Here is a 72,089-nt window from a genome sequence, read left to right as displayed (position 1 = left end):
GGTGTGGTTGTCTACCAGAAATATCAAGTTGAAGGTTCCCTCGTGGAAATTAGGTCCGAGATTTATTGGTCCTTATAGGGTAATTAAGATCATTAACCCGGTGGCTTTTCGTCTGGAGCTACCTCAGACTCTAAGGATCCATAATGTCTTCCACAGATCTCTGCTTAAGAGATATGTAGAACCTCCTGAACCATTGCCACTACCACCTCCACCGGTGGTTGTTGATGGCAGTCTTGAGTTTCAGGTAGAAAAGATTGTTGATTCACGATATGTTCGCCGCTCTCTTCAGTACCTGGTGCACTGGAAAGGTTATGGTTCCGAAGAGAGAATGTGGGTTCCAGCATCAGAGATAAAAGCGGACAGACTCATTCGGGCTTTTCATAGCTCCCATCCGGAGAGGCCTGGTCTTGAGGGTCCAGGGGCCCCTCGTAGAAAGGGGGGTACTTTTTCTTCTAAGAGTTAATGTCACGACTGTGACTGATCCAGACAGGTCTGGGAGGAGAAGGTCGCAGCGACTTGCTACTCGCGATAGCTTGTGAGTTTGCTCCGTGGTTCAGGGTATGTCATCTGGGTTTTGCCTTGTGAACCTTTTTGTCCTGACTGGGAGTTTGTAGGCATCCTTCTCAGGTGAGTCCTGTCTGCCACTCCCAGCTACTATATTAGTTTCAGTTTCACTTGCAGTCATTGCCAGATATAGTCCTTACTTCCAGTGCTACTCTGACCTTGGAAGGAGATCGTTTGATGGTGTTGCTGTGGAGCTCTTGTCCGGCGTGGACTGTCGTGTTTGGGATCGCCTTCTCTGCTCGTGACTGGATAAGTCTATCTCTTCTGTTGTTTGTTTGTTGCTGTCTTCCCCTGTTGTTTTCCTAGACGTGAGTGATGGTGACTAGCGCTCCCATCGGCCTTTCCCCAGTCCAGTCTTGTTAGGGCGACTGAGGGTTTAGGCATCCTGCTCGCCGCACGGGTTCACACCCCGTCTAGGGTATCAGGGCAGACAGGTGCCAGCTTAGGGTTAGTCAGGGGTGGCCATTCTATTTCCCATCCGTAGATAAGGGTCCCCCTTCCCCTTCGTCTGGTGCGACACGACTGCTGCTGGGATAGCGGTCGTGACAGTTAACCCTTGTGTATGTAATAATACAGGTAAGGCATTCTGCCTCTGTTAGGTCATATTTTTTGGATGCTTGTGCAGAACAAGCCGTGTTTTTCCCATAACATTGTGTGTGTTTAAACACCATCAGCCCCCAATATGGGACAATTTTGGAAGCTTTCTAATAAGAAAAAGCATTTCACATGTGTAGTGCCCTGGAGCAAGGGTACTTTGGACTATGGACATTTGTGGACATTTGCCCCTATTGCTACTACACAAAACCATCATCTCACTGCTTTAGTGCACTTTGAAAGGTTAACTGTGTTTGCACTGCACTGTGGAAAGGGTTAATACACAGCCAAATAATACTGAGAGACTTTGGGACTTTCTATCTACACACTGAGAAGTTAGAAATCTTCCAAAGTTACTGTAAGGGACTATGCAAAGTTTTGGAGAAAAAAACTATATATTGACATTTTGACTGCGTGTTTTAATTCTGTTGTTTACTTCTGTCTACTCTATACAAGTCTATGACAGACTAAAATTGCAACATTATTTCTGTTTAGGCTGTTCTTCACTCCACCCCTTCCACTAGAAGGTTCTAGTTCAGTTTTAAACTGTATATAAGGAGACCAGTTGTATGCAGATGAGGACCAGTGTTACTAGAAGAGACTTTGCTAGACTGCATGAGTGACCAGAAGAAAACACTGTGAGTAGATACTCTGCCACAGACCCTGCATCACCAGCCCTTTGAACAGAGCACCAGCTGGACAAAGTACAGAGAGAGGGACAGCTAGCTCAGGTCTATACACAGTATAGAATATTATTTTGCCAGGGAGGACACTGGAGAAGCCAGCTCAGTGTCTTGCCTGTATGGTTTTGCACTTCAGCGCCTCCAGTAAAGAAGCATACTGGTTTACTGCAAGAACAAACCTTGACTCTCTGGACTTATTTCCCATCGGGGTGAACCACACCTAACCATTCCCTCTGAAAACAACCAACATTTGGCGACACCTTGACAGTGTCCAGGGCATGCATCGTAGCATCTGGACCACCTCAAATCCAGCCATGCACATGCGACATTGCAGTGTGCTTTTAATCAAGCAAGTTTGTAAACACCATCAACCATGTCTTTACCTAAAGCTATATATGACAGTGCCACATTATTTGCTATTGTCGTCATTGCATTCAGGAGTATAAAAGGAGGGGGGTTAGAAAGAGCAAAAATTTGAAAAAAAAAAAGAGAAAAACGGAGACCTGAGAGTGTCATATACCAATTTCAGGCCAATTGGAGCACTTCTGATTTGAGTAAAATCTATTCGGACACAAATCAAATTTTTTTTTAATTCAACAAATCGGACACAAAACAAATTTCAAGAATTCACTCATCTCTACTCCATGTCCTATCAACTATATGGACAATATGGACTACATTGTTTTATTGGATTCATGGTCACTAAATTGGAATGTTAGTACTTTTGTACTAGAGTTTAGAAGGTACTGGATCTATATCACTTTGTGTATTGCTTTTGTATGTTTCTTAAAGGGGTTGTGCCAATGATAGGGGATAACTAGCTGATTGCTAGGTGTCCAACTGCTGGGAGCTCCACCAATTCCAAGAACAGGGGTCTCATTCCCCCATTTTAATGGAGTGACAGGTGACAAATGCGCTCTGCTGCTCATTTCATTCTCTATGGGAGCACCAGAGATTGCTAAGCTCTGTACACGACCTGCTGTTCTGTCAGAACATGGAAACAGGAGCCCCAGTGATCAGCTAGTTATCTCTGTGGATACGGGATAACTTAAAAACATGGAACAACTCTTTTAAAGGGTATCTATCAGCAGATTTGTACCTATGAACCTTGCTGACCTGTTAAATGTGTACCTGGCAGCTGAAGGCATCTGTGTTTGTCTTATGTTCATATGTTCTCGCATTACTGAGAAAAATGATGTTTTAATATATGCAAATGAGCCTCTAGGAAGAACAGGGGCATTGCCGTTATACCTAGAGGCTCTGCTCTCTTTGCAACTGCAGCGTCCTCTGCACTTTAATTGACAGGGGCAGGCAGAAGTATTCACTGCCTGGTCCTGTTAATCAAAGAGGAGAAAATGCGGCAGTTGCAGAGAGCTGAGCTTCTAGGTGTAACAGCAACACACCATTGCTCATAGAGGCTCATTTGCATATATAAAAACTTCATTTTTAGTAGCAATGCTGGCACATATGACCATGTAACCAACACAGATGCATTCAGCTGCCAAGTGCACAAGCAACAGGTCAGACAGTTTTATAGGTACAAATCTCCTGATAACTTCAAAAATATAAAATGAGCAACGAAAGGGAATATACAGTCTATAAAATGTATGTATTACAGGATCAGAATGAACATGAAAATAAGAATATCCCAGCAAATGAAAAGATATTTATTTTTGGAACAATATTGGATACATATAATTTATTGTTTTTATTGAAGTTTTGTTCTCATTAAGTATACGACTCACAACAGCTTCACTTACCCTGTGTCTTTCGCAGTTTCAGCGCTCTCTCGCAGCAGGTCTGAGCACCAGTATTATATGTGTCTGTTGGAAATTCGTCATTGAACTTCGTCTCATTCTATAGTATTGCAAGGGTTAGTTCCTTGTTTTGTACCGTGTGCAGCTGCTAGGCTGCTTCTAATGAATTAATTAGCTTCTCCTATATATTCCATGGTGTTTGTTCCATTCTCTGCCTAAGCAATAGCAGGTTTGGCTCGCTAGTTCCTGTGAAGATGCACTGTATTTGTTGTGTATTGACTTTTGCCTGATTCCTGGATTCTGACCCTCTGCTGCCTGACCTGACCCATGCCTGATTACCGTCCTGACTATGTGCAGCCTGTCCTGACCTTTAGACTGTTTCTTGAACTTGCATGTACTTTGCCTGGCCTGATCTTGGCCTGTTCCTGTCTATGGATTCGCCTCTACCCTTGGTGCTATGCACTGGTGTCTGACCCCAGTAGGGAAGATGTAAACCCCATTAGGAATACTTCAAAACTTAGTGGTCTGGTGGCTCCACTGCAGGGAAGTCCTGATCCTGTATAGGGTTTAAAGGGTGACTACTGCCAGGATAACACCCTTAGTATTAGCCCAAAGTTAAACCAGTTATTAATTCATTTGGTGTTCTTAATTTTTCCCACATAGATTTTTGCATTTCGGATTATTTTTTGTTCATTATTTAAACAATGGATTATGTTGTGCATTGTTCATCTGTCTTCGGATTCTAGGGTTTTATATCAGGACATTTGTCCTTAGAAGGTCGTAAAATTATATAATTTTTTTTTTAGGACTGTACCTAATGGCTCAGATAATAACTCGGTGACTGATTTGCACAGCTTTATATCCCCCTTGCTCACATGAGGGCTGATTGAAAGCTCTTTTGTCTCATTCTTTGTTCATTAGACTGCAGAATACGTTGCTGCTGTCTAAATAGTATTTTATTTTTGTGCTTCTAAAGTGTATTGTCTAGCTCCATTTTTTCTGAATAAATTCTGCTAATCTGTTTGCCAGAATTTAAATTAAATATTTCAGATCTTGATTTATCAAGGCAATTGGACAATGCAATCCAGGATGCTTGCCCTTCTTAAATATAATTTTCATGTAAGCAATGTCTCTTGAAGGTTACCAACTGTTGCCCTTCATGAAATCATTAAACAGTTTCAGCATCAGTTTGGTCCTTTAAAATTGTATAAAATAGTTGAAAACATACAGTCCTGATCAAAAGTTTAAGACCACTTGAAAAATGGCAAAAAATCATATTTAGCATGGCTGGATCTTAACAAGGTTCCAAGTAGAGCTTCAACATGCAACAAGAAGAAATGGGAGTGAGACAAAACATTTTTTGAGCATTCAATTTAATGAAAACAACGAATAAACTGAAACAGGCTGTTTTTCAGCTGATCAAACGTTTAGGACCACACCTCCAAAAAAAAACTAAACCCCCCCAAAACAGAAATCCAACTTCCAAACATGAACTCAGTAATAAGTAGCTCCGCCGTTATTGTTTATCACTTCAAAAATTCGTTTCGGCATGCTTGATGCAAGCGTTTCTATGAGGTGAGTGGGAACATTTCTCCAAGTGGTGAAGACGGCCGCACGAAGGACATCTACTGTCAGTGCTTATATAGGTTAGATCTTTCACCATAGACTAGTCATTTCACCTCTCGTAAACTCTGCTCAACTTTTTTACCATGTTACCCAAATAAATCATCATTCTGGCACACGTTGTTAATTACAGTTGTGTTCAAAATTATTCAACCCCCACTGAAATTGAGTGTTTTGGCCATTTTGACATTGATTTTGATCATTTCAGTCATCTTGTTTACAATTAAATCAAAGAGGCACTTGTAAGTCAGACAAATATAACATAACATTTATAATGAAATAACCACAAATGTCTTTTCTGTGCTCACATCATCATCAGTTTTATTCAACCCCCAAGTGACATTCAATCTTAGTACTTAGTACAACATCCTTTTCCAGTTATAACAGCTTTTAAACGTGAAGCATAGCTTGACACAAGTGTCTTGCAGCGATCTACGGGTATCTTCGCCCATTCTTCATGGGCAAAAGCCTCCAGTTCAGTCACATTCTTAGGCTTGCGCGCTGCAACTGCTTTCTTTAAGTCCCACCAGAGGTTCTCAATCGGATTTAAGTCTGGTGACTGCGATGGCCACTTCAAAATGTTCCAGCCTTTAATCTGCAACCATGCTCTAGTGGACTTGGAGGTATGCTTGGGAACATTGTCCTGTTGAAAGGTCCAACGTCTCCCAAGCCTCAGGTTTGTGACGGACTGCATTACATTTTCATCCAATATCTCCTGGTACTGAAGAGAATTCATGGTACCTTGCACACGCTGAAGCTTCCCTGTACCTGTAGAAGCAAAACAGCCCCAAAGCATGTTTGACCCCCCGCCATGCTTCACAGTAGGCAAGGTGTTCTTTTCTTCATAGGCCTTGTTCTTCCTCCTCCAAACATAGCGTTGATCCATGGGCCCAAACAGTTCTAATTTTGTTTCATCAGTCCACAGAACACTATCCCAAAACTTTTGTGGTTTGTCCACATGACTTTTGGCATACTGCAGTCGACTCTTCTTATTCTTTGGAGACCGCAAGGGGGTGCGCCTGGGAGTTCTAGCATGGAGGCCTTCATTACGCAGTGTGCGCCTTATTGTCTGAGCTGAAACTTCAGTACCCACATCTGTCAAATCTTTTTTCAGTTCCTCAGCAGTCACACAGGGACTTTTCTCCACTTTGCGCTTCAGGTAGCGCACAGCAGTCGAAGTCAGCATCTTCTTTCTGCCACGACCAGGTAGCGTTTCAACAGTGCCCTTTGCCTTGAATTTGTGAATGATGCTTCCTATGGTGTCTCTTGGTATGTTTAACATCTTTGCAATCTTCTTTTAGCCATTGCCCTTCCTGTGAAGGGAAATCACCTCTTCTCTTGTCTTCCTGGACCATTCTCTTGACTTCACCATGTTTGTAAACACACCAGTAAATGTCTAGAAGGAGCTGAGTATCACAGTCCTTTTAAATCTGCCTAATTGGTGCTTATTATGCTTGATTGCTGCTCCTTGACATCCACAGGTGTTTTCAATACCTGATCGAAAACACTTGAATGAACCTCTATTCTTAAGAGTGGTAGTCTTTAAGGGGTTGAATAATTGTATCAATGAAGAAATCACAAAAAAAAACCATTTAATATGGGATTACAAAAATAATTGATGTCATTTTAGTTGTATTTGGTTCTTTAAAAAGTTCTTGTAAGATTTCATTCTGAACACAATTACAAATGTACACTAAATTCCCTAAAACCCTTTACAGCATTGGGGGTTGAATAATTTTGGACACAACTGTACCACTGGCTACCATCCATTTACCTATAGCCATATGTAGTGTTGAGCAATTCGAAGCATCCAAAGTGGAATTCGATCCGAAGTTTAGGAAAAATTCTATTTGCAACAAATCCGAATTTCCTTGCGCTTCTTGGTAACAAATTATTTTTTTCCTAAAATGGTGGCTACATGTGTTACAAAGTGAAAGTAAGAAGCCGGGGAACATGAGATCACCTAGAATGCCATGCAGACAGCCATTGAGCAGCTAGCCAGCCTCTGTGATGTCACATTCCTTTAAAAGCCTCATCCTGCGTGGTCTGCGCCATTTCACTGTGAGCTGAGCATAGAGAGAGAGATGTGACAAGTGCTAAGGACAGTGTTAAAAGCTTTTAATTGTGGAGTATTGGATATGGAGAGTGCAGGGACAGTGCAAGGATAGTGTAGGGAGATAGTTGAAAGAGTTTTTACAAACTCTAGGGAGAGCATAGGGAGCCTGCAGGGAAAGTGCAGGGACTGTAAAGTGAAGCCGAAGGGATCAATAGGAGACAGCAGAGTTTGCATAAATTCCTGTGTATGGCACACCTCCCTGTTTAATAGATAAGCAATACTATTACGCCTTGATTCTGAAATTGGGGTGATTAAGTTGTTTTTACTGTTATTGGGGTGTCCACCTTGTTTAATAAATAAGCAATTCTATTACGCTTGATTCTGAAATTGGGGTGAATAGTGTTACTGTTAGAGGGGTGTACATCTTGTTTATTACATAAGCAATTCTATTAGGCCTTGATTCTGAAATTGGGGTGAATAACCTGTCTACTTATACTGGTATTGGGGTGTCTACATTGTTTAATAGATTATGCATAGATTCTGAAATTGGAGTGAATAATATGTCTTGTCCTATTGTAAGTGGGGTGTCCACATTGACAGTGAATAACTTAATTTATATATACAGTAAGTGCTACAGTAAAGTATGTCCAACAGCCAGTTGCCAGGGCCCTCCAAAGGAATGGACAGTGGCAAAACTGTTGCTGGAGCAGTCAGAAGCAGCAGTAGAAGAAGGGGGGGGGGGGGAGTGGCAGCCCCATCAACAGGCCAGAGCTTCTTCTGTCTAGAGGTCATGTTTTGACAACCAATCCCGCTGTCCTGGAAGGATTGACTCTGTGTTCAACATCATCTCAACTGACATCAGACACCCACAGCCAAGAGTCGGCGGGTTCCTCTGACACCACACTTAGTTGGCATGGCCCAGGAACAGGTACTTTCACCTGTTCTGAACCTGCTTCTTTCCTTTGCTGCTCCTTCTGCCAGGCAAGTGTAACATCCCAGAGTTATGTTATTAAACTCTTTTTCCCCGCTACTATTTGTTGGTAACATGTGCCTTGTCATCTAATGTGATTTTATTTAATATTCCTCACAAATGTGCATATTCTAAGCCTGTTACATGTACTTTGCTGTAATTTCTATGTACACCAGCAGGTGGCAGCAATGTTACCAGGGACTTAGAGACAGTTTAGCATATCTAGACTGGAATAGTTTATTCCAGTTTAGCTCCCCCTCTATGAGCAGAAGTGGGCTGGCCCATGTCCTGCCTCATGGGGAAGGAAGGAAGTTAATGTTAGTGTGCCAGCCACCCCGGCTAGGGGAAGGCTGTGCTGGTAGGAGCTCCCAGTTCTAGGGATCCCAACCCAGGATCGTGTCTCGGCTGAGACCAAAGATCACCATTCCCAGTCTGAGCCTTCAGCCTAAGCTGGTGACAAGCAAGCAGCACCTCCAGAACTCCAGGAAGAACCATTCCCTGTGAGCTAACTGTGAGTACCATCAAGAGACCAGGAGAAGCCAAATTCCTCCTCAGCTAGTCAGTCCCATACACAGCAGAAGATAGACAAAGCAGAAGATATAGATTTCTGCCATATTCTCCAGGCATATGATAGAAGCAGAAGAGATATTGATCCCTGCCACATATTGCCAATACCTGCTGGGACCCAAGGACTATTGCTGTACCTCATATGGATTAATGCTGCCTCCAGTAAAGACAAGTTGAATTATAATCCAAGTCTGGATCTCATTTACTGCTACCAAAACCCTCAATTACTCCTACTAGCAACACTCATTTTATTGCAAGTGAGCCAGGATCCAGGAGTCCAGCCGTACCCAGGTAGGAGACACCGTTGACACTATTACTACTACCACACAGAGACATTACACCACTCTGGCATTTCTCACCTGGTACGTGAGTTGCAACACCTTAAAGGGCCCTTAGACTGTAACCTGCGCACGCTGCAATTGGAGTCACGAACAAAAACTCGTAACTATCATTTACACCTGACCCAGTCAGTGCATATTATTGCGCCAGTGTGCATTAGTCCAATCGGCTTACTGCACAAGTAATATATGCCACCAGCTCTGCTCCGCTTTTCAGTGAGGAAGATATTATTGAGGACAGTCAGCAGCTACTGGCCAGCCCAGATTTTGATGAGAGGTCCGCTGCTTCATCATGTAGGCATGCATATAGCAATGATGACAGTCGCATGGGAGCAGGTGTTGCCAGTGGTCAGGGACATGGCTATGAGACTGGTGAGGGCGACATAAGTGATGAGCAAACAGTAGTGGATAATTATTTAGCCGATCGCACGTGGAAGCTTGGTGAAGAGGGGGCTTACTCATCAGGGGAAGAGGGTGGCAGCTTGCCCATGAGATGGAGGCAGGGAGGCAGCGTGCGGATGAGCCAGCAGGGTGAAGCGTAGCCGTGAGCCAGCAGGGTGACAGCAGTGTAAGATCTGGAGCCAAATGTGCCTGGGGTCGACCATCTACTAGTGGTGCACGGCTTTATAGAGGCAGTGGCAGTCAGTCAGCATGGAGTGGTGGGGGGAAAATGTCATACTCGCCGGTATGGGAATTTTTCATCAAGTCGCTTGAGAACATCAGCGTAGCCATATGTAAGATTGGTGGGCAGAAGGTGAAGTACGGCCAGGGTGCCAATGTTGGCACCGCGGCTCTGCATCAACACATGGAGTGTCACAATAAAGTGCCTTGGGAGAACCGTGGTGCTAATGTAGTGGTACAGCATGACACATTTCCCAGCAGCCCGCACACCTTTTTCAGCAGCTAAGGCTCCAACACCTCAGCAGAAGGCAGCTGTGTTTCTTTCCCACTATCTACTGGTCCTGATGCCTCTTCTTCTACTCCTCATCTCGCATTTCGCCAGCAATCGATCTGGGAGGCAGTTGTAAAGAAACAACAGTATGCGTCCACTCATCCCACAGCACAGAAGTTGAATGTGTTCCTGGCCAAGTTGCTAGTATTACAGTCCCTCCCTTTCCATATGGTTGATTTACATTTCAGAGAACTGATGGCTTGTGCCGATCAAATGTAGAAAGCCCCAAGACGTCACTGTGAGGAATATAGATTATTATTTCATGTCAGCCATGTTCCCACACCAGCCATCATCTGTCAGATAGCAGAGGTAGTGAACTCCACAGGCCCTGCTTCAAAGCCCAGCCAACTGGCAGAGAACCTCTAGCAGGCCACCGTTGTTTACAATTTCTCACCTCCATTCAGCCAGCCAGGAACCCAGTGTCACGATGGGGAGTGGGGAAACCCCCCAACGTGCGGTGTCAAAGGGTAAAAGGGGATCAGCCTGGTCAAAAGGAGTAATAAGGGAGCAGGTCACTTCCTACAGCATCCCTAATCCTCTCCCTGACTCTTCACTGTATGAGCAGACCCCGATGGTAGGACGGCTCATACTCTGGATTCCTAGAGACCCTGAGTCGCCCTGGAAAGCCCTCACCGAGGAGCCGGGAAGAGACGACCTGTTCATCCCAGTCATGGAGGAACAGTAGTCTCTATCTGAGGCCAGGCTGCAAGGAGAGAGGAACACATACAGCATATGGACTTGGCAGGTAAGCGAAACCCATAACACACTTATCTGCCACAGCCACACTGACTGGAAACCGAGCACAAGTGCTGCTGTCCACACCAACATTAAGGACACAACACAAACCACAACCACACAGGAACCCAGGACACCCATAGCTGCAATAAACGTGAGACAGGGGAATGTCTAGCAAACATGCTAGACACCAAACATCACCAGCCATGTAACACAACACAAGACATACAAAACCCTGAACATAACCCACGCAAACCAAAAGATAAGAAGGGAAATAGACACCATAATAACATCAATGACCACAAGGGTGGCCCTCACTGGACAGATGGTAAAAGCCAGGAACAGTGAACCACCAGCATACACCAACGCTGGAGGAACACTGAGCTTCAGGCATCCAGCAGAGGCTAAATAGCCCAAGCAGCCACACCCACACACACATAAACCCAGTGTTCATAAAACACTAGGAAGGGAGTTAATCCTTCCAACACCAGACAGAGGAAGGAAGCCACTTAAAGGGGAAGTGCACACACAAGCATACCAAACCACATGTTACCACCAGCAACAGCATGCATGGCAACCATATCACGGCAATCATCCAGAAGGCCCGAGACACTGCCACCGCATGCTCTCACAGCAACACGTTGCCTAGGGCAACCGCAAGTCTGGCAACAGTGTTACAGCGCAAACCAAAGGCAGTGACACCCAGCTAATACAACAGGAAAAACCTCTCTGCAGGGGGTCTAGGCCATTCCCCAGTTCAATGAAATTATCAGACATCATGGAACCGGCGATTCATAAGAAATTATGAATCACCCGTCCATCACAGACATAAACCAGATGCATATTTGGGTCCCTGTGGCCACGATGAACAGGCCCTGTGGTCATAGTTTGGTGGTGGGATGCTAGGGAGAGGAGATATACATATCTCCCTAAAGAAACCCAATAACGGTACCATGCTTGGACTCTACTGGTAGCTGGAACCCAGGCGGATCCATTGGTCCCAGAACCACCTCCCTGTGACATTCTGGTCTGGAGCCCTGAGCACTAATCGGTTTTGTGGCTCATGTGCTGCCAGCCCAGCAGAGGGGGAGTGGCCCCCTCCCAGAGGATGCGAGGGGAGGTGCCAGATACAGGTTAAAAAGCTTGTGCCAGCAAGCGGGAGGTCACATCATGCCATGTGTTTAGAGGGACCTGCTACCAGATGACATCACTGCTTCCCATGTGACCACAGCTAAGAACTCATCACAACCCAAAGGACTCCTATACCTGGTAAACTGACTTTTGTTCTGCTTAACCCTGTTTGTAACCTCAGACCACTGTATATATTTTTGGTGTATATTGTGTTGTGTCCAGTGAGCCCTTAAGGCAATTAAATATATAATTTAATCTTCTGCTGTTCTGGTATCTCGATCACGAATCCCTAAGCCTGAGTTTTGGCCTAGTAATACGCTACGGCGAGTTGGTTTCGTACCCTATATAATCCCGTTAGCGGACCGGTCTTATATCAAACAAGAAACTGGTGGTAGTATACCCGGGCTGAGAAAGCGCTGTTTTACTGCGGCAGTGAAAAGGCTCTCTCAGCTTGTTGCTTCTCTGTGCGCGTGTGGACAGGAGGAGTCTGTAAACACTGTACCAAGCTGACCTTACCTGCTACCCAGGGACGGCGTAACGTCATGCCTTAGTAGCCAGTAACCATACCGTATCTCACTGGCTCTACGTAGTTGATGTCTGGCGTCAGTTGGTGTATTGTATTCGTCACATATTGGTGGCAGCGGTGGGATCGAGATACTAGTACAGTCCTGATCAAAAGTTTAAGACCACTTGAAAAATTGCAAAAAATCATATTTTACATTGTTGGATCTTAACAAGGTTCCAACTAGAGTTTTAACATGCAACAAGAAGAAATGAGAGTGTGACAAAACATTTTTTGAGCATTCAATTAATTGAAAATAACGATTAAGCTGTAACAGGCTGTTTTTCAGCTGATCCAAATTTTAGGACCACATGCCTTTAAAAGGCCAAATCTGTGCAAAGATGTGGAATCATTGTCATTTTCTGTCAGGTAGTCACACGTTGTGATGGCAAAGGCAAAAAAAACTCGCTTTTTGAACGTGGTCGGGTTGTTGAACTGCATAAGCAGGGTCTCTCACAGCACGCCATCGCTGCTGAGGTGGGACGCAGTAAGGCAGTCATTTGGAATTTCTTAAATGATCCTGAGGGTTATGGAACAAAAAAGTCAAGTGGAAGACTCAAAAAAATTTCATCAGCACTGAGCCGGAGGATCCAATTGGCTGTCCATCAAGACACTGGACGATCCTCGACCCAAATTAAGGCCCTTACTGTTGCTGACTGCAGCCCCATAACCATCAGACGGCATCTGAGACTGAAGGGCTTTAAAAATCAAAAATCGTCTTCAAAGACCTCGTCTCCGTGAACGCCACAGAACTGCTCGTTTGGACTTTGCAAGAGAGCACCAAACATGGGACATTCAAAGGTGAAAGAAAGTTTTATTCTCTGATGAGAAAAAATGGAACCTTGATGGTCCTGATAGTTTCCAACGTTACTGGCATGACAAGCAGATCCCACCTGAGATGTTTTCTACATGCCACAGTGGGGGGGCGCCATAATGGTCTGGGGTGCTTTTTCCTTTAGTGTAACAATGGAGCTTCAGGAAGTGCAGGGGCGTCAAATGGCCGCTGGCTATGTCCAGATGTTGCAGAGAGCATACCTCATGACTGAGGGCCCTCGTCTGTGTGGTAATGACTGGGTTTTTCAACAGGACAATGCTACAGTACACAATGCCCGCAGGACAAGGGACTTCTTCCAGGAGAATAACATCACTCTTTTGGCCCATCCTGCGTGTTCCCCTGATCTAAATCCAATTGAGAACCTTTGGGGATGGATGGCAAGGGAAGTTTACAAAAATGGACAACAGTTCCAGACAGTAGATGGCCTTCGTGCGGCCGTCTTCACCACTTGGAGAAATGTTCCCACTCACCTCATGGAAACGCTTGCATCAAGCATGCCAAAACGAATTTTTGGAATGATAAACAATAACGGCGGAGCTACTCATTACTGAGTTCATGTTTGGAAGTTGGATTTCTGTTTTGGGGGGGGTTTAGTTTTTTTTTGGCGATGTGGTCCTAAACTTTTGATCAGCTGAAAAACAGCCTGTTTCAGTTTATTCGTTGTTTTCATTAAATTGAATGCTCAAAAAATGTTTTGTCTCACTCCCATTTCTTCTTGTTGCATGTTGAAGCTCTACTTGGAACCTTGTTAAGATCCAGCCATGCTAAATATGATTTTTTAAGATTTTTCAAGTGGTCTTAAACTTTTGATCAGGACTGTATGTGTAAGTGTGGGACCCATACTCCCAGACACTAAAGACTACAAGCAGTAGCTTTTTGCCGCTGGAGTCTTTTTTTTTCTTTTACTAAAGACTGCTGTAGTATAACTCCCAACTTGAACTTGATGGACTTATGTCTTTTTTCGACTGTATTAACTATGTAACTTTTGAAAATCGAAAAGCGGGACAATATATGTACAGGTAGAAACCATACAGATAGTTTAGTAAGGTGCGTGAGCCATTTCCCCTACTTCAGTGTGAGCTCACAATGCCGACAGTGAGGAGAGTTCAGAGAAGGTAGGCCAGAAGAACAGGCCGAAGGGCAGAAAATACAATGTACATAGAAAACTTTACCATATTTTTATTGCAATAACATTTCATTTGAAATGGCTTACTAATTGCATAGTAATACTTTTTATGGGATAACTGTAATGGATCTTGTGATATGATGGATGTAATAAATGCTATTTTGAATGTGAAGAATCAGACTACATTTCTGTAGAACAAATTTTAAATATTTTATTTGACATTTATTGACTACAAGGATAAAAACATCTGATGTATGTTCGTTGCATGATTCAGAATTTTTAATAACTGCAAGGCACAGTAAAATACATTATGCATTATCGAATTTCAATAGCTTCTATTCCTGCAAAATGGTCTTCTTGATATTAAATATTAAGAAGTGAGGCCAAGCTTGCAAAGTGATCTAATAACGTATCACCCTATAGGTCATTGACTGATGGTTATGGAGTTGCAATCTTTTGTGCCTCCGGGTCTCTCTAATGGAGTTGGTTAATGTGCGTTGGTCAAAAGTACTGAGCAGTAAGTGACTGATCACTGACTTATCTTGGCATGACAAAGTGACATAAATGACAGGATCCTGATGAACAACAGATATTAAACTTTACATTATTGCAAGAGTGCTAGCCAGCATGATCTCCTGTGATACAGACAATTCCTGTGTAGTGTATCATTATCAACTCGAATATGAATGCTGGTGGGGTGGAATTGACACAGGGGATGCAAAATGATTGCTTAAATTACAGCTCTGTTTCTTGGATGCAGAATATACCGTTTGGCACAACTAGTAATTTACTTGTTGTCTCCACATGTGAAAATAGTGATTACTACACACAGCATGTGCCCACATCACAAGTTATTATTATCAAATTTCAGAACAAAAAAGTAAGGCAATTAGGATGACAATAGATATAATGCAGTGGCACATTTAAAATCCATATATAATTACTGCTTGCTCTAACTTTATTAACCAGGACCACTTTAACTGCACCGAGCCTCCCTGTGGTGCATTACATGATGGTGATGTTGGCAATATGGGTTCTTGACATCTATGGCAGGCACGATGGGCAGCATCTGATTAATGTGTGGCATGCACTCTGGCAGACATTTGAGGAATCTATGGCAGTCAAATCTGGTGGACATCTGTGGCATTTTAGGACAAATCTTCAGCTGTGACGTTTGATGTATTTCTACAGCAGATATTGTGAAGGACACCCAGTGCAGTTTCTAGGTAAAATTTCTCTCAGGGCGAGTGTCAAAAAAACTCCCCCCCCCCCTTATCAAAACTGCAGTGACGTTACGCCGTCGCCCGCTCTGCCTGTTACTGGAGCTTCATTGTAAGGTAATAAAGATGCGGTGATCTAAAGTTCAAGGACCCGCAGGCATAGCGTCTGACCACCCGCTCCCGCCCGCATAGCAACGAATCGGCCGATTATTCGATAACGGGATTCGTTGACAACGAATCCCGTTATCGAATATTATCGATAACGTTGATTAATCGTTGCAGCCCTAAATGACACCCACAGCCGCCTCCATTCTAAATAATGTCCATAGTGATCATTATTAAAAATAATGTCCCCCACAGTGGCCCCCATTTTCATGTCCCCTGCATTGGCCCCCGCACCCCATTGTAATTAATGCCCACCCACAGTGTCTCCCCATTGTAAAAAATGTGTAACCACATTGCACGGACGGTCACAGTGACGCACCCACTGTCCCACAGACTCAGGCTCTCTCTCACAGCAGGCTTCTTTCTCAGCACTGCTCCGGGCGGGCGGTAACAGGCAGGCAGTGCGGGCGGCGGTGCTCACCTCACTCACTGTACGTCACGCGGGGCGTGACGAACAGTGAGTGAGCGCCGCCGCCCGCAGAGCCTGCCTGTGGGTGACATTATTTTTAATAAGGATCACTATGGACATTATTTAGAATTGAGGCTGCTGTGGGTGTCATTATAACTGTATAATGTCTGATAGGCCTAGTCATGAGTTATATTACCCTGCCCTGTATAATAATGTACCCTGATACCCCTTAGTTATACCCCAGCGGGGTAATATAACTAAGGGGTATCATGGATGGGTACATTATTATACAGGGCATGGGCAGGGTAATATAACTCAGCTCAGGACTAGGCCTATCAGACATTATACAGTTATAATGAGTAATGACACCCACAGCAGCCTCCATTCTAAATAATGTCCATAGTGATCCTTATTAAACTTAATGTCCCCCACAGTGACAGTGGCCCCCATTTTCATGTCTCCCACAGTGGCCCCCGCCCCCCGTTGTAATTAATGCCCCCCCCCCCCCCACAGACCATCCACAGTGTCACTGTCCCCATTGTAAAAAAAAATGTTTGTTTAATTTAACCACATTGCACCCACCCAGGGACCCACTGTCCCGGATCCACAGAATAGACTCAGGCTCGCCTCACAGCAGGCTTCTTTTCAGCAATCAGCACTGCTCTGGGGCTCAGGGCGGGCGGTAACAGGCAGGCAGCGCGGCGCTCACTCACTCACTGTACGTCACGCGCCTGCGCCGCCCGCACGTACCGGAGCTGAGTGACTGGACTCGGTACGTATGGACACTGTCTGTAGTTGAGAGTGAGAGGACTCGACACTCGGGCGCAGTGGCAGGTCGCAGGGCAGGCGAGATCTCAGAGGGAGGGAGCCAGGGCGCACGGCACGAGAGTAATAACAGGCAGAGAAACGACAAGAGGGCACCCCTGCCGGCGCCCCCCTTCTGACAGCGCCCCGGGCGACCGCCCGGTCCGCCCTGTCCTAGAAACGGCCCTAAGGACACCTCTAGTAGCATCGTTTGAGTTTTCTCTGGTTGGCACTTTGGTTGGGGCAATCCCTGTGTCAGTTTTATATTTACTCTATAGATATAGAATCTGAGTAATTTTGACAAAGTTCATACTGTGATGGCTATATAACAGGGTTACAACATCTCCAAAATAACAGTGTTCCCAGGGACTTACACCTATCAGACATCGGGTGGATATCCTAGCGATATGCCCCCATTGTCTGAGATGACACCACCCCTTAGATCCTGCAAGGTCCCCCAGCACACAACACCGGACGCCACCTTTCACACACTCCTTGGCTAGGCCTATGCTCCCTTCCCTGTGGCTTCGCTTTCCCCCAGATTTCCCCAGTTTATACAAATCCTGATACAGCACTCTATTCTATAGGATCCCACCCTTATCTGCTGGGACTCCTACTGTACCTATGCTAGGACTATTCACACCCACTGCTCAGCAACTACAGAGTTAGGGTCCATTCACACATCCGCAAAATGGGTCCGCATCCGTTCCGCAATTTTGCGGAACCGGTGCAGACCCATTCATTTTCAATGGGGCCGGAATGTGCTGTCCGCATCCGCATTTGCGGATCCACGCTTCCGTTTCCGCAAAAAAATAGAACATGTCCTACTCTTGTCCGCAATTGCAGACAAGATTAGGCATTTTCTATTATAGTGCCGGCGATTTGCGGTCCACAAATTGCGGAATGAACATTGCTAGTGTCCGTGTTTTGCGGATCCGCAATTTGCGGATCCGCAAAACACTTACGGACGTGTGAATGGACCCTTACCAACTCAGGTATTCTGCAGCCGATCCAATTCACTGCTTTACACACAGTAGATTACAATACTAAAGACAGCACCTATTAAACTTAATGATTTAATAAGATGTAACAATAGAGCATAGAAATTACAGTTACAGACAATACAAATATAGATAAAAGAAAAAGGAATTACATAAAAACTAAACTCACATCCATAAATGATGTGGTTCAGGTATTCCTACCAGTGGAGTTTGGTATTTAGTTCTTATAGTTCTTTATCCAGGGAGCTGTGTTCTTATGTTATATCATGGCTCCATGCACATACTCTCTGCCCACATACTGTATATGGGTTTTTTAAAGCTTTGCCTGGGCAAACAAACCTTATAATTCTATAGGCCAATCATATGGTTAACAGATAATGTTATCTGATGTGTCCTGCCCTCCGGCCAGTCCATTTGGTGACCGATTAAATGGTTTCAGGCTCATTTTCAGGCTCTTGAGACAAAGGCAAGATGGAGCCTAGAAATCCAACAATCCTCCACTCACTTTGCCCAGTCTCAGAAAGGAATGTGAGGTCATAAACCAGCAGGGGGTTGGTTCCTCAACTGCTCACACTCTACAAGTCAGCTATTAACCCTTTAAAACATCAGGCATGAATATCGAAAACACAAAGCGTCAATTACGAATGTCATATGTTTGTCACATAATGGTAAAAAGTACTATATATAGTGCATTGCAGTCTGCTGTATATGGGGTTGCGTAGCCGCAGACTGACCAGAGAGTCCATGCCGACCACTGTCTACCACCGAAATGCCTACAATAGACGCATAAGAATTAGAACTGGACCATGGATCAATGGAAGAAGGTTGCCTGGTCCGATCAGTCACATTTTCTTTTACATAATATGGACAGCAGGGTGCATGTGAAGTCACTTACCTGAGATAGATTGCAGCAAGATACACAATGAGAATAAAGCAAGCTGACAATGGCAGTGTGATGCTTTAGACCAGCGGTCCCCAACCGCCGGGCCGCGGCCCAGGACCGGGCCCTGGAAAATGGTTTGCCGGGCCGCGGCGATCAGGGCAGTCTTTAACGCTGTACTAATGAAGAGCTTCCATTATGGAAGCGCTTCATTAGTACAGAAGGACCAGGGAGCGGTGAAGGATCTGTACTCACCACTTCCTGGTCCTCGGCTCGGCTATCGGCTGTGCAGGGCTGCGCACAGCGTGAGGTCTCTCTGTGACCTCACACTGTGCGCCGCTATACACAGCCAGCCGACAGCAGAATGAAGAATGAAGAGGATCGCGATGGTGACCAGGAGCAGGAGAGGTAAGTGTTTTTTTTATTTTATTTTATTTGCACTGGGGGCTGATGGCTGACCTGGGGGACATGGGGCAGACATGAGGGGCTAATGGGGGGCTTATGGCTGACATGAGGGGCTAATGGGGGCTTATAGCTGACATGAGGGGCTAATGGGGGCTTATGGCTGACATGAGGGGCTAATGGGGGCTTATGGCTGACATGAGGGGCTAATGGGGGGCTTATGGCTGACATGAGGGGCTAATGGGGGCTTATGGCTGACATGAGGGGCTAATGGGGGCTTATGGCTGACATGAGGGGCTAATGCGGGGCTTATGGCTGACACGAGGGGCTAATGGAGATATTTGAAAAGATGGATCCGGTACCAGCAACAATAGGCCGACCGGGAGGGTCAACCATTGATTTATGTATTTTTGGTAACACGTATGTGACAGGTGTACGTGGCTGTGATATGATCAAGAAAGAATAAAGCTCATTGTCAATAATGACCTGACACGAAGCTGCGTCGAGGTCCCTCTTGATACAACAAGCAATATCAAATCTTGGATCCCCTGTCAATACCCTGTACACCCTCTGATCACTCAATTGCCTCCTAATCTCCTGAATATACTTGGGGGTGTCCATGACAACAACCGCACCCTCCTTGTCGGCAGGTTTGATCGTGAGGCGGCTGTCATGGCAAAGTCCCTCAAGTATAACAACGTCAGAGGTGGTCATATTAGGATGTCTCAATGGCGTATCAGCAACCTCATTGCGTAGGGCAGCTATGTCCACAGAAATAGCCTTCCTAAAGGTGTCAAGTACAGGTAAATTGCTGTGCGGTGAAAAATCACTTTTAGTAAAAAGCCCATATGACCTCAGTTTTAACTCAGTATGTGTCAAAATACCAGTAGATTGGTCCGAAGGAGTACGATCCGCAAACCATACCTTAAGTTCGATGTTCCTATAAAGGCGTTGCAGATCAACCTCCAACTGAAACCAATCAACTTTAGTAGAAGGACAAAAAGACAAGCCCTTAGAGAGCACATTAATTTGCACATCAGATAGAGATACAGAAGAGATATTTACCACAGTGGATATACAATCAGATGTACTGTTTATAAGGCCTGGTTGGCCTTCCTGCGTCGAGCCATTGGTTTCACTAATTTTGGGGATTTGGGATTTCCTCCATCTATGATGTCTGACGCCACCCCGTCTGGTTCTTTTACCGGCATTGAACCCATCTCTAAAAAAGACTGAGTGGAAGGTGAATCATAGGTGGCTCTAGACCCAGAATGTCCAGATTGTTGATGTTTCCTATTGGCTGGCCGATATGCAGACATCTATTTCTTAGGCCCATCATTCTGCCACGTATAGATCTTTCCCTTAGCATAGTTATCGGCATCCCGCTGCCATTTTTTCCTTTTTGTGGCTTCCTGGTCTTTTATGAATTTGGACAAATGTCCCATACAGCTATCCTCGTAGATTTTCCACTCATCAGGTCCCAACATAGTTTGTAGGGCCAACATGGTTTCAGATTGTCGTATCTTGCTTGTCGCCAATTCCTGTTGTAAATACTCCAAGTTGAGCAAAATTATATCAAAGGCATATTTATTGGAGATCTGGACAAATTTATGAGCAAAGGCTGATTCAGTGGGGAATAGATTGAGCTTGAGTTGTGAACGGATTCCTCTAGGGATTCTATGATCCTTGAAATACTGACCAAGGGTCATCAAGTGTAAATCAGTGGACGCAAATTCTTAGCATCAGCCTCATAGCATCTTTTCAAGTCAATCAAAGTCGGAGTGGATAAAAATAGAGGCTCACTCACCAGACCCTGCAAAATTCTTTCCTCATCGGCTCTGGTGTATGTGAAAACATCGGGGGGATCCATGCTGGTAATTCTTTGAACACAACAAAATAGGTGCAGGCTGGAAGAGTCCAAATAATCAAAAAACCAAAAATATACTCACGCACATTTTAACTGTCCCTAGTTACTAGATAAAAATAGAATCTCCAAAATAATTAGCTCCATGCAAAATGTTAAACAGTACAGAGTACTTAAGCTGGTTTAGAAAAAATAAGCACATCACGCTCGTGCTTAATTGGAAAAAAATAGGTCAATCTTAGATACAGAATGATGGGGGGAGTGTTTGCAAATAAAATGCCTGGTAATCACACCCTGTGTCATTAAGAAGATCCCATGGCTATCAGGATAATACCTTACTTAAATTAAATTGACATCCAGTTACTAAGGAGCAATTAATGTAGTCATCTTATAATGTATAGTAAATAGTAATTGTGTTTAACAACATTTTCAACTACAGTATTTTTGGAACATTAAACATGCATCATGGGAAATCTCTGACCCATTTGTTTCAAATGCAAGGTCAATAAAGTATGCCAGGTGGCAGTAATGAGACACATTTCTTCATCACTAGCATGAATAACTGCAAATAAATGTAAGAGCAACAAAAGATTCATGTTCATACACACAGACATACGTACGACATACGTACTTACATACGACATAGGTACATGCACATACTAACATGCTGAAAATACAATAATGAGCAAAAGGGTAACAATGTTTTAAACTTGTCACTTTCAGGCTTCATATCTCACCATCCACTACAGCTTTGAACGTGAGACTACTATAATTTTATAGACAATCATCTTGGTTATCTCATACATAAGTTGGACTTACAACTATTTAGCATATGATTAGTTATGCAGATTGTTGTCATGTAACTGCATTGTTACTGTTTTGCTCCTAAAATTGTAAATTTTAATTATTTAGTTATTATTTTGTAAATCCACCTTTGGCTTTCAACACTGCCCAAATCCTTGTGGGCATGCTCTCGATCAGATTCAAGCATGTCTCAACCTAAATCTGTTCCCAGGTCTCTTCTTCACATTCCCAATATTGGTGTATATTGGTCGACTCACTTATGCATCTAGCTTTTTCTTCAACTACAAGTGTTCAATTAGGTTGAGGTCTGGGGCCAATCCAGCACCTCTATTTCACTGTCATTGAACCATTTCTTTGCCAGTCTTGATCCTGTCCACTGGTACTTGGTCAAGTATCCAGTGGTCAAATACTTTTGTTGCAAACTTGAACCGAGGCTTCTTCTGATGATATTGAAGTCGAGGCTTCTTCACCTTTTTTCATGTGAAGAAGCCATCATTCCAGGTTGTGAAATGAACCATTTCTTTGCCAGTCTTGACGTATGCTTCGGGTTGTCCTGCTGGAACACTTTGTCGTCCTTTTCATACAAATGGTACTTGGTCAAGTATCCAGTGGTCAAATACTTTTTTTGCAAACTTGAACCGAGGCTTCTTCTGATGATATTGAAGTCGAGGCTTCTTCACCTTTTTTTATGTGAAGAAGCCATCATTCCAGGTTGTGAAATGTGCGCCGCACGGTGCTTGCATGAATGTCTTTGATCTCGCTATAACGAAGCATATGAGCCACTTTCATTGCCATGTTTGTTGCGCCAGAACTGATAGACCTTGTGATGAGCCGACTCTGATACTTTGCCTAGAAGTCCACCTCTTGACTTTGGAATGGATGGATGGATTTATTTAATTTCATATTCTTCCAACTGTTATGGCACTCACATGATGCAGTTTGGCAGTATTCTTGACCGAGATACTGCTATCCATGAGCTGGATTATGCTGTTTCTCTTTTCTTGGGAAATCTTCTTCTGTTCCTGGATTCAAACCAGTGACCTTTCGCTTGGGAAACCTAATAACACCTTTAGCTATTAGGAAATGTGAGATCAGTAACAATGCAGTTACATTACAAGAATCTGCATAACTAATCATATGCTAAATAGTTGCAAGTCCAATTTATGTATGAGATAGCCAATATAAGTGTCTATAAAATGATGGTAGTCTCACATTCAAAGCTGTAGTGGATGGTGAGATATGGAGCCTGAAAGTCAAAAGTTCAAAACATTGTTACCCTTTGCCTCGTCAGTGTATGAGTGAGACTGCAGACAAGGTTATGGAATATTATACCCTGATTTGACTGATGGACACTTATGCCTCACATTCTTTGAGTTTCCATGACCAATAGGGCAGAAGTCAGCAGTGTCATTCTCAGAAGTTTAATTTTGTTTTTTACCAATAGAGTTATAACCTGAAGATCCCGAGTTTGAAAGCAAAATCTATACCAGGGTCCCCATCTACCATCTGCCATTTGTATGCTTATATGACAAAGAAGCCTTTGGATCCCCACAGGCACCAAGGCCTTGGTGTGACTGCTACCTCTGCACTAGTGATGAGCGGCAGGGGCAATATTCGAATTCGCAATATTTCGCTAATATTTGGTAGAATATTCATTATATATTCGCGAATTCGAGATTATTTTCTTGAACGCGAAAAATCTGCAATGTAATATTCGCGTAATACGCGTGAAATACCGACGTGGGTCACTATAGCTAATTTTTTCAAGCTGCTAGAAGTTTCCTGAGACAGTAGAAAATGGTTGGCACGGCAGAACATTACAATAGCTTTATATGCAGATAGAGCGCTCCAATATATTCGCGATTGCGAAATCGGCAGTAATGACGCGAATATTTTGGTGCAATACGTGCAAAATCACATTTTAACAGGTCTGACTACTTCTTAGTGATTGGTGCAATAAGTATTGTTGTGAACTTGTGACATCACAGCACTATGTATGTATGTATGTATGGACAGCAGAACCTATCAGCTACACTATATCACTATCTAACCTACACTGTCTATCTCCCACTAACTATCTGTATTATATATATAAGCTAACTAACTAACTAACTAACTAACTAATGTAATCTCACAGGAAAGCAGAGAGCACAGCAATAACACTGCTGTCTCTCTCAGACCTGCAAAATATTGCATTCAAGGGCTGTTGGGGAGGTTCTTATACAGTAAGGGGTAGGCAACTTTACTATTGGTTACCAAGGGATTTTGCTAAGCTCAGACAAAGACATTGCAGCCCTCTAATTGGCCCACAAGAAAGAAAGGAGGTTACTAATGGAAAAAAAGCATCTAGAATATTCGAAATTACGAATATATACCACTATATTCAAAATATTTGCGAATTCTCGAAGTACCGATATTCGCGATTTAATATTCGCTATTCGAATATTCGCACCCAACACTAGTCTGCACCCCTTAAGCACCATTAGAGTCATAACTTGAAATTCCTGGGACTTAGCAAAACTCTAACAAGGCCCCCAACTAACATGTGCCATTTATAATACTTCTGTCTACTTATGTGACAGAGGAGCCTTTAGATCTACTCAAGTACCAGGGCCTTGGTACTGCTGCTATCTCTCTGCATTTCCTGAGCACCAATGTTTTAAGGACATTAGTCAATGGATCGGTAGAACCTTTGACTATTTATTGTACATTGCTATCTTGAGCACGCTGGATGAGTTTTTTTCTGCCATATTCTGAGTTGATTTTCTGATTTTTCATCTCCAAATGTAATTCTACTGTCATTTTCAGACGCTACATGGGTTGTCCAGGTTCTAACAATGTGCCTCCCTCCCTTCCAGCTAGAGGGACCTGGGGAAGAAATAATCTAAAAATGCACAGTCCCTTTACGGTCAAGGTGATACTCTAGTGGAACACAATACTTGTTCTTATGATGTTGAGATAAAGAAGATTGGGGGAGATATTCTTATGGTGAGAACAGCATGATTTGGTTACTGAAGGGAAAGTAGTTAGATGTGATAGCATGCCTAATGGGGTTGTCCAGGTTTTTTAAATCCACCCCCCTTAATTAATACTCACAGGGCCCCATTGTTCTGTTCTAGCTTCCTGGCACTTGGATTGTCTTCACTGGACTTCCAGTCTCTATCTGGCAATTTCCTAAATGGATGGGGTCACATGCACCACTGCGGCCAATAACTGGCCTCAGTTGTGACAAGTTCCCAAGTGACATATCACTGCTGTGTCACTTGAAGTTTGGGTTCACATCACCCTACAAAGTATAAATTTTCAAGAAACCTCCTTTGTTAAAAGGTTCTCCTGAAGATAAATTGATCAAAGGTTCAGTTCCCAGCAAGTGTTAGGTTCACATAAAGCATTATACAGATTTAACAAATATTAATAAACTGTCCATGTAATGTACATCGATAGCAGTCCTCCAGATCTGGAGATGCTCTTTGTAGTCACTTTCCATGTTGGTTTATTGATTATCAAATGAGAGACTCTATTATTAATTTGTAGGTAAAGTTTCTTACAGAATGACTTTGGCACTCCAGAATAGGTACTGGACAGATGATTGTGCTGCTGTAGTTCAATTTCCCAACTACCAGAAAAAGTAATATATCCAATAGATAAGGCGGAAATATTTTCTACCGTTATACAATGTAAACAATGGAGGAAGTAATAGTGCCTCTCTAGGTTCTGAGGACCACTACATTATTGGCTTTTTGTCATGTTAGGCTAGTTTCACACTTATGTTTATCGGATCCATCAGGCAGTACTGGCAGAGAACAGAGAAAATTAGTGCCCCCCCACTAATATTAATGCTCCTATTAGTGCCCCCAGTATTAGTAATGCCCCATTAGAGCCCCCCAGAATTACTAATGCACCCTTCTCTTATCTGTGCAAAAAAAACAAAAACTCACCTCCACCATTTGATCGCGCCGCGGTAAACACTCACTGCTCACTGGAAGCTCAGGACAAGACCTGTGCTCCAGCGTGATGAAACCCACAGCTGAATGCAGGTGGATTTTCTGCATAAAAATCTGCAACATGTGCAGGTAGTCTTAGGGAAATTTCACACTTGCGGCAGAGGATACCGGCAGGCAGTTCCGTCGCTGGAACTGCCTGCCGGATCCGGCAAGACGGACGTAAACTGATGGCATTTGTCAGACAGATTAGGATCTTGATCTGTATGAAAAATGCATTGAAATGCCGGATCCGTCTCTCCAGTGTCATCCGTAAAAACGGATCTGGCATTTATTTATTTTCCTTTTGTTTCGGTCTGAGTATGCGCAGACTGCAATGCCGGATCTGTTTTGCGGGAACACTTGGGTCCGGATCCGGTATTAATGCATTTCAATGGGAAAAAATGCCGAATCCCGCATTCCGGCAAATGTTCTGGAATTTTGGACTGAGATAAAACCGCAGCATGCTGCGGTATTATCTGCGTCCTGAAAAGTCAAAAAGACTGAACTGAAGACATCCTGATGCATCCTGAACGGATTGCTCTCCATTCAGAATGCTATAGGATAAAACTGATCAGTTCTTTTGCAGTATTGAGCCCCTAGGACGGAACTCAATGCCCGAAAAGAATAACGCTAGTGTGAAAGTACCCTTAGTTGTGTTTAGGCATTAAGGTATACGGTATATGTAGAATACTTACTGGCTGGATACATGTCCAAAAGTGAATGGCATTTGCACAGGTGCAAGTGACTAATCATGAGTAAATGCAATAATTTAACATATGCAGGCTGCATAGGGGATGATGCCTAAAGAACTTCAACCTTGAAGTGACATGACTTCTGAAAGAGACAAAAACTGACATATATAGAATGTGTTTTCCCTAGGAAATATAACATATGTTGTTAATCTGTTTAGAATTGTTAAAAATAAGCTGTCACAGTTTGATGGTAGCTGTTATTGTAATGATGATCAACACGTTCATTATACTAAACTGAGGCAATAAATATTCAACATTAGACATAGTGTTGATCGCGAATATTCTAATCGCGAATTTTTATCGCGAATATTGGCCCTTCGAGAATTCACGAATATCTAGAATATAGTGCTATATCTTAGGAATCGCGAATATTCTAGATTTTTGCTTATCAGTACCTATGATCCCTCACTGCTTCTTGCTTGTGGGCCAATGAGAAGGCCACAATATCTTTGACTTTAAGAGGAGTGTTGATCGCGAATTTTCGTATCAAATTTTTCAATTGCCGATTTTAGCAATCAAGAAAATAATGACGAGGTCATGAATTCTCAAATTCGCAAATATATGTGGGGAAAATTGGCTTGTACCTCACAGAGGTTTTTCTCCTTCCTCTGGATCAACTTGCAGGATAACAGGCCGAACTGGATGGACAGATGTCTTTTTTCGGCCTTATATACTATGTTGCTATGTTACTAAATATTCGCGAAATATCGCAAATTCGAATATTGCCCCTACCGCTCATCACTGATTAGACATAAGCATGAGAAGAGCTTCTGAAACTTTTTTTATCCCCTTGGCTAGTTGACCATACATGTATGGCATATATCAGGACATTAAATATGGCACCCACTAGGAGACAGAACAGGCATTTAAGCCGGCGAGCGCCTGCCCTATTACACTGCAGACATGCACAAGCCATGTCTGTGATTGAAAAAACTTTGATCACAGACAACAGACCTCTCTAATGCTGTGGTAAATTGTGACAAAGACATCTGAGTGGTCATTTAAATGAGAGGGGGCTCCCTCCAATGACCGAACTCTCCTCAACCTGCAACAAGATTGCTGGAGACATTTTGCTACTATAATAGCCAATGGTATTCTGAAGGATACAAGTAGAGATGAGCAAAGTTTAGAAAAATTTGATTCAGACGATTTGCCAAAGTTCTTCAATAATTTTGATTTGATTGCGATAAATCTGGTATACCCAAGCCACTCTGCTTAATTTTTTCAGCCCCCTGGAGTACCCCTGACTGCGGACCACTATATGGAGAGACCTCAGGACTGGATAAGTACAGTTTATATATGATTTTTCATCTTTATCACCCTGTCCCTTCCTGTACTATCGTATTGGTCTACAACAGTGGAACACCGCCTCGGGGTGCTCCAGCAATTTTGGTTCTTTTCTTTTATCTTTTTGAAAAGTTGCCATGTAGCCGCTTCATTATAGCAGCAACCTATATTTTTCTCTATATCGCTTTATATAGTCTCCTGATGAACCTTCTGGTGAAGAGGAAACGCGTCGAGACCGAGACTTTTTACTGAGTGTAATACTTCATGATGTTGGTAGAGTGATATCTATCTTGATATACTGTTTCATTGTTTATGGCATTTGAATATCATTCCCGTGGTGTTGTAAACATTGTAGTATTATTATGGGATTCAGATATTATGCTGGACTATCTTCCCTTGATTTGATTTAGCACTATCTAACATGGTTGGCAAAGTATTTACACCGGTGTGACTAGCTTTATCGTTGACTGCTGTGGAGTAACCGTCACTCCTGCTCGTATTTTCTAATTATCGTTGATGCATGACCCGGACATCCATATGGGTCCTATTGCTACAAGGGCCTTCTAAGGACAGACAGGCTAGGCACGGGGACGGAGTGTTCCCACCATCAGGGTGCATCTCTGGGCTGAGACAAGGCCAGGGACACCATAGAGATACACTAGGGACCCGGATGGTTTGTCTTTTGGGTGTACCATCACGATCAGCAACCCTGTCTGTCACTTCCAACTGGCCTCCTGTGTCTGTTTGTAAGTGTTGTATGTTTATTAGTCCCCATGTGAGGGACCTATGTGTAATTTTTTTAAACATTTATATTAAAAGTTATATTTTAGGTAGTTGGCTACGGTGATACACTTTCAAATTACAACTACCCACCACGCATTTAATTTGTCGTTGACACTCTGCTTAATCATATGCATCCTACTGTGACCCAATCTCAGTGTAAAGGCTTGGAACTGAAACTGCAGGGACAGCGCAGGAAGAGGGTATTGCTGTGTGCATTACGTTCTAGTGCATCCACATTAATAGTTCTGTAGGTACTGTGCCATCAGTATTACAGGCAGTTGTAATTTATCGCCATCTACATCACTGTGCAGGGCACCAAGATTCATAGCTAATCCCTTCTGTTATCTGTGGAATTACTGTGCGTCAGTATTACAGGTATATAAAAGTATCAGGTCTTATTTATCGCCATGGACTTAAATGTGCAGTGCCCCAAGTTTCAAGTGGTGCCCCCAATTACAGAGTAGGGACTGTTACAGTAGCAGCAGCAGTGGCAGTAGCTATGACAATAGTGGCCCCATGACATAGTGTTAACAACACTGTTTATGTTTCCGTTCTTCTGATCCATCAGAAGAACATAAAACAAACAAAAATACTTTATTGAGCCTGTTTAACAATTTAGAAAAACTTATGCTTGATGAAATACAGCACCACCTGGATGCAACATTTCTTGAGATATATTTGAGATATATCTGAATGAACAGATTGTACCACGTGGTCTTAAAATTACGTTTTAAAAACACCTTCAAAAAGTACATTGACTTTTGTAATGAATGGTACACCTATCTGCTTGAATGTGCAAAAGGTTTAGTGACGAGATTAATAGAAAAAAGGAAATCTCTTTATCTTAACCTAAGTGATAAAATTAATGAATGCCACATGGAACTAAACATATACAGATCCCATGTCTCATTCATCAATAATTTTATCTTATAAAAAAGAAATTACAAATAAGAAAAGTGGAAAATTGGCTAGGGATAGACTAGATTTCACAACCAATAACATCAAATATTGGCTGAAAACGGAATCCACCACTAGGGAAGAGACTAGTTTGAATTCAATATATCAGACCACAAATCAAAATGGCACCAACACACCGAATATAGACCCAAAAAAATCAAACCCAGCACCATATAAGTCCAAATAACAAATAAAATAAAAAAAACACATGAAAAGCCACACATATATTAACAGCAATAGATACAAGAACAATCAGGGTCCACCAACTAACCATATATCACAACAATCCATTCCGAAACAAATCACCAACACACCAAATATGAGCACAACAAAAAAGCTATCTTACCTTTTAACACAAGTACCTCACGGGAAACCGACAATAACACACCCATCAATCAAAAGTCAAAACATGCACACACTCCACTCAACAATACTAATTTCTCTACCAATACATCTGATCTAGAATTTTATATCCCATTACCAATTCTGGCTAATACAAATCCACCTTCCAACAATCAGATGTTACACAAAAACCCGGCCTCTATTTTTGACCTAGAGATTTGGCGGAATGTGCCCCGCTTAACCTACCCAAACACAGTATTCCGTCTACCCAAACTCCTCCTCTCCTACCCAAACTCCTACACTCACGTCTCCTATACCTTCCATTGCTTCCGATTTGGAAGCAGACTCTCTCACCACCAGTCGGAATCATACCCTGCCAAGAGCAGTGACCCACAACGGATCAGGAGTAAGATTACTTGGGCTTCCTCCTCATCAGTCACCAACCAACATCACCGATTTCAGTCTAGTCACCCCTGCTGAACATCTAAACACTGAACCCTCCACTTCGATTTCTTTTTTAGCATTTTCCCCCCTTCTAAACCCCACCATGACTTCTCCAATTCTAAAAAAAATCCAAGGACCACAGCCATAACCCATTTCTTTCATCCATTGGGCCACAAACTAGGAAAAAGAAAAAATGCAGAAGAGGACACGGGGGGGGGGGGGGGGGGGGCGGCTGCATCAGCAGCAATAAGAAAACAAGAAAAGATAACACAGTAAAACCCAATCCGACTCTTGGCATCTTCAAGTTATCCAACTATACACTAACCAAGAACGATGTTTCTCTATTAGCGAAAGGTCTCTCCTTTTGTCCATCCTCAAAAATAGACGAATTCTGTCTATTTCTGGACCTAAACCATTTTATCAGAAAACTTACTATAAAAAGACATTTTGAAATAGTAGATAAGATGCAAAGAGAAATGATGACTAAAAAACACTTGCCTCTGATTGCCCCAGATAAAGATATCCCCGAATTCATCTCATCAGGACTCAAACGGCCATCCAACTTCTACCCAACTCATCATAAAGGTAATTTAATTGATACCTTTTACTCAGTCATGTCCGAAGAATTTCGTCAAATTAACGATGAACCCACTATTAAACAGAACCTCAAACCATTCGAGAAAATTGCTCTAAGGAAACTCCAAACCAATAAAAACATTGTCATCCGAAATGCAGATAAGGGGGGAGGAATAGTCGTTCAGAATAGGGATGACTGTATTAGAGAGGCAACAAGAATTCTATCCGACAAGGACTATTACATTCCCCTCCATAATGATCCCTCCATACAAGTCAAAGAAGAATTCCTTACACTAATAAAATCAGCATCCCACGTACTTGACAAAAAAGAAAAATAATACATTCTAGTAAAGGAATCCATTCACAAAGATTTAAAAAATCCTCCAGGCCAACCTATAATCTCTGGAGTCTCCTCCCTCACCCGAAACCTATTCCACTATATAGATACATTTCTGCAGAATGCATATTAAACCGCCAGCAGTACCTTATTGCAGCCTGTAGTATGATTATAAAGGTGTCTGTGTCTTTTCTGTGCAATGCGGCAAAGGTCTAAAAAAAGACTTTTATTCAACAGGCCACGCTATGTAAAGACTTTCATTCAACAGGCCACGCTATGTAAAGTCTTGAAGTCAAGGGGGCAGCGGCTTTCTCGTCTGAAGTCAAGCGCTCCCCGCCTCCTTTACCTCCCCAAAGCGTTTGATTGATAGGATGCCCTATTCCTTCACTGCCGGTTGCTTGAATGTAGTCTTGCGCATGCCCAGGCTCTTGTGTGCCTGAGCATTGAGCTCATAGCGGAGTGGAACAGACAAAGCGCAGGCGCCGGTATTGCAGGGACACGGCGCACGCGCAAGACTACATTCATGCGTCCAGTAGTGAAGTAAATCATATCAATCAAACCCTAAGGAGAGGAAAAGGGGGCGGGGTGCGCTTGACTTCAGGTGAGAAAGCCGCTGCCCCCTTGACTTCAAGACTATCGTTTACATAGCATGGCCAGTTGAATAAAAGTCTTTTTTCATATTTTTGGCACATTGTACCGAAAAGACGGAGACACCTTTATAGTCATGCTACAGGCTGCAATAAGGTACTGCTGGCGGTTTAATATGCATTTTCTAGGTGACAGGTTCCCTTTAAGTCCGTATGGCCTAAACAAGGCCTTCAAAATCAACCTGTAAGCCCCCCGGTTCCCTAGATCCATTTGCTACTAGTTTCTAGCAAGCACTTAAAAATACACACAATCCAACCCATTAATTATCGTTTTTTATCTTGATTTTTTAATAACCCCTGTTCCCAAAGCACATTACAAATTTTACAAACATCCCTATTCATGTGATCATAATTTTACTACTGTATCTTAAGAGCATACTACACATTTTGGTAATCAGTTTGAAGTGTCATCTGCTTTTTAAGATCATGTCTTAGTATCATCAATGTCTTAGGATCATGTCTGAGTATCATCTATTTTATATAATCATGAGAGATACACATGACATATATGGCTCATAGGCCATCTGTGCCCCTATCTGATATGAATGTTAGCCATAATTTTTTACGCATCCCATCTTTTCCTCCTTATTCCCTGTGCCCCGTGCGGTCCCCGGCACAATGTCCTCCCCCTAACCTGAGCACCAGTGAACATAGTGCTAAAAGGCAGCCCTAATACCAGTTAGCAAGCCTACCACTTATCATAGACACCAGTACATCCGACTGAACCACTCACTATAATCACCCCCCTGACACACCCTCCCCAAGTACAGGCCACCGCACCACTAATCTTAGTCATGCCCCCCCTCCCAGTACAGGCTTTTTTCCCTCCCTCCCCAAACCTTCCTTAAGACGAGGCATCCTCAAACTGCGGCCCTCCAGCTGTTGCAAAACTACAACTCCCAGCATGCCCGAACAGCCTACAGGTATCAGCCTACAGCAGGGCATTGTGGGAGTTGTAGTTTTACAACAGCTGGAGGGCCGCAGTTTGAGGATGCCTGCTTAAGACCATGACTACGACCACGTGATCGGCACTCCACAACCCCATACTACCTTCCGCAGCCTCCTGCTTAGCCATGGAAACGGTCACGTGGTCAGGATCCCGCCACCACGTTACCATTGCCATAATCTTATTCCTCCTCCCCCATACCAGCTCCTGTAGCCTCCTGCTCAGCCACGTGACCCGTGCCATGATCGCATTTCTTCTCTCCTTCTATAAGAAAGTGAGCCTGCACAAGAGTCACGTGGTCGCAATAGTTGTGATAGTGCGACTGAGGCTTTTCTTACATCTACTGTCATATGTCTGGCCACTCCACTACCTCCAAGCTAGCAGCTACCCTCATTTATCTCTGACCCGCCTCCTATACTAAATACTCGCTCCCCTCTCTATCTAGACCCAGAGTATATGTCACGTGACCAGGAATAGCGATCACATGACCTAGGTCCTTATCACGAATTACATATACAACTATAATAAACAAGAAACGTAAATAAGTTAAATCAATCACCCAAAAAACAATACAAGTTACATATGAGAGAGTTTATTAAAAGATTCACATTATACCCACAAATAAGAACACTCTAATTATATTTCTAGTAATACTGTGACAAATGTTTGTTTGGAAACTGCGCAGAATCTTGAAAACCCTTGGCGATACGTAGCCAATCTACCGCCTTGGGGGTGGGCATCACCGCTTCCCTGAGATGTTGCCATATGATTTGACACGTTTGGCTGACTATCCCAGAGATAGTAGAGACTCCCAGCAGGAACTCGAAGTGCAGCGAAGCAAAGGAGTTTCCAGTTGCCAGGAATCTGTAAGATATAAAAAAATATATATAAATTAATGTCAAATACTGTGTGATAAAGTATTAAGGGTTATTCTCATCTCATAGTATGATAGGTGCGGTTCCCACCTCTTGGAACCACACCTATATCGAGAAAGGATCAGGGAGAGCTGTGGCTTGAGGACCTCTGAGTTCACGGGGTCTGTCCGCCACCAATCGCTTATCCCTGTCTCTCCCATAGAAGTGAATTGAAGCGTACCGCGCATGTGTGACCCATGCTCCAATTTTTTTTTAAGAGGCTGATGGAAATAGCTGAGCTGGGCTTGGCTATATTTGTCTGCACCATTTAAATTAATAGATGGTGGCTGAACATGCGCTGTGCGCCCTCCTTCACTTTGTGGGCTCTGTTCTCGATATAGTTGTTGGTCCAAGCTGTGGGATCCACACCCACAAGACAATGGGGGCATATCCTAGCTATATGCCCACATTGTCTGAGATGTGAAAACCCCATTACAAAAAATAAGCCATTGTTATACTACACATTCGGGCTACATAATATTATAAATTAAAGTTATGTGACCCCTGGCAGTGCCAGATGGCACATTAAACAAACCACAATGACAGATTTGGTATGCGTTAAAAAAATTATGTACTGTAGACTGATCTATCTGTCCACATGAGAAGCGGAGAGACGGGTTCGCATTTGCAATACATTTGTGAGATGTATCCATATCCGGATCTACAAATGCTTTATGTCTGCAAGCTGATTGCCGGATCCAGCAGCCAGTTCCAGCAAATGAACTGTTTGGTGGATCACTCTGACTCAAGTGTGAAAGTACACTAAGAATGCACGGTACCCTAAGAATATTATAAACGTATAATAATATCATAAACCTATAACTATTAAAAAAAAATTAAAAAATATATATAAAATACTATATTAATTAATATAACATAATTTAAAAAAAAATTGATTTACCTCAAAGTGACAATGAGTCTTTCTTCAGGTCCAATGCAGCGCCTCATGTTCGTATCCTGAAAGGTTAGGTATGGACGAAGAGATGCAAGCAGGCGATCAAATGATTCCACAGACATACGACAGAACTGGTGAAATTTCATAGGGTCCTGCCCAGGTCTGCATACAATGTATGGAAGTGACCCTTCCGGAGCCTTTGTGAGACAATAGGATGCACACATTGCCTCCGTCTCCTCTTTGGTTCTTCTTCCAGCATTTGCGAATTACTTCCAAAGCGCCGAGAAAGGAGCCAGCGTAGAAGCAGTTCACGTTCAAAGTAATTTGCCATGGTTGTCGCACAGAAAACAGTAAGAATCAAATACCAGCAAGGCACAAGATACCCACTAAGCTCTATCCGACTAGAAAAGCACATAAAATGGCACCTGAGTTTATGAGCATGTGACTTTTCCTTGACAACTATGAATATATTATAATATTTTATTCTCTCCTCCTTTTCTTATACTTATATCCATTTTTTGCGGACCGTTTTTTGCGGATGACATACGGAAGCCACTCTTTTTGCATTTTGCGGACATGCGGATCCGTTATTTGCGGATACGCAAAACGGAAAGGATTACATACGGTCGTGTGAATGTAGCCTAATACTGAAATAATATCTTTGAAAAAAAATTTTTTTTTTCATCACCATATTCTAACCCCTATAACCTTTTTGTAGTTATGTGTACAGTACTATGTTAGGGCTAATTTCTTATGGGTCGATCTGTACTTTTCAATGGGTCAATTTTGGGGTGTGTAATGCCGATTTAAAAGAGCAGACACCTGGTGGCCATTGTTAAATGTCCAGCCTCCACGTAAAAAAAATTACCTTGGCGGCCGGGAAAGAGATAATTAGCCAATTGAAGTTAGGCTACTTTTACATCTGCGTTTTTGCTAGATCCCTGACAGATCAGCAAAAATGCTTCTATTAGGATAATTCAACTGGTTGCATCCATTATGAACGGATCTGGTTGTATTATCTCTAAAATAGCCAGGACAGATTCGGCATTAAAACCATTGTAATTCAATTGGTGCCGCATCCGTTTTCTTTTGTGTCTGGCTCAGCATGCCATGGTACACAAAAAAACTGTGCTTGCAGCATTTTTCTGTCCAGCATGAGAAAGCAGCCAAATGCAACAGAATGCATTCTGTTGCATTCCGTTCCGTTTAGTTTTGCTCCCATTGACAATGAATGGGGACAAAACGGAAGCGTTTTCCTCCGGTATTGAGATCCTGGGTCGGATCTCAATAGTGGAACGGAAAAACGCTAATATGAAGAGAATATTGGTGTGTTGCCTCATTTTCAATGATAAAGAAGTGAAGTGAAAGTAACATAAAATGCCAAAAGAATGAATGTCAACAAGAGCTGGTAATGTACATTGATTATATATGAAAAACCATGTAATTAATAAATAAGCATAAACCTAATTTTAACCATGTTAAATTTCAGTTAAAAAAAATCTAAAATTCTTAAAATGTAAACCATGTAAAACTGTGTATTCATTTCTAGCACAATAGTTTCATAAATCATTCATCTGACAAGAGCAGAAATGTTTAACACTGTTATCTTTCTTGGACTAAAGCCTTGGATTTTGTTATAGAACATACAAAGTGCATGTGCTTAGTACCTAAGGGAAGTCACCATCTGCTGAAGATAAAAGAAAATGACATGTTTGGTCAATGATCTCTTCAAAACTCTATATATAAAGGTATGGAGAAATAGAAATGCCATAGAATAAAGATATTAACTTCATAATCTTTATTTTCATAATCATATTCCTTTTGGCCCATGAATATTTCTATTACAATAATGTAAGTAGTAAGTGTTAGCACATGCAATTTTTATGCCACTACATATATAGTGGGGATTCGCTCTAGTAGACAGGATAAGGGACGCAGTATAGAGGCACCAACCAGTTCTTAAATCAAATAGTTTAGTGTTTATTCACACTCTTGGCAAGTTTATAAACAAAAAATCACATTTGACACAAAAAGTCACCTTTTGGTTTTGGTGTTAGTTTACACCCAGCTGGCATTTCTGCCTCAAAGAGTCCATGAACAGACTATAGGCGGCCTGTTTCCCCTCACACTGGTCTCAGACCTCCAAGCCCAGCACAAGCCTCAGATCCCAATACAGAGATCCTTTCTGCTGAACCCAGCTGTCTTTTAAAGGCAGCTAGGTGTTGTCAAAACCCAGACGGGCACATGAGTCCATTCCGGTGTTTGACCCCACCTGGCCGCTAATCAGTCCAGCAGCACACACTGGTAGGAAAATACCTGCCTCCCCATACAACTCCCTTTACTGTGTCACTACCCCCCCACCATTTGTTCAACCTTGAGGGGGTGAACACATGCCAAACAGTGCACCTGGGACAGGGCATCCGCATTTCCCTGCAACTGGCCTGCTCTGTGTTCTACCGAGAACTTAAAGTTCTGTAAGGATAAGAACCATCTGGTGACCCGAGCATTCCTCTCTTTGGCCTGGCTCATCCACTTGAGAGGGGAGTGGTTGGTCACCAGATGGAACTTTCTCCCCAACAGATAATAGCCGAGAGACACGAGTGCCCATTTGATGGCCAGGCCCTCTCTCTCTCCACTTTACTGTACCTAGTCTCGGCTGGGGTGAGTTTGTTGCTCAGGAAAACATCGGGATGTTCCTCCCCATTGATTTCCTGAGAGAGTACAGCTCCGAGGCCTACTTCAGAGGCATCGGTCTGTACCACAAACTCCCTCTTGAAACCGGTGACCCGCACATGACCGACTTCAACGCGGAAAAAACCTCTTCCGCCTGGTTATTCCAGCGGACCATCACGGACTTCCGTCCCTTCAAGAGCCCTGTCAATGGAGCCGCTATAGTGGCAAAATGGGGAACGAACTTCATATAATAGCCCACCATTCCCATGATTGACTTTACTTGCCTAGTGGTGACAGGTCAGGGCCAGTTCTGTATCGGCTCTATTTTGTTCAATTGGGGTTTGATGAGTCCGCAATTCACTGAGAATATTAAAGATACCTGCAGGGGTTTTATAAGAAATAGTATATATTATATATATAATTATTGTCTGTTACTAAAAATCCCACTTCAATAAATTTCGATAACGAAAAAGAATATATACAGTATATATAGATACTTATGCCTATAGTTCATTAAAGTACAATCAGAATATAGAAACCTCACCACATCAAATTATTCGCACTGCTGCTCGACAAGGGTATAATCTATATTGACAGAGATGAGTACATCAACTATAGATAGATCGCCACCATATGGTTACTCACGGTACTGTTGACCAGAGGCGGATATTTGTATCAACAGGAGTATAAATACCCAGGTATCAGGTGGTCCTTCTTGATGATCAGTGGATACCCAGTGCAAATCGTCTTGTCGGACCTTGTTATTCCTGATAATTTTTTATTCTATTCCAGGAAAATAGGACCAGTTTGATTATAGTGTCCAAACAGACTACAAGTCCACTCATAGGCAGTTTGGGAGACTACCCCTATCCACTATGCTTACCCTGCCTCCAAGCGGAGTAATCGCTCCGAAAGGTGCTGCCCCACTTCTCGGTGGCTGTACCCTATTATGTTGTCCCTGCCTGCCAAATTCCCAGATGTTGGGGACTTCCAGATGTAGATAATAATAGTTCCACAACTTGAATATAGGAAAACAAGGGAATAAGGTATCCAGGTAGGGACCTTCAAAGGTGGTGATATTGGTAATAGGCATAAATTTTAAAACAAAGTTTAAACCCAACGCATTTCCCCTTTCGAATGAAGAGGTTCATCAGGGGATCGCAGTCATCATGCACGGTGGTGCTGATAAAGATAATCCTGCCATTAGATGAATGGTTAGCCTTTGTTCATTTGGGGTTTGATGAGTCCGCACCCAATGACATATCCTAGGAATTTAGTCTCCTCTAACCCTATCGTACATTTTCTGGGGTTAGCGGTTAGTCCAGCCTTCCGAAAAGAGTCCACTACGGCCTGCACCTTGGGCAGGTGACTCTCCCAGTCGGTACTATGAATGACAATATTGTCCAGGTAAGCTGAGGCATACCTACGATGGGGACGAAGTACAATGTCCATTAATCGTTGAAACGTGGCGGGGGCGCCATGAAGGCCAAAGGGTAACACCTTATACTGGTACAGCCCCTCAGGGGTGATGAAGGCAGTTTTTTCTTTGGCAGCCTCCGTTAAGGGCACTTGCCAGTACCCTTTGGTGAGGTCCAAGCCTGAGAAATACCTTGCCTGTCCTAACGGCTCGATTAGATCATCCACCCGGGGCATGGGATACGCATCAAATCTTGAAATCTCATTTAATTTACGAAATTCATTACAGAACCGTAATGTCACGTCTGGCTTGGGTATTAGAACTATTGGGATGGCCCACTCACTTTTAGACTCCTCGATGACATCCAGCCTCAGCATTAGCTGCACTTCCTCTGAGATGGCTTTTCGCCGAGCCTCGGGCACCCGGTACAACTTTAACCGGACTTTTGCCTGGGGTTCGGTGACAATATCATGCTGGATTATGGAAATGCATCCGTGTTCCGACTAACGTACTCCCTGGCTTCCTGAGCCTGTTTAGAAGAGAGGCTGTCAGCAATTCTTATTGTGGCAACCGCTTCCCCTGCAGCAGACAGAGGGGCTAAAACTTCTTCCCTTAGACAAACCGACTGCGGTCTGTCCTCAGCGCAGGTCTCCCTATCCTTCCAGGGTTTTAGTAGATTAACATGGTACACTTGCTTCTGATTTCGCCGCCCTGAATGATGTACCTTGTAATTTACATCTCCAATTTTTTATATTACCTCGTAGGGCCCCTGCCACCTAGTCAAGAAATTACTGTCCACTGTCGGTACCAGAACCAAGACCCGATCACGCAGGTTAAAGCTCTGGACTCGAGCCTGCCGGTTATAGATTCGACTCTGGGCTCGCTGAGCCGCCTCCATATGTTCCCAAACCAAAGGCAACACGGTCTCTATTCGTTCTTGCATCTGGGTGATGTATTCAATAACACTTTTATACGGAGTAGGCTGTTGTTCCCATGCCTCCTTGGCTACGTCCAACAGCCTGTGAGGATGTCTGCCGTATAGCAGTTCGAAGGGCTAGAACCCAGTATAGGCCTGGGGCACCTCTCACACTGCAAACATGAGATAGGGCAAGAGGAGGTCCCAGTCCCTTCCATCTTTGGACACCACTCTTTTTAACATATTTTTTAAGGTTTGGTTAAACCTTTCTACCATCCCATCCGTTTGCGGATGGTAGACGGACGTCCGTAACTGTTTTATGTGCAGCAACTTGCACAATTCCCTCATGACCTTGGACATGAACCGGGTCCCTTGGTCCGTCAAAACCTCTTTGGGTAGTCCTACGCCGGAAAACATCTCCATTAACCCTTTAGCTATGAGTTTGGCTGATGTATGCCGCTTACCGGGTTGCGTAGTCTAGGATAACTAGAATGTGTTGGTGCCCTCTAGCGGACTTTGGTACTGGTCTATGAGATCCATATCGATTCTTTCAAACGGGACCTCGATGATCGGGAGAGGTACTAAGGGACTACGGAAATGGGGCTGGGGGCTAGTTATCTGGCAGGTCGGGCAAGACTTACAAAACTCTTCCACCTCTCTAAACACACTGGGCCAGTAAAACGGCTGTAGTATACGGTCCTGTGTTTTCTGCAATCCCAGATGACCCCCGAGAACATGTTGGTGCGCTAGATCTAGTACCAGTTTGCGATAAGCCTTGGGCACCACCAATTGTTCCACATTCTCTCCTACCGTAGTTGGTTGACCCGATGCAGCAAATCATGGAGAACCACAAAACGTGGAAAAATCGACTCAACCCCCGGTTGTTGTGGTTCTCCATCGATCATTAACACATTCTCGCAGGCTTGGGTCCCTGTGTTGTGCTGTACCGAAATTATCACCGGAGACATTCAAGTCTGCCAATTCAGGGCCCGGCAGCAAGTCCTCCACCTCCCTAACCATCACATTCAACGCGGTTGTTCCCCCCTCATCCACCGAAGTGGAAGTCACCCCTACCGCTGGCCCTTCGGCCTCGGGTTCCCAGGGTTCTGGCCTCCCACTTGAGCAAGGCCAATCCCCTGGGGTTATCCCTGACTCTTGGGGACCGGTAAGTCTCATAGCTGGCCACAGTTCTTATTATTAGTTCATAGTGTAGATTTGTGTCGACGGCCTCCTGCCGGTAACCGTGGTTAAAGACACCAGAGCTGTGGGGTAGTCTTTTAAGTCACCATGTATGCACATTACCTCGACTTTCCTGCCAGTAAACTCAGCGTGTCGCACCAGCGTAGCCCTTACCAGGGTCACCAGACTCCCCGAGTCCAGCAGAGCCACCGCTGGAGTGTCTCCCACTTCCACCTGGCACAGGTGATTATTATCCCTGGTACCTGTTGCACACAGCTTCCTGGCATATAGCAACCGATGGTAGCCATAGTTAGTGACCATGGGCTCAACCCTATGGGGACAGTCAGCCTTTACATGACCAGGCTCATGACACCGCCAACAGATCACCGGAGCCAGGTCCGCAGTGGGTACCTCCCGGGCTGGCTTTTTTGGCTCCAGTCTCCGGGTCTGGGGTGGGGATTGTCGGAGTTTAACTTCCCCCTTCCCGAAAGAGCCCCCCTTTAGTTTCCTGGTAGCCTCATATCGTTCAACCAGGTCCACCATCTCAAGGGCATAAACAGGAGACACTTGGCCAATCCAATGCTGAAGAGGGTATGGCAACGCCCTCCAGAACATATCAGCTAAAATACGGTCCAGCAGATCAGTGGGACTGAGTACGTCCGGTTGTAGACCAAAACATTTACCCCCAGCCTCGCCAGGATCTCACCCACGACTTTCTGGTAGTCGGCCGCTTGCTCGTCTGATAAGTCGAAATACACCTGCTGGGACTCGGATGCCAGGAACGGAGCGATGACCTCAGCCCACTGATCTAGGGGTAGATTCTCCCTCACAGCCACTTTCTCGAATACCGCCAAGTAGGTTTCAACGTCATCCATGGGTGCCATCTAGGGGATCGCCTTACTAACCGCTTTCTCTGCATTGTGAACGCTCGGGGGTGCTCCTGCTATCTATAGAGCCATCACGTGTTGCAGCAGCAGCTGGTTTGTTTTTTGCTGCTGCTTATTAGCCTGTTGCAGGTTAGCCTCCAAGAGGGCCTTCATTACAACTTCCATTTTGCCGAGCAACACGGGTTGAAATTTAGCTGGTTTAATCCAGGACATACATCCGTGCCCAGAGAAATATTAAATATTTCAGCTTTTACGCCAGCCTCACTGCTATGGCCCGCATCCTCCACCAACTGTGGGGATTCGCTCTGGTAGACAGGATAAGCGGACGCAGTATAGAGGCACCAACTAGTTCTTAAATCAAACAGTTCAGTGTTTATTCACACTCTTTGCAAGTTCATAAGCAAAAAGTCACATTTAAAACAAAAAGTCACCTTTTGGTTTTGGTGTTAGTTTACACCTAGCTGACAGTCCTGCCTCAAAGAGTCCATGAACAGACTTTAGGCGGCCTGTTTCCCCTCACACTGGTCTCAGACCTCCAAGCCCAGCATAAGCCTCAGATCCCAATACAGAGATCATTTCTGCTGAACCCAGCTGTCTTTTAAAAGCAACTAGGTGTTGTCAAGGCACATGAGTCCAGTCTGGTGTTTGACCCCACCTGGGGGTGACACAGTAAGAGGTTTGGTCTAGGAAAACAGGCATTTTCCTCCCAGCATTTGTAGGAATTACAACAGTTTGCCTCCCACTTGTTAAGGAACCAAAAGTAATAGGACAGAATAATAATCATAAATCAAACTTTCACTTTTTAATACTTGGTTGCAAATCCTTTGCAGTCAATTACAGCCTGAAGTCTGGAACGCATAGACATCACCAGACACTGGGTTTCATCCCTGGTGATGCTCTGCCAGGCCTCTACTGCAACTGTCTTCAGTTCCTGCTTGTTCTTGGGGCATTTCCCCTTCAGTTTTGTCTTCAGCAAGTGAAATGCATGCTCAATCGGATTCAGGTCAGGTGATTGACCTGGCCATTGCATAACATTCCACTTCTTTCCCTTAAAAAACTCTTTAGTTACTTTTGCAGTATGCTTTGGCTCATTGTCCATCTGCACTGTGAAGCGCCGTCCAATGAGTTCTGAAGCATTTGGCTAAATATGAGCAGATAGAAACACTTCAGAATTCATCCTTTTGTCAGCAGTCACATCATCAATAAATACAAGAGAACCAGTTCCTTTGGCAGCCATACATGCCCACGCCATGACACTACCACCACCATGCTTCACTGATTAGGTGGTATGCTTAGGATCATGAGCAGTTCCTTTCCCTCTCCATACTTTTCTCTTCCCATCACTCATCTGTCCATAGAATGTTGTTTACAGAACTGTGAAGGCTTTTTTAGATGTCGTTTGGCAAACTCTAATCTGGCCTTCCTGTTTTTGAGGCGCACCAATGGTTTACATCTTGTGGTGAATCCTCTGTATTCACTCTGGTGAAGTCTTCTCTTGATTGTTGACTTTGACACACATACACCTACCTCCTGGAGAGTGTTCTTGATCTGGCCAACTGTTGTGAAGACAAGCTATATATTTTTTTGTACCATTTAGGGCGGGTTAACATGAGCGTTATGGTTTCTGTTTTTGTTTTCTGTTATAACATGGTTATGACAGAAAATAATGGAATCCATAAGACGGAAGTCAAAACGGAGGCCTTTCAGAGGCATTCCATTTTGATCCTTCACAATACAAGTCCATTTCAGCAGAACGGATCGGTCCTGGTTTCCATTATGCAGGAGTTCAGTCCTGCATAACGGAAACCAGGACGATTCTGTTATGCTGCCCATAGACTTGTGTTATGACGGAATGCAAAACGGAAGCATTCCATTTTGCTTTCCATCATAATTGAAGTCTATGGGAATCATAACGGATCCGTTTGGTTTCAATTATGCGGAACGGGAAAAAAATCCTTTCGGCAGGACTTTGTTTTCCATCTTTCATAAAGGTAACCAGATGGATCCATTATGATTCCCATAGACTTCTATTATGATGGATCAAAACGGAATGCCTCTTAAAGGCTTCCGTTTTGACTTCTGTCTTGTGGATTCCGTTATTTTCTGTTATAACTAGAGATGAGCGAATCGAAGCTGACAAAGTGGAATTCGATCCGAATTTCAGGAAAAATTTGATTCGCAACTAATGCAAATTTCCTTGTGCTTCGTGGCAACAAATTGCATTTTTCCTAAAATGGTGCCTACACATGTGAGGACTGAGGACATGGGGCAAGGAACTCTGGGAAGGCGGGATCACCCAGATTGACATGCCTGCATGCAGCCAATCAGCAGCCAGCCCTGTGACGTCACAGCCCTATAAATACGGTGGCCATCTTACAGTCAGACATTTTCCAGCGTTCAGAGTGCAGGGACAGACGTGTGAAGGCACTAGGAACAGCAATTGGAAAAACTTGATTGTTGAAAAAAAGACAGAAAAACGATTTATAAGTGCAGGGAAATGATAGGGAGGAATCATTTCACAGCATCTTAGTGCAGGGAGAGACGCCAGAAGGCGCTAGGGACATTGATAGGAAAGTGACTTACAAGTGCAGGGAAATAATATTTGGGGATCCAAATAGCCATTAGACAGCTCTGTCATTCCAGCTATTTGTTATTGGGCTGCAAGTGTTATGTTGAAAAGCCTTTAGTGGCTTATATCTTAGTATCTTTAGTATCTTATATCAGTACTACAAGAAAAATATATACGCATTTCACTTCTGCAGTTATTTCTGCTAAAAGCATAAAGGGGCGAATTTCAGTAATAAAACAAAAAAAATATACGCACTGCACTGTTGCCGTCATTTTTGTTGAAATTGTATAGTAGCGTATTTCAGTACTGCAAGAAAAATATATATGCACTTCACTCTTTAAGTTTTTTCTGGTCAAAGCGTACAGTGGCCTATTTCAGTTCAACAAGAAAAATATATTCTCAGTTAACTTCTGCAGTTATTTCTGTTGAAAGCGTATAGGGGCGTATTACAGTAAAAAAAGAAAAATATATGCGCACTGCACTGTTGCAGTTATTTCTGGTGAAAGCGTATAGGGGCGTATTTCAGTACTACAAGAAAAATATATACGCACTGCACTGTTGCAGTTATTTCTGGTGAAATCGTATAGGGGCGTATTTCAGTACTACAAGAAAAATATATACGCACTGCACTGTTGCAGTTTTTTCTGGTCAAAGCGTATACGGTCGTGTTTCAGTACAACAAGAAAAATATATTCTCAGTGCATTTCTGTAGTTAATTCTGGTGAAAGAATATAGGGGCGTATTTCAGTTAAAAAATAAAAATATATACCTACTGCACTGTTGCAGTTATTTCTGGTGAAAGCGTATAGGGGCGTATTTCAGTTAAAAAAGAAAAACATATGCGCACTTCACTCTAAGTTTTTTCTGGTCAAAAGCATATAATGGCCTATTTCGGTCCAACAAGAAAAATATATTCTCAGTTCACTTCTGCAGTTAATTGTGGTGAAAGCGTTTAGTGGCCTATTTCAGTACAAAAATAAAAATATATTCGTCGCTTTTAGGGGTGTTTGAATTTCCGTTTAATTTGTTTAGTTCAGCTACAAGTATGTCAGGCAGAGAAGTGCCAGGCCATGTACAGAGGAGTGGCAAAGGCCTAAATGTTTCTGGCGCAAGCAGAGGTCGCAGCAGAGTAAGGGGGCTTGGCAGCAGGAATCGCAGCAAGAGGCCTGAGCTCCCGGTGTCATCTAGCGGTCGTGTCTTGACCAGCAACCCAGCGGTTCTTGATTGGTTAACTCGGTCATCCACATCATCCCAAGTGATATCAGACATCCCCAGCCAACAGTCGGTGGGTTCGTCAGACACAACCCTTAGTTGGCATGGCCCGGGAGCAGGCCCTGTGCCCTCACCTGTCCTCAACCTGCCTCTGTCCTTTTCTGTTCCCTCACAGCGAGAAGTACTATATGCTGTGGGTTCAGCTCCACTTTTCAGCGAGGAAGAGCTACTAGAGGACAGTCAGCAGCTACTGCCCAGCCAAGATCTGCCCAGCCGCTTCTTTTGCTAGACGGGCAAGTAGTGATGAGGAGAGCGGCGCAGGAGCTTGTGTTGCAAGTAGTCAGGCTCCTGACCCAGAGACAGTTGAGGAGGACATCAGTGACGTTCAGACACTACTTGATAATGATGAAGCCGATCACACTTGGGAGCCGGGTGCAGAAGGGCCTTCATCATCATCAGGAGAAGAGGGTGGCAGCTTGCCTGTGTGGCAGCGGCTCAGCCGGCAAGGTGGTAGCATGGCTGGGAGTCAGCAGGGGGGCAGCAGTTGCAGGTTGGGAGCCAAACGTGCCCGGGGTAGACCACCTGCTTCGCAGCAGCCTACCTGCCCGGGAAGTAGTGGTGCAGAGGATCACGGAGGCAGCGACAGTAGCATTCAGTCAGTGCGGACTGTTAGGGGGAAAATCACCTACTCGTCGGTGTGGCAGTTTTTTATTAAGCTGACAGAGAAGGTTTTCCAGTGTGCGGATGGTAAAAGAATGAACCTTTTAACAAATTTTAACACTGCATAGTGAAGACAAGGAAAAGTTCCAGTCTTCTGCTGTTTCAGGCTTCTCTGTATCTGATTGCCCCTCATACTCCCTATATCTGCACGTACTAATTGATCTTTCAGATTAGAGTTACGTTTATTGCAAATAAGAGGTGGATTACAAAATTCCTCCACTGTTGGATATGATTTGTTCAATAAATGCCAATGTTTGCGAATGATATTATCAAAACGATGATTAAAGGGGTGGTACTTATGTATAAATGCTATACAATCTCCCGTGCTCCTTTGAGTGGATTGAGAGCCCATATCATCCCTGACCTCCGTCAATAGCTTCCTATAGTAACCCCTATCCAGGAATCTAGATGTCATTTCATTCATCTTTTTTTGCTGTATCTCAGGGTCTGTCACTATCTTCTTAACCCTCATAAACTGGGATTTTGGTAAAACTTGTTTCAGAGCCAGTGGGTGGGCACTCTGATAGTATAAAATTCTATCAGTTGTCTTCCTGTAGAGATCTGTATAAAGATATCCATCCTCATGTTTCATCACTACCGTATCAAGAAAACAAACCGAGTCCTGATCGTATGTCAGTGCGAATTTTAACTCCTCCCAGATACCATTTAGATGTTCAAAGAAATGGAGAAGGAACTCGAGTGGCCCTGCCCACACGCAAAAAATGTCATCTATAAATCTTTTCCAGGTAAGTGCAAACTTTTGAAATGACTCATGTGGATATATATACTGTTTATCAAATGATTACATAAACGCATATAAAATTAATCGCAATAAATAAATAAAAAAATCCTGTTGTCTCATTGAATAATGACTTGACTGTAACAAAACTGATGTGGCCCTTATACCCATAGTATGTTCTATTGAGGTGTAAAGACTGACTACATCAATAGTCACCAACCAACAATCTCTAGGAATCACTTTCAACTCCTGTATGATCTTTAAAATGTGAGTAGTATCAAGTAGAAACTACTCAGTATTTCTCACCAATGGTGTCAGTATCTTTTTAAGAACAATCGCCAAAAGAGACAAAACTGAATTAACAGAAGCCACAATCGGGCGACCAGGTGGATTATCTAAAGTTTTATGTACTTTCGGCAGTATATAAAATACTGGTGTCATTGGAGAATGATTAATTTGAAAATCATGTAATTTTTTTATTAATGATCCCTTGATCTATATAGCATTTAAACATATTCAGAGGTTTTGACTTTATTTGGAATATTGTTGGTATCTGATAACTGTCGTTCAATTTCCTGCATATATCTGGCTTTATCCATAATAACAATAGAGCCCCCGTTGTCGGCGGGCTTAACTATCAAGGTCTCGTCACTCATCAAACCACTTATTACTTGTTTCTCTCTAACTGTAATGTTCTGTGTCATTCGCAATTCCCCTCTTTTTATAATATCCATTTCACGATGTACCTCTTGAGTTGCCAAATGCACAAATGTCTCAACCGGATGATGAGTTTTTGGAGGGACAAAAGTACTCTTTAGTCTTAATCCCAGATTAGTCAATTTACTAATCTCACTCCCACCTCTGTCATCTGTGTCAGCATCCAATACGGTCTGTACTGACTCTTTTGTAGAAAAATTTGCTTTTAGTCTCACTTTGTGGAAAAATTGCTGAAGATCCACATCCATTTGGAAAGTATCAAATTGACTAACAGGGCTGAATGAGAAACCCTTTTCAAGTGTCTGTATTACCGTATGCTCTATAAACTTTGAAGATAAGTTGATAACTAAAGAGGAATGCCTACCTGAGACCATGTCAGTACAGTCTGTAGGGGCTGCCGTGTTTCCAGACCTCCGCTGCTTTCGGCCCGACCCGGCGTTTCCTCGTGGTGGACGCCGTCCATAGTCCCACCTGGAAAAAGGACGTGTCTCCCAAGAGTCGTTCATATCGCTCCCTGAACTTGAGATGTAATAGTTTCCAGGTCTGGATCCTCTCCTGTAGCCAGGTCATTGCCTTTGCAAGGTTTCTGCCATCGGTATACCCTGTTTAATGCGTAACTCTGAGGAACTTGGATCGCTTTTTATCCTGTATCTCCTTGCGGTAGGTGGCAATGTGGTTCTCCACTGTCTCTTTCAACTTAGTAAACTCCTCAATGGTAAAGGAGTCTTGTAGTTGTTATTCAACGTTATCAACTTTATCTTTTATCTCGGTTATTGCTTTCTGCCATCTATCCACAGCTAACAGTATCAGGTCCAAACAGCATTTGTTAATTATTTTTTCAAAATCTGAACAATAAGTTTGATCATCTGAAAAGAAGGTTGAGCGTAAATGTACCCGCATGCCCCTCGGGATTCGATTCAATTTAAAATATTCAGCCAGAGTGGTGGCATGTAATTCATAGGAAGCAATTCTTGTGGCAAACCTAGCCACTTACAGAATGTCTTTCTTGTCTGTACCTCTTCCCCTCCCCCCTTTTCCTTGTACCATAGTAATCTATGTATTGTATGTAAATGAGGCTGTTGGCAGTTTGAAACCAGGTGCGCATGCCTAGTAAAGTCAGTTGACTCCCAAACTGTGTGTCGTCCAGTCACTGGAGAAATTGTCTCTTGGATATTGACCTGCTTCTTCAGCTACAAGGGGATTTAAGTGAAGATATTAAGGGTATACCGTGAAGCTCCGCAACAATTCTCCTTAAATCATGTTCCCAATTCCCAATGTCTTTTTTTATTCACTCGAAGGGATTACCATAAAATCATTTGAAGATGTCACTTGGGATAAAATCCTCATTGCATCATCCTCATTGAAGCATTATCCTCATTGAAGCTGAGAGTATTCGCTGCACTCGTCATAAGTAGGATCGGTGCACGTATCAAACAGCCAAATAGTAACCAAATTCAACAGCTCACGATCCTCTTACCGCTGCACGGGAAGGGGTAGTCCCCACCACAGAGTCCAATTAGAAAATCCCAGCAGACATACTTAAATCAGTGTTGTATTCTTTATTTATTCATACAAAAATATCCAATAACAGGACACGATTCGGCTCATTCAGGGGCATGCGGGTACCTTCTTTCCAGATGATCAAACTTATTGTTCAGATCTTGAAAAAATAATTAACAAATGCTCTTTGGACCTGATACTGTTAACTGTGGATAGATTGCAGAAAGCAATAACCGAGATAAAAGATAAAGTTGATAAAGTTGAACAACAACTACAAGACTCCTTTACCATTGAGGAGTTTACTAAGTTGAAGGAGACCGTGGAGAACAACATTGCCACCTACCGCAAGGAGATACAGGATAAAAAAGCGATCCAACAGGGTATACCGATGGCAGGATACCTCACAAAGGCAACGACCTGGCTACAGGGGAGGATCCAGACCTGGAAACTATTGAACCTGAAGTTCAGGGAGCGATATGAACTAGTCCTGGGAGATACGTCCTTTTTCCAGGCGGGGCTACAGACGGCGTCCACCACGAGGAAACGCATGGTCGGGCCGAAAGCATTGGAGGTTTCGGAGACACGGCAGCCCCTACAAACTGTACTGACACGGTCTCAGGTAGGCATTCCTCTTTAGTTATCAACTTATCTTCAAAGTTTATAGAGCATACGGTAATACAGACACTTGAAAAGGGTCTCTCATTCAGCCCTGTTAGTCAATTTGATACTTTCCAAATGGATGTGGATCTTCAGCAATTTTTCCGCAAATTGAGACTAAAAGCAAATTTTTCTACAAAAGAGTCAGTACAGACCGTATTGGATGCTGACACAGATGATGGAGGTGGGAGTGAGATGATTAAATTGACTAATCTGGGTTTAAGACTAAAGAGTACTTTTATTCCTCCAAAAACTCATCATCCGATTGAGACATGACGGAGATATTGGTTACCTTCCGTCTGACCCCTAATACTTACCTGCCCCTCCTATGACCCTCTCCCACCGATACATTCCCAGCCCACTTTTCCAAACTCCAATAACCTAATAAAAATTCGGACACCAAACTGGAATGAATCGGCCACAGCAGCCATTTTATTAACATACAAAATATATATAAAACCATAAATTCTTAATGATAATTCCTACCAGGTAGAGGTCCTTGAAGCCCCAAATAACTGAAATTACCCCACTGGGGTGAGCCATCTTGCCTCCAGCCATTGCCCACCAGCTCAGAAACACCACTAAATAGCCCATTTTAATTCCGCCACAACTGGGAGTCCAGCCCCAACCAAGGAGCCCTCCCATCATCCTCACCTGTGAATATAATCAACTTCAAGGACCTCCCCCCGCCACAGCCACCTTGACAAAACTAACTTCTCCTTCACACCATAATCTACCAGCCCCTAACCCCTTTTCCGCATATAAACACCTTTAACCTACCGATAACCCTAACCTCTCCAATAAAAAAGGGGATGAGTGGGTGGGAGCTCTATTAGATCCACCTAAAATGGCCCCCTTCTTCTCTTTGCCTCAGCATTTTACCCCTTAACCCACACCCCCACAATCAAATCAGCCAATCCCTACCCCACAGGGTATCCTCAAAACCACCCCCTCTATCCAAACTAACCTATCCCACCCCCGGGGTCTACCTGAACCAAACCCCCCGTCATGTTGGTCTCCCCTAAAGGCCCTGCCCCCCAGTCCGGCCATAACTTGATAGAGGTATTGGTTACCTTCCGTCCGACTTCTAATACTTAACTGCCCCTCCTCTGACCTTCTCCCACTGATACGTTCCCAGCCCACTGTTCCAAACTCCAATAACCTGAATAAAAACTTGAACACCAAACTGGGATGAATCGGCCACAGCATCCGTTTTATTAACATACAAAATATATATAAAACCATAAACTCTTAATGATAATTCCTACCAGGGGAGGTCCTTAAAGCCCCAAATAACTGAAATTACCCCACCGGGGTGAACCATCTTGCCTCCAGCCGTTGCCCACCCATTTTAATCCTGCCACAACTAGGAGTCCAGCACCAACCAAGGAGCCCTCCCATCATCCTCACCTGTGAATATAACCAACTTCAAGGACCCCCCCGCCACCAAAGCAGAGACTTGACCCCTTAAGTCTGTGCGTCCCTCCATAAGTTCAAAGCCGTCTCGATACCTTCCTGTAACGCCAGGCTCCACATATCCAAACCGACTGCATTTAGATGTACTCCATTGGCCCTCCAAAAAAAAAACCACAACACTCACAAGCTACATGTGCCTCACCGCCACCCCCATTCCTGGTCATAAAGCGACCCATAGCCCAGTTCACCTTATTTCTTTCCCTATTCATGCCCTCCACTAATCTGGCACCCCTCCAAACCATCCTCGGGACTATATCTGACCATACGGTCACCAACTTCGGAAACAATGTCCATAACCGCAAAAAGTCAAAATTAACATCCAGAATTAGTTCCCGAATTGGCCGTGCTGCCAAATCGTTGCCACCCACGTGCAGCACTAACACGTCATGTGCCCTATCCTGCCTAACAAAATGGTGTAACTCTGGCAACACCCCAGCCCATACCATACCCCTGCGCCCCAACCACCTTACCACCACTGCCAATCGAAGGAAACCTAATTGCTGACCGTCCGGCCAAACTGCTGCCCGAACAGCCCCCCAAAAGATATATGCATGTCCAATAATCCACACTAGGGCTGGTCCTGCACCTGTAACGAGAAAACCAAAGCAAAGAGCAATACTGCTGTCGACCCCACTACCCTATATTAAATTAGATTTAAACGGATTTAAGACCTGAAACGAATAGACTCCTAACGCCCACCTCCTCACTTAACCCGCATCGAGCCGCCTCCGTCACTGCTCCAATTCCAAATGAATGACTGGAATACCCTTCTTGACCCAGCCCTAACCTCTTTAAATATTTTGAAAAAACCGCAGTAAATTGAAAACAGGATAAAAACGACCCATCCTTATGCACTAACAATGGTAAAACCCCCATCTTCATTTTCGCCCCATATTCCCACATACATTGCACTGGGCACATTGCACAGCCCGGAATGCCGAACAGTACTACTCTATGCCCTCTTACCTCCACATCCATCTTTGAAGGACGGATGATGAATTCCACCCTATCATGGAACAAATCAATGTCTTCCCTGAGCAACCATCCCACCCGACTAACTGTCGGACAGACCAACTCCCCTAAGCGTAACGCCCCGAAAAGCACGGAGGAAAACACTAATTTAAATAAAATGACCCACAAACAACAACAGCGGAACTCCTCATTCCCAACCCCCAATCCATCACACCAGTCCTCCCAATACTTTTAAATAAGTCGCCCACGTACTGGGCGCCAATGATGCCTGAATGAGCCCTGCTATGGTCCCTCCAGAAGATCCAAGAGACAACTCTCCCAAACTCTTCTGCCTCTGGGGCCAGCTGCCGGAAACGATCCCACTGTGAACAAGAGAGAGCATCAGCAACACAGTTATCGACCCCTGGCACGTGTACCGCCACCAACCAAGCTTTAAGCAAAAGACACTCTAATACCAGCGCTGTAGCAGCCGTACCACTAATGGCTACGAGGCTGACAACACATTTATCGCCTGAACTACTCCCAAATTATCACAGTGGAAGTGAACCTTTTTGTCCCGAAAATCTTTACCCCACCACTATGGAGAAAAGCTCCAACAATGCAAATTTTTTAACCCAGCCCTTTTCCACCCAACTATCTGGCCGACTCCCAGCACACCATTGACCCCACAGTAAACACCAAAACCACAACCCCCTGCCGTGTCCGAAAATAACTCAAACTCACAAGAGTTCACCACCTCACCCAAGAAAAGCGAGCAACCGTTATAATTCTCCAAAGAGGAACTCCAAACTTTCAAGTCCGCTCTCAATTCATTACCCAAACGAATGTAGTGATGTGGTGCAACCACGCTCACCGTCGCCCCCGCTAACTGTCTGCTAAAAACCCTCCCCATGGGCATAATCCGGCATGCAAAATTTAGCTTTCCCAGAAGTGACTGAAGCTCACGCAATTTTATCTTTTTTAACCGACTTGCCCTCGCTACTTCCCATTTTAAATCCACCAACTTATCCATAGGCAGTCTACATTCTATCCTAACCATGTCAATCACTATTCCCAAACAACTCAATTCAGTGACCGGCCCCATTGTATTTTCCGCTGCCAATGAAACCCCAAATGACCCAAACAACGTACCCAATGTGTGCAACAACAGTGCACACACGCTAGAATCCGCGGGCTCAATACACAGGAAATCGTCCAAGTAGTGAATGATGGATTCACAGCCTGACAAGTCCGCCACCGCCCATTCTAGAAACGAGCTAAACGCTTCAAAATACGTGCAGGACAGAGAACAGCCCATTGGCAAGCACCTATCCACAAAAAATTCCCCGCCCCAAAAACACCCCAACAGATGCAAACAATCCGGATGCATTGGCAATAACCAAAACGCCGCCTCTATATCAGTCTTGGCAAGCAACACCCCTTTTCCAAACTTCTTAACCCATGCAACTGCCGTGTCAAATGAGGTATAAACCACCGAACACAAGGCCGGATCAATACCGTCATTGACCGACGATCCCCCAGGAAAAGACAGATGATGAATAAGTCGAAACTTATTCATCTCCTTCATTGGAACCACCCCCAGTGGTGACACCTGCAAATTCAGTAATGGCGGTTCCAAAAATGGGCCCGCCATCCTACCTAGCTTGACCTCTTTTTTAAGTGTTTCTGCCACTACCTCCGGATGTTTCCTAGCCAATCTCAAATTCCTTTTTAACAACACTGCCTCCCCTGGAACGAACGGAATCTTAAAACTCCATAAAACCCCCTCCCGTAACAAAATTGCCGCCTGATTCCCCCTGAAAGGACTGACCCGGCCTAATAGGTGCAGTCACCTTCAACCACAAAGCTAAGTCTTTGTGATCCCACCTCATTTCTGGACGCATCGCCTTCCACTGCCTAAACTGTTCATCATAGCGCAACCATGCTATCCCCCCGTACACCCTATACCCCTCGCCGATTGCGTCGAAGTAACAAAACAGCGCCGAACAGCACTCTGGCTTCTTCTCCCTTATCACGGTCGCTAATATCGTGAACGCCCGCAACCAATTTGGGAAGGTTTGTGGTATTAAACGATATCTCCGCTTCTCTTCCTCCTCTTTCTTATTCTCTTCCCTCCGTACCCTATCCAGATTAAACTTATCCAACGGGAGCAAAGAAAAAATCTCGACATATTCCCCTTTCCAAATACGCTCCCTTACCTCCTGCTCTAAATGAGCCCCCAACAGGCCCTCAAAACATACATATACCTCCCCTCTCGCTTTGTCATCTAACCGGACCGTTTCATCCTCCACCCCACCACCCGCCTGCATTTGCACCAACGCCACATTACTCCCTATTCCTAATCTGCCATCCCCCACCATGCCGGACCCGCCAGGGGCCCCCGTCACCCCCCAAGCCGGCAATGGGGACGTCCCCCCCATACCCCAACCTGTTAATAAGCCAGCTAACCCTCCCAACAGCTGACCTAACTCCCTGCCTAAGTCTATGCCGCCTACATTACCCGCCGCTAACTACGCTAAAGGTCCCCACGAAATCTCACCTGGCTGCCTGGGTGCTGTGACCCCATCAGCTGAAGATCCTGAGTCCAGCTGTTCACTCCTCTGCGCTGACCTTCTTTCTTCAGATGAAGATGCCTCTCCATTCTGTCCCCTGGCATGGCACATGCCAGGGACGTTAGCGATGCTCCCTTCCAAGAATAAATCAGAGGGGGCGGAGCTTCCTCTCTGCTGCAGGCTTGGTGATGGGGGCCTGCTGCACACTGCCACTGGCATCGCAGCAGCCTCGTACCTCCAGACATGTTGATCGCGCTGGGGGGGACCTTCCTCTCCAGGAGCTGGGAAAGTGCCCGCCATCCCTGGTCCCGCTCCTACGCCGCATCCTGCTAAAGACGGAGGTGACCGGTTCCGGCTACCTCGTGGGCTCCGCCTACTCTGCGGATTCCTTCCACACCGGGGTGTGCGGGAGGAAGCTTTTCCCCGCCACCCCCCGGCTTGAAGGGTCCTCGAAAGGGCTCTGTATATGGCGCTGAGCCCAGGGGTGGGGGGATGACTGTGAGCTGAAGTGAGTCAGCGGCCTATCCCACCGCAATGGGCTGAGGCGAAACTGATGCCTCAGCCGCTCCCCAAAACATCTGCTGCACCTGCTCCTGTACTCAGTCGGTGCCCCGAACCTCCGCTGTCGCCCTCAGCTACCTGATGGTCTCCTCAAACTGTTCCATTGCAACGGTAAGACCTGCACTAAAGCTTAGCGTGTCTTAGCTCTTTTAGATCCATCTAAAATGGCCCCCTTCTAGAAGAAGAAAAACCGCAGCACTCCAACTTCTCAATATATTTCGGTGTTTATTCCTCACCCAACATGCAACGTTTCGACTCCAGTGAGTCTTTGTCAAGCACAGTGCAATACAACAAATGACACAAATTTATACACATATCACCTGAAGCAGATTGCGTGGGTGGTCCACCCCTAAAGTGCCAACCCCTCCCCCCATTGCTGATTCGCTATCTTACCAAAAAGACAATAAGGGGGTAAAACACAATAAACAAATTCATTAATACTTATCAGTATAGTGATATAATCCTCCACTTACATGTGACTGTAGGGGACCCTACAGAGACCTGCTTATACAGTCAGGTCCATAAATATTGGGACATCGACACAATTCTAACATTTTTGACTCTATACACCACCACAATGGATTTGAAATGAAACAAACAAGATGTGCTTTAACTGCAGACTGTCAGCTTTAATTTGAGGGTATTGACATCCAAATCAGGTGAACGGTGTAGGAATTACAACAGTTTGCATATGTGCATCCCACTTGTTAAGGAACCAAAAGTAATGGGACAGAATAATAATCATAAATCAAACTTTCTTTTTTAATACTTGGTAGCAAATCCTTTGCAGTCAATTACAGCCTGAAGTCTGGAACGCATAGACATCATCAGGCGCTGGGTTTCATCCCAGGTGATGCTCTGCCAGGCCTCTACTGCAACTGTCTTCAGTTCCTGCTTGTTCTTGGGGCATTTCCCCTTCAGTTTTGTCTTCAGCAAGTGAAATGCATGCTCAATCGGATTCAGGTCAGGTGATTGACTTGGCGATTGCATAACATTCCACTTCTTTCCCTTAGAAAACTCTTTGGTTGCTTTTGCAGTATGCTTTGGGTCATTGTCCATCTGCACTATGAAGCGCCGACCAATGAGTTCTGAAGCATTTGGCTGAATATGAGCAGATAATATTGCCCGAAACACTTCAGAATTCATCCTGCTGCTTTTATCAGCAGTCACATCATCAATAAATACAAGAGAACCAGTTCCATTGGCAGCCATACATGCCCACGCCATGACACTACGACCACCATGCTTCACTGATGAGGTTGTATGCTTAGGATCATGAGCGGTTCCTTTCCTTCTCCATACTTTTCTCTTCCCATCACTCTGGTACAAGTTGATCTTGGTCTCATCTGTCCATAGGATGTTGTTCCAGAACTGTGAAGGCTTTTTAAGATGTTGTTTGGCAAACTCTAATCTGGCCTTCCTGTTTTTGAGGCTCACCAAAGGTTTCCATCTTGTGGTGAACCCTCTGTATTCACTCTGGTGAAGTTTTCTCTTGATTGTTGACTTTGACACACATACACCTACCTCCTGGAGAGTGTTCTTGATCTGGCCAACTGTTGTGAAGGGTGTTTTCTTCACTAGGGAAAGAATTCTTCGGTCATCCACCACAGTTGTTTTCCGTGGTCTTCCGGGTCTTTTGGTGTTGCTGAGCTTACCGATGCATTTCTTCTTTTCTAGAATGTTCCAAACAGTTGTTTTGGCCATGCCTAATGTTTTTGCTATCTCTCTGATGGGTTTGTTATGTTTTTTTCAGCCTAATGATGGCTTGCTTCACTGATAGTATCAGCTCTTTGGATCTCATCTTGAGAGTTGACAGCAACAGATTCCAAATGCAAATAGCACACTTGAAATTAACTCTGGACCTTTTATCTGCTCATTGTAATTGGGATAATGAGGTAATTGTCCCATTACTTTTGGTCCCTTAACAAGTGGGAGGCACATATGCAAACTGTTGTAATTCCTACACCGTTCACCTGATTTGGATGTAAATACCCTCAAATTAAAGCTGAAAGTCTGCAGTTAAAGCACATCTTGTTTGTTTCATTTCAAATCCATTGTGGTGGTGTATAGAGCCAAAAATGTTAGAATTGTGTCGATGTCCCAACATTTATGGACCTAACTGTATGTGGCTCATGGCTGCATCTGGCGTGTTGATCGGCGTTCGCGCTCCACGTGTCTCAGGATAGTTGCAATTTTCCGGCAACAGCGCCACCGATACTTCCGGTAACCGCGCTGAAAGGCTTCCGGTCACGTGGTACATGCTGTGTACCGTTGCCTAGCAATCCTATCCTTCTATGCCGGAATGTACTGGCTAACAGGAGGTGCGGCAAAAACAGGCCTGTCTACATGTCTATCATTAAGTAAGGGAGAAGCCTTTTGTTCACAAGAGATCCTATCACTGACAACTGGTCAATCGCTGCAGACAAAGAGAGAAAACAGCTACTTTTCCATAGATAGAGTGAGAGTGGTATTCCATATGAAACGTTAAAAATAAAGTAATTCCAAAAGAGGAAGAAGGGTTGAAGACTGCTGAGGGGTACCTATCAAGAAGTAGGATATCAAGGCCATTATGACAACCCTGCCATTCACACAGGGGAACCATATATAAAAACCCATCACACCATGACTTCATTCCTGGATGTTAGGGCAATCAGTTCCTACATCATTCACTCAAGGGTGATGTGGGTAGGGAGAACCTCCATCCCCATCCCTAGAGAGAGGTCCATCCCCATTCTTATCCCTATTTTGGTGGATACATTTCCATAACCTCAAAGTCTCCACCTAAAATGGCCCACTTCTTCTCTTGCCTCAGCATTTTTCCCCTTAACCCACACCCCCACAATCAAATCAGCCAATGCCTACCCCCTAGGGTCTCCTCAAAACCACCTCCTCTATCCTATATACTGCCGAAAGTACATAAAACTTTAGATCCACCTGGTCGCCAGATTGTGGCTTCTGTTAATTCAGTTTTGTCTCCTTTGTCGATTGTTCTTAAAAAAAACATTGGTGAGAAATACTGAGTAGTTTGTACTTGATACTACTTACTTTTTAAAGATCATACAGGAGTTGAAGGTGATTCCTAAAGATTGTTGGTTGGTGACTATTGATGTAGTCAGTCTTTACATCTCGATAGAACATACTAAGGGTATAAGGGCCACATCCGTTTTGTTACAGTCAAGTCATTATTCAATGAGACAACAGGAATTTTGTTTGGATTTATTGCGATAAATATTATATAAGAATTACTTTTTATTTGGAGACTATTTTTATTTGCAGCGACGGGGCACAGCGATGGACTCGAATGTGTCCCCTCCCTATGCAAAATAATTTATGCCATCATTTGAGAAACAGTATGTATATCCGCATGAGTCATTTCAAAAGTTTGCACTTACCTGGAAAAGATTTATAGATTACATATTTTGCGTGTGGGCGGTTTGTTTTCTTGATACGGTAGTGATGAAACATGAGGATGGATATCTGTATACAGATCTCTACAGGAAGACAACTGGCAGGAATAGTATTTTACATTTCAGAGTGCCCACCCACTGGCTCTGAAACAAGCTATACCAAAATCCCAGTTTATGAGGGTTAAGAAGATAGCGACAGACCCTGAGATGCAACAAAAAAGGATGGATGAAATGACATCTAGATTCCTGGATAGGGGTTACCATAGGAAGCTATTGACGGAGGTCAGGGATGGGCCCTCAATCCACAAGTACCATCCCTTTAATCATCGTTTTGATAATATCATTCGCAAACATTGACATTTATTGAACAAATCATATCCAACAGTGGAAGAATTTAGTAATCCACCTCTTATCTGCAATAAACGTAACTCTAATCTGAAAGATCAATTAGTACGTGCAGATATAGGGAGTATGAGGGCAATCAGATACAGAGAACCCTGACACAGCAGAAGACTGGAACTTTTCCTTGTCTTCACTGCATGCAGTGTTCAAATGTGTTAAAAGGTTCATTCTTTTACCATCGACACACTGAAAAAACCTTTCAAGATTAGAGGTTATTGCACTTGTGACACTGCAAATGTGATATACGGTACTGTATCTTGTAAAATGCCCTTGTGGCTTGTTATACATAGGAGAGACTATGCAGACTGTCAAAGGTCGCATTTGCAAACATTTCCACGATACTTAACCCCTTAAGGACTCAGCCCTATTTCACCTTAAGGACTTGGCCATTTTTTGCAAATCTGACCAGTGTCACTTTAAGTGCTCATAACTTTAAAACGCATTGACTTATCCAGGCCGTTCTGAGATTGTTTTTTCGTCACATATTGTACTTCATTACACTGCTAAAATTGGGTCAAAAAAGTTAATTTTTTTGCATAAAAAAATACCATATTTACCAAAAATTTAGAAAAATTAGCAAATTTCAAACTTTCAGTTTCTCTACTTCAGTAATATATAGTAATACCCCCAAAAATTGTGATTACTTTACATTCCCCATATGTCTACTTCATGTTTGTAGCATTTTGGGAATGATATTTTATTTTTTGGGGATGTTACAAGGCTTAGAAGTTTAGAAGCAAATCTTGAAATTTTTCAGAAATTTACAAAAACCCAATTTTCAGGGACCACTACAGGTCTGAAGTCACTTTGCGAGGCTTACATAATAGAAACCGCCCAAAAATGACCCCATTCTATAAACTACACCCCTCAAGGTATTCAAAACTGATTTTACAAACTTCGTTAACACTTTAGGTGTTGCACAAGAGTTATTGGCAAATGGGGATGAAATTTGCGAATTTCTTTTTTTTGCCTAATTTTCCATTTTAACCCATTTTTTCCACTAACAAAGCAAGGGTTAACAGCCAAACAAGACTGTATCTTTATTGCCCTGACTCTGCCGTTTACAGAAACACCCCATATGTGGCCGTAAACTACTGTACGGGCACAGAGTAGGGCGTAGAGGGAAAGGTGCGCCGTATGGTTTTTGGAAGCCAGATTTTGCTGGACTGTTTTTTTGACACCATGTCCCATTTGAAGCCCCCCTGATGCACCCCTAGAGTAGAAACTCCATAAAAGTGACCCCATCTAAGAAACTACACCCCTCAAGGTATTCAAAACAGATTTTACAAACTTTGTTAACCCTTTAGGTGTTGCACAAGATTTTATGGAAAATAGAGATACAATTTCAAAATTTCACTTTTTTGGCAGATTTTCCATTTTAATATTTTTTTTCCAGTTACAAAGCAAGGGTTAACAGCCAAACAAAACTCATTTTTTATGGCCCTGATTCTGTAGTTTACAGAAACACCCTATATGTGGTCGTAAACCGCTGTACGGGCACACGGCAGGGCGCAGAAGGAAAGGAATGCCATACTGTTTTTGGAAGGCAGATTTTGCTGGACTGGTTTTTTTGACACCATGTCCCATTTGAAGCCCCCCTGATGCACCCCTAGAGTAGAAACTCCAAAAAAGTGACCCTTTTTAGAAACTACGGGATAGGGTGGCAGTTTTGTTTGTACTAGTTTAGGGTACATATGATTTTTGGTTGCTCTATATTACACTTTTTTGTGCGGCAAGGTAACAAGAAATAGCTTTTTTGGCACGTTTTTTTTTTTTGTTATTTACAACATTCATCTGACAGGTTAGATCATGTGGTAATTTTATAGAGCAGGTTGTCACGGACGCGGCGATACCTAATATGTATACAATTTTTTTTATTTATGTAAGTTTTGCACAATGATTTCATTTTTAAAACAAAAAAAATGTTTTAGTGTCTCCATAGTCTAAGAGCCATAGTTTTTTCAGTTTTTGGGAGATTATCTTAAGTAGGGTCTCATTTTTTGCGGGATGAGATGAAAGTTTGAGTGGCACTATTTTGGGGTGCATATGACTTTTTGATCACTTGCTATTACACTTTTTGTGACGTAAGATGACAAAAAATTGCTTTTTTTACACCGTTTTTATTTTAATTTTTTTACGGTGGTCACCTGAGGGGTTAGGTCATGTGATATTTTTATAGAGCCAGTCGATACGGACGCGGCAATACCTAATATGTATACTTTTTATTTATTTATTTAAGTTTTACACAATGATTTCATTTTTGAAACCAAAAGAATCATGTTTTAGTGTTTCCATAGTCTAAGAGCCATAGTTTTTTCAGTTTTTGGGCGATTATCTTGGGTAGGGTATGATTTTTGCGGGATGAGATGACGGTTTGATTGGTACTATTTTGGCGTACATGCGACTTTTTTGATCACTTTTATTACCTTTTTTGGGAAGTAAGGTGGACAAAATTTCAATTTCCTAATAGTTTTTATTTTTTTATTTTTATGGCGTTCACCGTGCGGGGAAAGTAACATGACCGTTTTATAGATCAGGTCGTTACAGACGCGTCGATACCAAACATGTGTAGGGAATTATATTTTTTTCATTTTTAATCAGTGATAAAAATATGTTTTGGGATTTTTAGTTTTTTTTTCACTTTTTTTCACTTTTTTTTTGACCCAGACCCACTTGGTTCTTGAAGATCCAGTGGGTCTGATGTCTGTATAATACAGTACAGAACAATATATATTGTTCTGTACTGTATTTTACTTACACTTTGTCTGAACAGATCTCTGCCTTTAGCACAGATCTGTTCAGCACCATGGACAGCAGGATGCCTGAGAGGCGTCCTGTTGCCATGGGAACCTTCCCCGTCTGCTCAGTAGTTGTCAGAACTTCGCAGACGGGGAAGGGTAAGCACAGGGCTGAGGGGGGCTGTCTGGGGGCTCTCTCCCTCTCCATCGGGGGGCTGCAAAGGCACAGCAGCCCCCCGATGGGAGAGGGAGGGAGCTCCCTCTTACTGTTAACTTTTTCCATACAGCGGTCCGTACGGACCGCTGTATGGAAAGGGTTAAACGGCTGACATCGCATCATCGATGTCAGCCGTTTATACCAGGGTGCCAGCAATGTGCTGGCACCCTGGAATACCCACTAGAGACCAACGATTATACAAGGGGAGGCGGGCGGGGGATCGCGATCCCGCCTGCCGCACCGCCCGCCTCCCGCACCGCCCCCACCGCCCACAACTCTCCCCCCTGCACCACCCGCCGGCAAAAAATCATGCAGGGGTGCAGGGGGGGTGTAAAATATATATTTTAGGGACACTAAAGCTTCTGATCCCCGCGGTCAGGGCCCGCGGGGATCAGAAACTGCACAAAGCGCAGCAAACCGCAGGTCTGAATTGACCTGCGGTTTTCTGCGATCGCCGATGCGGGGGGGTCAAATGACCCCCCCCCTGCATTGTTACGGGATGCCGGCTGAATGATTTCAGCCGAAATCCCGTTCCGATTAACCCCTGGGGCGCCGGAATACAGATTTCAAGTTATGACGTACCGGTACGTCATGGGTCCTTAAGGACTCGGGACCCATGCCGTACCGATACGTCCTAAGTCCTTAAGGGGTTAAGAACCTTTTCATTTTCTTGACTGAACACATTCTATTTTACAGCTGAGGTATCAGGTGATCGAGCAGGTTCATTCTCTTCGAAGGGTAGGAGACATTAAAAAATTGTTACTCAGGAGGGAGGCATTTTGGATTCATACGTTAGATACGTTACAACCTAGGGGTCTAAATAGGGATTAAGAGATTAAGAGTTTTTAAAGTTTTTGATGCTTAATATGAAATATGTTCTCTTACAGACTGCAACACTACGTTAATGAATTGAAGTATTTTGTGTCTTCATGGAATAAGAATTTATGTGAGATGAAATATTCCTATTATGTGTTTTTTATGTAATTTCCTGTTTGCATAAATAATTAATGAATGATGTTACCTATAAAATGTTATCTAATGTCATTTATCATTATATGGTTGAGAAAGGCTGAATGAGCTGAAACGCGTCCTGTTATTGGATATTTTTGTAAGATTAAATATAGAATACATCGCTGATTCAAGTACGTCTGCTGGGATTTTATAATTGGTCCGCCGACAATGTCCGCCTCTGCCTCCTCATCCTCTACCATGTCCTTAGCCTCCACTGCAGGGACAAGTAACAGTGCCCCTCCAGCATAACACATGTGCAGGGCACGGTGGTGTCACACTGTTCTGCACCTCATTTCCCTGGGCGAACGGAGTGTCACAGGGGAGGAACTGCTCCGTGTGATTCATCAAGAAATCGAATCCTGGCTTTCTCCACGACAACTGAAAATCGGAACCATGGTGACCGACAACGGGAAGAACATAGTGTCAGCGCTGTGACAAGGAAGGCTGATCCATGCGCCCTGCATGGCACACCTGCTCAATCTGGTTGTCAAGCGATTCCTGAAGTCTTCAACCCATCTGCAAGACATCCTAAAAATGGCCAGGAAACTTTGCATGCACTTCAGCCACTCGTACACTGCAAAGCACAGTCTTCTTGAGCTGCAGCGACAGAACGGCAACCCCCAACATAGGCTAATATGCAACATTTCCACCCATTGGAATTCCACCCTCCATCTATTGGACAGACTATACGAACAGAGAAAGGCCATCAACGATTTCTTGATGATGCAAGCAGATAGGAGTACTCCCATGTGTAACTTTGATGTCAGCCAGTGGCAGCTCATGCGTGACACCTGTCGATTGCTCAGGCCCTTTGAGGACGCCACTTTATTTGTCAGTCGCCAGGACTACGGGCTGAATGATGTCACTCCACTGCTTCATGTCCTGGAACAGATGCTGGTAACAATGGCTGATCAGGGGAATGGATATGTGGCACATGAGCCCTGTGGGGGCTGAACTGAAAGAGGAGGAGGGGGAGGAGGACATTGGAGCACAGGCAATGTGTAGCCAAATGGGTGGTTTTTCTACTCAGGTGACCGGAGAGGAGGAGCAGCCAGAGGAGCTCCAGGGCGATGAGGAAGATGAGACAGAGGACCCAGACACACCGTGGCAGTATGCAGTACAGATGGAGGCAGGGAGTCCCTCCGAGTCACTTGCGCAAATGGCCCGATGCATGCTCACTAGTGATGAGCGGCAGGGGCAATATTCGAATTCGTAATATTTTGCGAATATTCGTGTGAATATTCGCCATATATTCGCGAATTCGCGAATTCATGATCTCCAGGCATTATTTACTTGATTGCGAAAATTCGCTAAAAATTTGCCTAAAATAATCGCATAAAAATTTGCATGAACTGGTATTTTAAAAAAATCAAATATTCGCGATTATGAATATATTTTGCTATATTCTAAATATTCGCGAATTCTCGAAGTGCCGATATTCGCGATTAAAATTCGCAATTCGAATATTCGTGATCAACACTAATGCTCACTTGCTTGCGTAGTGACAGTCGAATTGTCACCATTCGGCAGAGGGATGACTTCTGAGTCTCCACCTTGTTGGACCCTCGCTACCGGTCCAGAATGGGGGCCTTTTTTAGACCCACTGAGAGGGAGGACAAACTGAACTACTACAGAGACATCCTATGTAGTCAGTTGGCCGCTGCCTTTCTGCGCCATCTTCCATCCTCTCACTGGTCTGACTGGGGGGGCCCTCTACACTCACATTCCACTGCCATGGCTGCTGGGGAGGGGTGGGGTGGCAGGAGCAGTACCAGCTCCATCAGCAGCAGCCTGAGTCTACAGTCACTGATGAGAAGCTTTCTTCACCTGCATAGTGAAGAAACTACTCACCAGCAGCAGAAGGTAGACCTGGATCAGGACCTGAACCAGCAGGTGGTGGCATACTGGTGGCACCCTGCCAACCCAAATTGAAGATCCGCTGGACTACTGGGCAGCCAAACTGGATTTGTGGGTGCAACTAGCAGAGTTTGCCCTGGAAAAGCTGTCCTGCCCAGCCAGTAGTGTGGCATCATTTAGTGCGGCGGGGGCCATAGTTACCCCAATGAGAACTTGCCTGTCCACCCAAAATGTAGAGAGACTGACCTTTGACAAGATGAATCAGGTGTGGATCAGCCAGGATTTCCAACCACCAGTTTCTTCTGATTACCTTCCTCAGCTACTACTCTGACACTGCAACCCGCCTGATGCCACACATTTGATGCCAAGTGCTCCTTCTTTCACCCACCTTCGTCAGTGGGTACTGGTATTGCCACCCACCGCCCCACTCTGTTACCGGGTCACTTTATGGTATCCTCATGCAGCTGCTGCTGCCATCTCCACACTATGTCAACTTGCCACTCTGTGGTATCCTGATGCTGCTGCTGCTACTGCCATCTCCACACTATATCACCTTGCCACTCTGTGATATCCTGATGCTGCTGCCACATCCACACTATGTCACCTTGCCACTATGTGGTCTCCTGATGCTGCTGCCATCTCCACACTATGTCACCTTGCCACTCTGTGGTATCCTACTGCTGCTTTCATATCCACACTATGTCACCTTGCCACTCTGTGGTATCTTTCTGCTGCTGCTGCTGCCATCTCCACACTATGTCGCCTTGCCACTATGTGGTGTCCTAATGCTGCTGCCATATCCACAGTATGTCACCTTGCCACTCTGTGGTATCCTCCTGCTGCTGCTGCCATCTCCACACTATTGAACCTTGCCACTCTGTGGTATCCTCCTGCTGCTGCTGCCATCTCCACACTATGTCACCTTGCCACTCTGTGGTATCCTCCTGCTGCTGCTGCCATCTCCATACTATGTAACCTTGCCACTCTGTGGTATCCTCCTGCTGCTGCAGCCTTATCCACTCTATGTCATGTTGCCACTCTGTGGTATCCTTTTGCTGCTGCCATATCCACACTATGTCACCTTGCCACTCTGTGGAATACTGCTGCTGCTGCTGCTAACTCCACAGTATGTCACCTTGCCACTCTGTGCTCTCCTCATGCTTCTGCTGCCATCTCCACACTATGTTGCCTTGCCACTCTGTGGTATACTCCTGCTGCTGCTGTCATCTCCACAGTATGTCACCTTGCCACTCTATGGTATCCTCCTGCTGCTGCTGCCATCTCCACACTATGTCACCTTGTCACTCTGTGGTATCCTCCTGCTGCTGCTGCCTTATCCACTCTATGTGTCACCTTGCCACTCTGTGGTGTCCTCCTGCTGCTGCCATATCCACACTATGTCACCTTGCCACTCTGTGGTATTCTCCTGCTGCTGCTGCCATCTCCACACTATGTCGTCTTGCCACTCTGTGGTATCCTCCTGCTGCTGCTGCCTTATCCACTCTATGTCACCTTGCCACTCTGTGGTATTATCCTGCTGCTGCTGCCATCTCCACACTATGTCATCTTGCCACTCTGTGGTCTCCTGAGGCTGCTGCTGCCATCTCCACAGTATGTCACCTTACCACTCTGTGCTCTCCTCCTGCTGCTGCTGCCGCCATCTCTACACTATGTCGCCTTGCCACTCTGTGGTATACTCCTGCTGCTACTGTCATCTCCACAGTATGTCACCTTGCCACTCTGTGGTATCCTCTTGCTGTTCCCACCCTCCCCACTCCATGACTATGCCACTATTTTGCCTTTCAGCCTGGCTGACATCATGATTTATTTGACCTTTCTTCTGATCAGAAGGAAGGAAAAATGAGACACACAACGCATCTTGTCTGTGTAGCAGCTGTAAGACCCAGAATTGGCTTATGATTTGGTAGCCAAAAGCAGTAGTGGGTACAAAACACAGAAGACATGCAAATATTCCATTCACGTGTCATCTCTGTTTTGCATCCCCTCCTGTTTTTTTTTAGCATTAACAATACTGATGGATTATTGGGCAAATGCTGACCGAGTGAAGGTGTATGCTCCACAGACAGTATCCGTTTTTTGTGGGTTATTTTTTAGAGGAAGGGCAAATTAATCAGCTACGTCAACAAAAACTTACTGCTGACACCCTCTCCACTCTGTCCAGGGGGCTCTACTTGTATACGATTTTAATAGAACAGGTTCAGTAGGGGAGGCTACAGCCTGGGTAATAGTAACAATACTGTTACACCTTGCTCCACTGACTGGGGACCCAAATTGCCATTATACAGCTCTGTAATTCCAGCAACCCGTTCTTGTTATTGGGGTGTTACAGCCATTAACAGGGTTTATTACAAGGAAATATTTCTATGTCTTATTTGCCCTTGCATTTTTTGGCTTGTATTAGTGGGGAAAAGGGGTTTATTAGCCGTGGTGTGCTGAAGTGCTAAAAGTACACCACTTTTGCCATGTATTAGTGGCAAAAAAAAAATATATTTGCCGTTCAGCAGTGCATATATGTTCTAAAGCCTTTTGTGGCATGTATTAGTGGCAAAAGTAAAATATATCTTACGTTCAGAGGTGTAGTTATATGTTATACAGCCCTTTTTGTTGTGTAATAGTGGCAAAATAAAAATATATTTGCCATTCAGCGGTGCAGTTATATGTTCTAAAGCCCTTTTTGTCATGTAATAGTGGCAAAATAAAAATATATTTGCCGTTCAGCAGTGCAGTTATATGTTCTAAAGCCTTTTGTGTCGTGTATTAGTGGCAAAAGAAAAATATATTTGCCGTTCAGCGGTGCAGTTATATGTTCTAAAGACCTTTTTTGTGTGTATTGTGTGTAGTGAAGTGAGAAAATTACAGACTCTTTTGGGGTGTTTCCTTTTTATTTATTTATTTGATCTAACAGTATGTCAGACAGAGAAGTGCCAGGCCCTGCACAGAGGAGTGGCAGAGGCTTAAATGTTTCTGGCACAGGCAGGGGTCGCAGCAGAGTAAGGGGTCTTGGCAACAGGGGTCACTTCGAGAGACCCGAGTTCCAGATGTCATCTAGCGGTCGTGTCTTGACCAGCAACCCAGCCATTCTTGAATGGTTGACTCGGCCATCTCTGTTTTGGATCCACTACTGTTTTTCTTTACATTAGCAATACTGATGGATTACTGGCCAAATGCTGACCGAGTGAAGGCGGTTATTGTTCTGACGGATCAGAGGAAGGGCAAAATAATCAGTAATGTCAACATAAACTTACTGCTGACACCCTCTCCCCTCTGTCGGGGGACTCTACTTGTATAAGCATTTAATAGAACAGGTTCTGTAGACATCTACGTGGAATCAGCTGACGACGATGTAAAAGGAGTGCACTTCTTCTTGGCGCTTACATCGACCTGTAAGGCTGAGTTCATACTTGAGTTATTTGGTCAGTTTTGGCCCCGGGACTGCCCAAATAAGTGAAGTGTGCAGTGATTCTAAGAGTGACGCCTTCATCTGAATGTCATACTGACTCACAGTATTATTTCACTACCAGAGCAGACTCCCTATGCGTGTTGCTGCAAGGCACAGTGTTCTGCAGACAGGAAATTGCAGTTTTTAAACGCAATATGTCGCAAACAAATTCTGATCTTTTTTCCAAAAATTTGTCGATCCGGCCAAATCGAATTTTTTAAAAATTCGCTCATCTCTATTTCTAGCCATGGCAGTGTGCACCTGCTTATTGGGATGTGCTGACTGACCCCCTTTTTTTTCTAGTAGTTGTAACAAACTCTTTATTCAAGCACACTGCACACTAGTATTGACAACTTACATCGGTAATAATACAGAATTTGCTGTAACACTGAACGGTATCTTTTAGTATTGTACAATCCATTCAATTACACGGATATAATAATTGAGTTTTTAGTAAAATGCACTGTAATAGCCAATTACGGGGTGAGATCCTCAGGTTTGTAGCAGAATGTATGCTGGCAAAAGTTTATGAACTGTAGAAACTTTTTAACAAAAAAAAAAAAACAAGCTGGCTGGTTGTTCTTGCAAAAACATATGAGTTTCCTGCAGGATTCTGTAATGTATAACTTGTCAGAAGGCTGTATGAAACAACTGGAACAATGACCAGTCCCTGACTCTCTATGCTAAGCTTTTCCTGATAAAACTCTAAAATCTACCCAAATATATTATATTCTCTCCCTATAGCGCCACTCTAGTAGCTGATTTATTTCTGCAATTCTTCTTGGCAGACATTGCCTCAAGACATTGCCTCTCACAAGTCTATCTGGAATGGACTTGCTTGGCTGATCAGCCTCTGAGCCAATCCGTCCCTCCCTGCCACTTCTCCCCAGTCTCATATGATCCTTTATCTTCTTCTTCTTCCCTCCTGTTTTCCCCACCAATTTCCACAGTAAAATGGCATTAGACGCCATTTTATGCAATTCATCCGAAACAAATAAAAAAACTTCATTCTTCATTCTCTGCATTCCATGGTTTTGTTGCAATTTTCTATGTTAACTCCAGTAGGGAACAACCATAACAGACCTTCAATTTGTAGCTGAACAAATGTATTAGTGGTGTTATTATTACGGTAATTTCATAATTAGTTTCAAATCTGACCTATGCGTGGAGGGAAGGAGGAAATTAAAATAATCATTGTGGTATATTACTTACCAAATAATACTGTCAACAAAATAAATTTCAAGATAACACTGTTATATAGTGGCCATACTGTGCTTAGATAAAAGTGCTATACGGCGTAGGTCCATAATAAAGCACCAAGGAGGAAGATTTGTGAAGCTTTACAAGGCAAGGAACTGGTGTTGGGAGCCCCTAAGTGGTGGAGACTTTAGGATAATTTCAGAAATTAAGATCTTTTAATGCATTGACTGAGCAACAGGTTATTGCAGTCGGTATTTAGCTATCAGACTATACAATTTTCTGTAGGGCATAGGCCACAATATAGATTTCAAATATACATTGCTGTAGCACAATAAACTAGAAGTTGTCTGGCTTTGGTTAAGTCTGACGAGAACTGAAGGATGGAATGGAACAGATCATCGGTTCCTGTCCGATTAGTTGGCATCCTTATTTCTTACCTTTCCATACTCTTTAGAACATCTTCAAATTCAGGTGCCACCACACACTTTGGGCCAGAATTACTAATACCGTAGACGGCATAAACTTTTCTGCCAAGTCAAGCTCCATTCTGCTAAGCTTGATGCACCAATTTGTGCCAAAAATACACCAAACTGCCCCAAATCTTGGCAAAATTTAAGACAAGGTCTAGATGCGCTCACATTAGTAAATGTGGGCCAATGTCCTGACCTCTGCCAGGTGGTTCTTTGTCACAGCACCTGGGTGTTATGGGGAGCAGTAAGTAAATGTAAATGAAAAAAATATTAAGTCAAATTGATGAGGATTCTCATCATTGTCTATAGAAAGCATTATTATTAATATTATATAATAGCATTATTATTCTCTAAATTGGCATTTTACATTTGCCAATAAAGATGAATGGTTGGACTTCAGTATCTAACATATCCCTAGAGATCCTGTCAGTAGACTATGACATTATGCCATTTCCAGAAGAATGCATTTTAATGGCGAATGGCTTTTTTAAAGTAGCCGTCCCAATTAGGGATGAGTGAATTCGCATAAAACTTCATTCTAATACTGTACAGAGCAGGAGCTCCATACAGTATTAGAATGTATTGGCTCTGATGAGCCGATGTTATTGCTTTGTGAAGTCTTGCGAGACTTCGCACAATAACTTCATAAATTAATTTGTACTGTAAAAAAACATTTCCAAATGGTACCTTGGAACCGAACCCGAGTTCGGGAAATGTTTTTTTACAGTACAAATTAATTTATGAAGTTATTGCACAAAGTCTCACGAGACTTCGCAAAGCAATAACTTAGGCTCATCGGAGCCAATACACTCTAATACTGTACGGAGCTCCGAAGTTTTATGCAAATCGACTTTGGATGTTTTATCCGAAGTTGATTCGCTCATCCCTAGTCAAAATCTACTGACAATGTAATACCCCTTTATTTATAAGTGAAAAAAATCTGGATAAGGATACACGTACATGTTGTAGACTTTAATCAACACAAGTACATGGACCTAAGAACTACTGGTAAAATTCTGCACATGTAACAGATAAAGTGAAATGTATTACAAAAGTCTAGATGGACTGGAGCTAGTCAGGCATAAAAAAGTAAAAGGTCATGTAAAATGTGACAATTCTTCAAGGGGCTATAATCAAATTCAGATATGAACGGTTAATTACACACGGACCACTTGGGGGAGGGCAAAATCAATAATCAGATGTTGATAAAGAATTGTAGCCTCAGAGGGTAATGGGCGGGTCATTTGGAGGGTTGTTAATAACCAGCTTTCTAGTTTAGTATTCCTTCTTCATTTACAGCTTGGGTTTCTTCAGAAGGCATGTTTCGCACAGTTGATGCCTAGATTCTATATCAGACAGAGTACATAGAGGAAACAGAAAGGGAAAGCAGGTGCGTATCAATAATTCTTCTATACGCTGAAATAATAATTGCGGTTTTGCATGCATCATGTGTTCTCCAGTAGTTATAAACTACTATTTATTAAGTGTTGGTATTTCTATGTCTAATGGACTTTAACTTTTTTTTTTTATTAACATTTTAGATTTATGATTATTTTATTGGTTTTATTTCATCTTAATTCTTCTCAAGAGCCATCAATGTTTGTAGTTTACAGTAATGTATTTGATTCTGTATATCAATCATCAATTTTATTAACCATCATTTTGAGATAAGGTT

At 43.6% G+C, this 72,089-nt stretch overlaps 1 long non-coding RNA gene across 1 annotated transcript; it reads right to left on the bottom strand.

Annotated features, from left to right (window-relative positions):
• Positions 1–35,899: 35,899 nt before the first annotated feature.
• On the bottom strand, positions 35,900–53,625 carry LOC120998089. The gene is made up of 4 exons (XR_005778296.1): positions 53,615–53,625; positions 37,757–37,759; positions 37,405–37,414; positions 35,900–36,000 (listed from the first exon to the last, which is right to left on the bottom strand). It is a non-coding gene; the product is annotated as an uncharacterized LOC120998089 (long non-coding RNA).
• Between the last annotated feature and the right edge of the window lie 18,464 nt (positions 53,626–72,089).

Source organism: Bufo bufo, chromosome 4 (assembly GCF_905171765.1).
Source record: "Bufo bufo chromosome 4, aBufBuf1.1, whole genome shotgun sequence".
NCBI lineage: Eukaryota > Metazoa > Chordata > Amphibia > Anura > Bufonidae > Bufo > Bufo bufo.
This window is presented reverse-complemented; position numbering and strand designations above follow the sequence as displayed.